This window comes from Nuphar pumila, chromosome 15 (genome assembly GCF_984573655.1).
Source record: "Nuphar pumila chromosome 15, dmNupPumi1.hap1.1, whole genome shotgun sequence".
Lineage (NCBI taxonomy): Eukaryota > Viridiplantae > Streptophyta > Magnoliopsida > Nymphaeales > Nymphaeaceae > Nuphar > Nuphar pumila.
Genome location: NC_143263.1, coordinates 63,823,026 through 63,895,114, shown reverse-complemented (window position 1 = coordinate 63,895,114; position 72,089 = coordinate 63,823,026). Strand labels below are relative to the sequence as shown.

General features: G+C 37.0%; 1 protein-coding gene across 2 annotated transcripts; it reads right to left on the bottom strand.

Annotated features, from left to right (window-relative positions):
- Positions 1 to 49,688: 49,688 nt before the first annotated feature.
- CIA2 (chloroplast import apparatus 2) lies at positions 49,689 to 53,758 on the bottom strand. 2 transcript variants are annotated; one of them, XR_016427861.1, is made up of 3 exons: positions 52,244 to 53,758; positions 50,983 to 51,163; positions 49,689 to 49,979 (listed from the first exon to the last, which is right to left on the bottom strand). XR_016427861.1 is itself a non-coding variant. In XM_089988627.1 (3 exons), exons 1-3 carry the CDS (start codon positions 53,612 to 53,614, stop codon positions 49,944 to 49,946), a joined length of 1,593 nt encoding a protein of 530 aa, XP_089844753.1. In that variant the 5' UTR covers positions 53,615 to 53,758; the 3' UTR covers positions 49,689 to 49,943. The 2 variants fall into 2 exon arrangements, 1 of the variants encoding a protein (XP_089844753.1); XM_089988627.1 differs by having other exon boundaries at positions 50,983 to 51,168.
- Positions 53,759 to 72,089: the final 18,331 nt, after the last annotated feature.

Below are 72,089 nucleotides of genomic sequence, written 5' to 3'. Positions count from 1 at the left end.
GGGCTGCCAAGAGACATCATATTCAAAAAATGAGTGTAGCTGAGATGCGGATGCTTAGATGGATGTGTGGAAATACAATAAAAGATAAGATTCGGAACGAAGAGATACGTAAGAAGGTAGGTGTTGCACCCATTGAAAATAAGATGCGAGAGAATCGTTTACGGTGGTTTGGACATATTCGGCGAAGGCCTAATGATGCTCCAGTTAGAAGGTTGGAGAAATGGGAAAATATATTAGTTAAAAGAGGTCGGGGTAGGCCTAGGAAGACTTGGATGGAGATGATAGGAAAGGATATGAATGCTTTGAACCTCACCGAGGACATGGCGTTGGATAGAAATGATTGGAGGAAAAGGATTCATGTGGAAGACCCAAAATGAATTTCTTTTTTGGTTCATATCGCTGACCCCAATTGTTTTGGGATGAAGGCGTAGTTGTTGTTGTTGTTTTGTTGTATATATATATATATATATATATATATATATATATATATATATATATAGAGAGAGAGAGAGAGAAAATAAAGAAAAGAACAAAAAAATAGAAAAGAAAGGAAAACAGTTTTGAGAACCTCCCTTTTGAAAAAAAAAACTTTTTCTAAAAACCTCCCTTTTGAAAAAAACCCTTTTTCTAAAAACCTCATTTGAAAATACCCTTTTTCTAAAAACCATTTTACAAAAAGTCTTCTCTAAGGAGAATCCTCTTTTTGGAAATATCATAAAAATATACCAGACTCCCTCCCGCGCATGTCGCCTCTCCTCTCTTCATCGCAGATCTTCAAACGGCCTCCTCCTCTCTCAGCCTTCGATCCTCAACGACCTCCCTCTCGAATCCTCCATGGCTCCTTTAAGAAGGGACCTCCACCGTTCCTCAAGGCATCCATCAACTTCGTCCACGATCGCCCTCCACCTTTCGCTTCTCTTGCATCAGAAAACCCCATCGTCACCGAGTTCTCTCTGCAAGAACCCATTTATCCATCAATTATCTGTCGATTATCAAGATCATCCACCGGAGCCTCTCCACTGCTCTCCGACCTCCTTCCCTGCCTTCTGTGGAGCTACCGAAGAGGAATCTCCTCCCCGCTTCGATCAATAAACCTAGTAAGTAGTCTTCAACTGTATTCTCCGTAATTTCCTTTTAGTTCCTTTTCTTTCTCTTCCTTTGGCCCCATTTTACGCACCACCGGTGGTGTTGAATTGCTTGTGCAATCTCAGCTCTTCTTTGTGCAATAGCAACGAAAGGAATATTTCCAACATTTTATCCTGTTTTTTTTTTGCAAATTTTATGGTCTTATGCTTCGTATCTGCATTATAACTTTGTGACTATGCTATTCGATTGTTTCTTAGTTTGTTCTGTATCTTTACATTCCCCATCACTCTGTATCCTGAAAGATGTTCATCGTTTTGGGCTAATGCTTACTGTCGGCGTCATTATCATCATTTAATTAGACACAAACCTGCAATTTTCTTTTTATTAGGATCCCTTTAGTTTCCTAGTGGACTTCGGTAAAACCTGGGCATCATCCGACAAGCCAGGGTTACTCGGATATGATTCCCATTTGACCCCTAATAGAGAATGCTCGTGTTTGATCATCCTACATGGTGATTTGTCTGCAGTTTCTTTTTTTATTTTTTTTTATTTTTGATCTCCCTTGTCATGGAATACAATCATCCTGTGGTGGTAAACAATGATGTATCGATCTTCTGTTAAACGTCGATCTATGTTTCAAACCTTTGCATTGTAGTTTTACAGCTTGAATAGCATTATTTTGTTTTAAGGCCTTGTTAATATCAGATTATGTCATGCGATTGAGTCCTGATGTTAGGATTCCTCTTTGAGGCTTCACATCATTTTGAAGAGTAACTGAAGTTGTTTTGATCCCTTGAATTCATGATCTCCTAACCATGATAGGGGGTTTTATGATACGAGGTGGACAGTAATGGTCCCAAGTAGTACATCCCAGTTTTAATATACAGGATGAGATCCAAGAGTATTCATGATACCCGTCAAAAATTTCCCTGTTCTGTTCGAGCAAAGTTAGCTGAAGAACTTGCTGAGTCCCTGTAATCCTAAAAAGACAAAATCATTGGTACCATCACTTTATATTCATGTGACTTCTCCTCTTGTCTAAAGTTGGGGTTGCAAAAGGGGAAAGGACATGAGAGGAAACATCACTCACCAGCTCCAGAGATCGAGTTGCTGTGCGAATCGGAGATCAATTTACCTGTTGAGATACATTTTAGCATGTGGTTACATAGATTCTTTTGCTACTGTGTATATCCCTAATTCCCTTACTATGATACATCAATGAAATCCCACAATGGCATAACCTCAAGTAGACTTGTCCGTTTCATTGCATATGCACGGATGCTTTATCATGGGATGGAACTTGCTACTGACTTTTGAATTGCAGTTGTTACCACAAAGTTCATGCCGAGTGTACTGGACTGAGATTAGACTTCCATCTTCTAAGTTTCTGAATTGTTGTCAGACACTTGATGCCTATTTTACCTGCAGCTATAGAAGAAAATCAATCTCTGGAGGGGTTTCCTTCTCCGGTGGATCAAGTGAATGCTTTTGTCACTGCAATCTGAAATCAATCTATCCAGCTGAGCTCCAATCACAAGCATATTAAGCATTCCCTGGTAAGTATCGAATATCACTTAGAGCTTTTAAGGATATTTGTTCTGTCTGAGTTGTTACCTAAGTCTTCATTAGAGAGACATTTCAATTTGTTCGAGCATTCGTGAGTAGATGCTATGAAATAAGTATAAATATTGCACCAAATCCTCTGGACCTTCGCTGGGTAGACATAAAATATGACTAGGTCTGATTTCCAAGGTTTCTCACTAAGATTACAGCAATTGCAGTTACTAAGTCTGGTAATCGAATGCAGGTTTTGATTTGTCCTATAGCCTATAAGTATGCAGGATACAAAGTTCCTAAGCTCATCATTGACACTGACGTTGGCATTATGACCCAGTGTTGCCTTAGGAAAAAAACATTGAAAGGCCAAACTCACTGTACCTAAGCATTATCACCTATTCCCACCTTATATAGCTACCATCAATTGCTGAACTAAAAGGGTATTTCAGGGGGGTTTCAGTTTGCACAGTTTCAAGTTTAAAATATCATATTTCAGAGACTTGAACCCTGTTATCACTTCTTATCCTTTTTTCAATCAGTATGCAGAAAAGGAGGATGGAGCATTCAATTTGAGCTCGCGAAATCATCCTTATTTGCCATGTGAATATATCAATTCCTGATCTCACTGTACAATATAATGAGCTGTTAGTGTAAAATTGGATTTGGATGTACAGTAAACTCTATATCTTTGTTAACTCAAATTGGACTTTGGCTCGTTGCATATATTGTATATCTTGTATACTGTATGATGTTCATCTTTTGGTTAAACCACTGTCTCACTGTTCCCCTGTACATTTCATAAGACAAGTTTGTCTTCTTGTGATATCTAGTTTTCACGATTTTCTATAGGGTCTTATATCAAGTTTGTCCGTCATCGATGAAGTGTATATATGGATAAATCACGTCCGATGAGAGAGAGCCTTGACCTCATATCTGAACCTTTGAGATTGACTATAATTTATATCTTGCGTTCAGAAATCCATTTACTGTTTAAATTCTGAAAGCTTGATGTTCGGGTTTTGATTCCTGGGTTACTTGCTATTATAAGTTTCATGCCTGAGGTTGACTGGCCAATCCATTTGTTATGTGAATTTCAGAAGTCTGATAGTTAAAACTGAGGTGTTAAAACTGCTAGACGAATCAATGTCTATATCGTAGTAGTTTCCTTGTTTCATCCCCGTCCTAATTGTACGGACTTTTGATTCTTTCACCCATCTGGGGGCGACATCAGCTTAGATTTTGATTGATAAAGTGGGGTTGCGCAGCTGAGTAAACAAGAAAGGTTTTATTACATGTGATGCCATAAAATCTGATTAAAAAAGTTTGAATCAGAAGACAGAGACCATGCCTTTCTGCCTTGATTTTGCTCCTAGATTGCCATATCCCTGTTAATGCTTGTACTACTATTAATGCTTAAAGCAGTGGGGGACTGTTGTTGTTTACTGAAAAGACAAAACAATTGATATTCGATCTTTTAGTCATCAGCATAAGCTGTCAGAAATGGAGACCGAGGCCTTTTGTGTTGGCTGAGCAAGTATCTTTCCAATATACCATGAAAGTATGTTTTTTTTTTTTTTTCTTCTTCTTTTAACATGATGCTCTCATCAACACTCTTGCGCCCATAACACCCCACTTCACATTAGTTCATTAGGCAATACACACCAGCCTCCCTGCATCCTTCCATTTGCATAGGCAGCCACACTTAGGCATCTTGCATATCTATCATCTATACATATTTTACACTAATCCCTTCATATGCACACAACACTCTCACCCTCCTGGAGCCACACACAATACTCTCACTCTTCTTATCATGTGCATCATTAGTGCACATGTTCACTTCTTCAGATGTGTCATTAGTACAAATGTTCACTTCTCCATAACTTTCCAATTATTAAGATAGATCATCTTCAGTGCAACCAGATGATAAGCTCACCACTGTCATAAGCAATATATCAATTTGTGTTAGCCAACGTGATCATGCATACATTTTGCACTTTTATTCATCTTATTTTATGCATGATTCATGTTAAAATCGTTTTAAAACCCCATTTTTATCGTTAGTTTGAAAAACCACATCAAAATTATATTTATTAAAAAATTTGCATATTTCGAAGCTTTCCCTGCATTTGCTTTAGTGCTTTTATTAGTTTAGGATTTTTCTTAATGATATTTTAATTAGATTAGGTTGTAATTAGTTAAGCTTTAATTAGTTTAAGAATTTGATTAAGTAAAACACAATTTTTTCAAAAAAAAAGATCTCTTTTGGAAATTGCTAAAATCTTGGGACTTGTTTTGAAAATTTTATTTTAACCTTATATTGTATTATAAATAGTATAGCTCAGCAAAGAGGAGACGTTTTTCCTTCTTGGAGTTAACTCCCCCCTATTCTTGCCCTCTCCTCTTCCTTTCCTCTCCCTCTCTCTCTACACTGATTCTTCTTCTTCTTTCTCTTTTACTTTTCCTTTTCTTCTCCTTGTCTTTACCAACATCGGTCCTTCTTTCTTCTTCATTGGGAGGTGTCACACAAGTGGAAAAGCCGTTTCTTCTTCTCAACCCCTTCGTCGGGAGCGACCGCGAGGCACGTTCCTTTCCCCCCTTCTCTTTATTTGATCTGCTCGTAGTTTAGGTTTATTTTATTTCATTGCATATAAAAGAAAAAAAAGAGAGAAAGTTCTTTTTTTTATCATCATTGCATATACCGTAAAGAGGTTATTCTTTTTTTTTTCAGTTAGATTCATTATATAGATTGCATATTTTAGAGTATAGTTCTAGAGAGAGTAGTTCATTTAGACGAGTGACTTTGTTATTTGTTTCAGCCTGTAGGTTAGAAAATAATTTATATCTTAGACTTGTTTTTTTTCTTTTTCTTTGTGCTATGTCTTGATCAGATCACACAAGTGCTGACATATACAAATTGATTTCCATGATTTATTCTTAGCACAAGTGCTCAGCACACGTCTTTGTATGGCAATTACACATTAATACCAGATCGTGCCAGTTTTGCCATTCACGCTGATCCACATGAACGTGAATCTGTTCAAAGACTAGCGCGATTCCATTGTGACCTGCATGCTCTCATTAGTTTAATTAAATTTCTGTTTAGGAATTACATGTTTAAATGTCAATGTTTTCTTTTCATTCCCTAGAAGCAGTTAAGCACGTGTTTTATCTTCATTAGTTTGTGATTTAGTTACGAGTTCATGTAGTTAATCTGATTCAGTATTAGTTTAGTGATTCAATTAGCTTTTAGTTTAACATAGATTAGATAAGATTCCTTTTTGCTTCATGTTTTTGTTTGATCAATTTTAGTTCATGTCTGTCTTGATTTAAAGATACTAATTTGTTTAGTTTATTATATGTTTAGTTAGACGTTCGTTAGTCAAGGTTGTTCATGGTTTTTGTAATCAATGTGTTAGTTAGATATTTGATTATTTTGAGTCATTAAGTCATTAAAGTAGTGAGTCTAGATTCACGTTTCTCTAGTCTAAGAGTAATCAGTGTGTCCTTGATTCAAGAATCAGTTTGTCACAAGCCTTAGTTAGGTTGTTATTTTTAGTAAGTTAGTTTATAATGGTGTCATGTTTGTTAGATTAGCTTAGTGAAAGACCATACAACACACGGTTCTGGTGAGTGTAGTTTGGTTGTTATTGCTTTTTGTCCTTTAGTTCTTGATTCTCGGTTAGTTTGTTTTCTTGTTTTATTAAGCCAGTTTGTTAATTAGGCTCAAGTTTGTTATTTAGTTTCAAATTAGTTATATGATTAACTTGTTAGTAGTTTGGTAAGTAATTAGTTTGTTGATTAGTTAATTAGGTTGTTTAGTTATTTTATCTGTAGTGATAGTTTGTTATTAATTAGTTCATAGTTAGTTTTGTTTCTTTTAGTTTAGTTTAGTTAATTCAGATATTGTTTTTACTTATTTATTTTTGTCATTAGCTAATCAATTCTTGTTTAGTTTTCCTCGTACTGTTGTGTGTTTTGTAGGGAAGCGTTGGAACGTGTGGTAGAGCCCTTTTGTGCCCTCAGAGGTACCATCTGAGGTCCCCTCAGGCTCTCAGAAGTGCCTTTAGGGAGCTCTCAGAAAAGCAAAAGTTCAAGAAAACATACATTACCTCAAGAAGGAACAAGAATACTCGAAACACTAAAGCTTTTGCTTTTATTTTTATATTAAGTTTTCATTTTTAATTCAATTTAATTATTGGGCTTGTAATAAAACTGTTTATTATTATTTTGTTTAAGCCCTCTGCGTAGGGCAGTACTCTCTTAGTTATTTTAATTAATTAAGTGTTTTTTATTTTCAAGGCAATAAATTGTAGTTTAGCTTGTGTGTTTGAATACGAGTATTTCCCGTTCTCTGAGATCGACCCGGACTCCACCACTCGTGCGAGCTGGTTTTTATATTTTTAGTGCCTGGCTTTCACTAGATTTTCATACAAAATATTGTTTAAAAAAATATTTTTATAGAAACTCACACCACAACGCATACGTTTACTACGATTTATTCAAGATGCATATAACAACATATATCGATAAGGTTAAGCAAGTCAAAGAAATGATTGAATGAGCCACAATATAAAAACAACAATGATTTGTTATTTGCTTATACTATGCATCGAGTTGTTATTTACCATGCCAATAAAAGAAATGATTTGTCGTATTTGTGTGTTGACGATAACGATTTACGTGATAGCGATTTAATTATATCTACGACGTTGTGAAGCGATTTCAATAGAAATCGCTAAATGAGCAACGATTTGAATACGAAAATCACCACCGCAAGCGCGCAACAATGTATTTCCGCATGCACACGTTTTAAAATTCTTTCTACAAATATCTTACAAATCGATACTAGAAAACACATAATATCTTACAAATCGATATACATATCGCATAATATATTATAAATCGATACGATATTCAGCATAATAGCTTACAAATTGACACTACAAAACACTTAATATCTTACAAATTGATATATATATCACACAATATATTACAAATCAATATAGAAATTTAGCATAATAGCTTACAAATTGATATTAACAAACAAAACAATATCTCACAAATTGGTAGTATGTTACTACAACCACGATTTATGATACATTTCATACACTGAGTGAATGGATGATACTGGATGGGGTAGAGGCCCTTCCTCACATTTGTAACCAAGCATTCTTGTCAACAGGTCCTAGCGTCTTACAAATATCTTTAATTTTTCAACCGTCGAAAAGACAACATCCACCTCCAATAACAAAACAACGCTTTAATGTCACTCATAATGTTATGACATGGAAAGGTACTCACGATGCCTTAATGACACTTGTTGAAATGTTTGTGCATCATTGCTTTTTTCCATACTGCCTAACAAAAATGAAAAAGAAGATAAGACTGTAAAAAGAGATGGCCGACTAATGCCCCCTATGACGCCCACCAATAATTGAACCAGTCGATCGATTTATAGTTATCTCCATGAGGTAGGAATGAACCCGAGAATGTTTTGTAACACAAGGCAGGAACGAGAAGGCGGCAATGTGTTGTAACACAAGCTAAAAACCAAATTAAAGTATAATTTTCAGATTTAGGAAATGACAATCTACTTATTTTAGCATAATGACATACGTCACAAGAATGACAATCAAACTGATAATAAGGAAATATAGTTCTCAAGGTTTGACTCGATGGATGGTCCAGTCGTTTATGCCATAAAGAACTATCTTGTCTAGCAGCAAGCATAGCCTGAGTTTTTTCTTCAAGCAGATATAATCCTTTAGAGATCTTCCCTTCACAAATCTTCTTCTTCGTCACTCTGTCCTAGAAAACCACATCATAGGCTGAGAAAATCACATTACAATTCAAGTCCTGAGTGAGCCTTGAAACAGATAACAAGTTAGCAGACAGTTTGGGTACAATGAGAACATCTAGATTTTTATCACACTCAGGAAGCTTCATTTGACCGACCCCTTCAACTCTCACAGTAGACCCATCGGCTATGACAACCTATTTGCCGCGTTTAGTATGAAGGACATTGCATAAATCCATTAAGGAAGAACACATATGTTCAATGGCCTCTGAATCAATGATCCAGTTTTTAATATTTTCAACAGAATAAACAACTGAGGTGTTACCTATGGTAGGTGGACAAGATGCTGAAGAAACCATTGTTGTGGTGTCGTTTTTGCAAAGTTTCTGAAGCAAATCTGTCAATGTTTTCACAGTAATATCAATAGAGGTTATGGCAGCCACCTGAGCCGACGCAGATGGTTTTGATTTTGGCTGCATGTGTGGTTTCCCATGAAGCACCCAACAACGGTTTTGGTATGACCGTCTTTTTTGCAATGTGAACATGTGAATTTCTTATTTTTTCCTTTATTTTTTGTGTTGATATGAGTATCCATTATTGAGTGAAGGTACTTCTGCGGACATAAGTATTTGAATGCGCTGATGCTCAAACTCGTTTCCAAGACCTACTAACAGCTGAAACACCTTCTCATTTTCCCTTAGTTTTTTAAAAGAAATGAGATCGGTATATATAGCAATATATGATTCATATTCATCCCACATGCACTTCATTTTTCCAAAATAATCAGAAAAGGAATTATCTTTTTTTTTAAGTGTGAATATCACATGCCAATTGATACATTCGAGCAATATTGTTTTGCTCATTGTATAACTCTTGCGTCATATTTCAAATTTCTTGAACTGTATTGAGAAACAAGAAACTCTCAGCCATTTTAGGTTTCATAGAATTTAAAAACCAAGAGATAACTAAATCATTGGCTGATCTCCATTCATGAAATTTAGGATCAGTATTGCTTGGTTTTTGAATTTCACCATTAATATAACCAAGCTTGGATCAACCACTAAGATATAGAGAAACCGACTTCGACCATGATAAATAATTTTTGCCATTCAATAAAATAGTGGTGATTCTTGAGTTGGGTACATGTTCCTAAATCGTAATGCGTTCCACCATGCTTTCTATAATAGTTCCAAACGGAGTAGTTGATGATGAATCATCATCCATTGAATAGACGAGGTTGAGATGAAGACAGATCAGTCATACAGCCCTCGCTGCTCGGCAGTTATGTGAGAGGGCTACGGCTGTAACAATGAAATTCTACAGAGATCAGACTGCTCTGATACCATGTAGAAAAAAAGAGAAGACTAACACAAAGAACACAAGCTTTTACGTGGTTCGGTCATGAAGACCTACGCCTACAATAGAGAGGGTTGTGTATGTTCGCCCCCGATGATTCACTGAATCCCACGTCTGTGTTCGGGGCTTTGAATGAGCACCACGTATACAAGCACATGGGGCTTGTATTCCCGTGTATGTTGACATAACTTTGCATCAGACTCTGGTGTTGTTGCAAAGACTTAAGTACCCTTTATTGCTATTCTTCTCATAAAGTGATGGTTTGAGAAAATGACAAAAATGCCTTTCATTCAAAAAAGAAAAAACAAATAGTTCAAAAAAAGGACAAACATGTCCTCCATCCAGAAAGTCGAGGATGATGTTGACTCTTCAAAGTCTTCTTCTTTTTCTGTTCAAAAAAAGGACAAACATGTTTTCTTCTTCTTTCTCCGTAAAACACTGTAAAACCCTTTCTCTCTTTAGAGAAGAAATCAAGGGAAACAAAGAGTTCTTCCTAGAGAAGGCCATGAACATCAACCCTCTCACTCTCTCTCCCTTCTCTCTCTACTTCTGTGCACATCCAACAGACGATCCTACATTGCTGCATCGTCATCTTCTTCTTCTTCCTTCTTCGTAAAACACTGTAAAACCCTCTCTCTCTTTGTAGAGAAGAAATCAAGAGAGGTAAAGGGTTCCTCCTGGAGAAGGCCATGAACACCAACCCTCTCACTCTCTCTCCCTTCTCTCTCTACTTATGTGCCTGATTTAGAGTTTTTGCCCTTACAGGAGGGGGGTCCGGGGGCTCCCCCCCGGCGCGGATCCCGCTGCGCGGTCAGCGGGCGGGGGTCCAGGGGGGCCGCCCCTGGCGGGGGGCTCGGGGGGCAGCGCCCTCCGGACCAAAAATTTTTTGGGCCTTCCAACAATGATTTGTAGTATTATCGAGCTTTCCTACAGCAATTTGTAGCATTTGTAGTGTCTTCCGTAAATCGCGAAACGCTATAGCGATTTGTAGTGTCTTCCGCAAATCGCTATAGCGATTCGCAAATCGCTATAGCGATTCGCAAATCGCTATAGCGATTTGTAGTGTCTTCCGCAAATCGCTATAGCGATTCACAAATCGCTATAGCGATTTGTAGTGTCTTCCGCAAATCACTATAGCGATTTGTAGTGTCTTCTGCAAATTAGGACCAACTTGTCAGAGTCATATCTCCCTAACCGAAGGTCATATTCCAAATCTGCGATTTGTAATGTCTTCCGCAAATCGCTATAGCGATTTGTAGTGTCTTCCGCAAATCGCTATAGCGATTTGTAGTGTCTTCCGCAAATTAGGACCAACTTGTCAGAGTCATATCTCCCTAACCAGAGGTCATATTCCAAATCCGTAAAAAGTGGTGTCTTCGTTATTGAGTCTAGTTTATTTCTGTAAATTTTCAGCAATTTCTATTGTCATTTCATTCCCCATTTTAACTTCAACGATACATTACAACCACAATCATCAAAAGAAAGATTGCCCAAGCTAAGCGTCACCGTTCTCGCCCTCCTCCTCGACAGCAACCCAGTCGGTGCAGTCGCGCTGAGGATGGCCAGCAGAAGCTCCACCACGTCGTCTTTTTCTCCCTAGCGAGGAGGTCTCAGCGGAGCCGTCGTTCCGGTGACGGGTGTTCATCTCGTTCCGGTGACGGGTGTACTACGAAATGTAAATCCCCCCTTCTGTAAGGGCAAAAGGCCATGAACACGCTGGGAGGAGCCCTCAGACCCCCCTTCTGTAAGGGTAAAAGCTCTGAATCAGACTCCATAACTCTTCAAGTTGAATGATGCTACCCACACTGGGAGGAGCTCTCAGACCCCCCTTTCTGTAAGGGTAAAAACTCTAAATCAGACTCCACAACTCTTCAACTCCAGGGAAGATTTCTTTCTCGGATAATCCTGCAGTGCAGAGACTGGGTCTTAAATAATCATCTTCAGGGCACTTAAGTCTTTACAACCACTCCTTTTCAAGAACCGTCATTTTTTTTTGCACCAATGGAAGAGAGGGTACTTAAGTCTTTGCAATCGCATCAAACTCCAACGCTAATTAATGCTGACAAACATGGGGATACGAGATGCACATGCTTACATACGTGGTGCTCTTTGGGACCCCCGATCATGAGATGTAGCTAACTGCCCTGTTCGGGGGGGGGAACATATAACCTGCTTTTGCCTACAATATCAACTCTCCTCATAATCTCTCATTTCTTAATAATTCCAAAGGCTGCGTACACCGTATTTATATAGCCATCGAACAATGATAAGAAGGCTTTTACACAAGAAGGAAACAATTAACTATAACATTTGTTTCCTAAAAAAGATAAGAAAAGAACTTGATAAGGCAAGGATACAGGAGGAGGTTGCGGTGAATGATCCTTATCTTCAACATGTACTTCAGTATCTTAATTTTATTTTATGCTGAGAAACCGTCGCCGAGAACCAGGTCACTTTAATGAGCCCACACCCCTGTGATTTTTTTTAACAGACCCAGCTCCCTCCTAATCCATTGTCCTGGCAGGGTTAGGCGCAGGTTCTATCAGTTTCCAGGCTGCAAAGCGAGCATGGTCCGTACCGAGTCAAGTATTTTAAAATCCATCTGCCCCTATAGTATGGTCACTCATAGATGCAAGGCACTGTTTGTCGCTAAGAATTTGAATGATCCTCAAATGAAGGTCGATCGTCTATTTTTACCATCTTATAATTTCCTTTTCAAATAGGGATGTCAATGGGTTGCATTTTATCCCATATCCAACCGAATCTGATACCAGTTAGTAGGATTTGGTAAGCCAAATCCATATCCGATTATAAGTTGATGTAGATATAGCTTTGATTTTTTTTTGATAGGCAAGCTGGGGTTAGGCAGACCCCCACCAGTTACACAACATACCATTGGGTTTTGAACTTGCAACGTCCCAACACATGGTGACATGCACTAACAGCTCCTACCAAACAACCTGAGCTCATGTTGGTATATAGCTTTGATTTTTTTGCTACCAAACAGTTTACATGCCAAAAAGTTTTACTGTCCCAATTTGAATTTGAATTTGAATTTGAATTTGAATTTTTTTAGCCAACATCCTATTAGTAGGATATGATACCACATTCGACCCCAATTTAAACCCATTTGTATTCCTATTTTCATTTTTTTTTACTGCAGTGCCTATGGCAATGTGGGCCTAACAACAGGCTACAGCTGCCAACGGCTACAGCAGGTGTCTAACACCGAGTGCAAGGACTCATGGGTCAGCTTTTCTGGAAAATGGAGCTGGAAGGGTAAAATCATCATTTTGGTTGTCATGTTCTTTGGGAAGCTCAAGAAATTCGCAGTAGGGGAGGCTTGGGTTACTCTATTGTAGTCTCTGGTCGGCTAACCTCCATGTTTTTCTTCCAACACTTCTTACATCTCCATATTTACTTGGGTTGGGTTTGTATGGATTAAATTTTGATTATAACGAGTCTATGACCCAACATAGGTTAGGTTGATAGTCCATAATTGAAATTAAAGGATCCTCTTTATCTTTGGTTTTGATTGATTCATTGGTCACATTTTAATGAGCCAGGATCAGATGCTATCACATGGCACACTTTGAGTGTGCTGCTGCACCTGGTGCCCTTCGTCTTTGGCTGACAATCTGTCAGTTGTGGGGCCCAAAAGCAGATGGAGGACAACCCCATGTGATTGCACCTGATCCTGGCTCCATTTTGATATTTGGAAACATCTACGTGAGAACAATCGGATGCTGAAAAAACTCTAAAAGATTGATTTCCGTGTTTCTAATAAAAAATCTACATGCGCCGGTTCCTTGATGTGGACTAAGTGATTTAATCTTCAGTTTGCAAGGAAAAATATTGGTATTCATGCAATATGACCCAGTATGAGCAATCACTGAACCTGCCCTATCATCTCTCTGTTCAGTATACAAAATAACAAGAGACTTTACCAAATCAATTCTTATGAAACATCAAATCAGATCATTTGATCTTACTTGGGCTGAAGTGTAAACCTTTTCTATAGAACCATGTTTTGTCCAAAAAAAAAAAAAGATTACTAGCTTAGGGAAGAAGCTAATGAGGCACCTTGTATTGTAAGCTTCATTAGAGGGTATGAATACCTAGAGTCTTGTAATTCAACAACAAAATCAAATTTCCAACAGCCATAAAGACCGAGGCCAAACACCTACCATAGAAATGCCTAATTTTTTTAGTTGAAAAATACAGAACTACGTTGTTGAACATATCAAATTCAAGTTAATAAGGATTGAAGAAGCTCAGATCAGGTCTTAACCAAATCAGGCTGGAAGTTAAACGTAAATAGGGTCGTGAGAGAGGTGGTGCAACACAGAGAAGGTGGAGAAAAAGAGAGATATTCGTGGTTCGGCAATTGTGTGCCTACGTCCACGGAGCCAAGGCAAAAAAGTTCTTATTTCTTCACACCTTTACAACACCCACAGTGACCCATGTTATGTCTTGCATTTTGACATAAAATTCTCTCTCTTCTTTTTTTGAAAGAAAAACTCTCTCTCTCTCTCTCTCTCTCTCCATGTCTATCATCTGCTTACAACCTCTATTTGTTGGTGATCGAATAATAGCCGTTGGATGGGACATGTGCTTGATCTTGTACATGTCGACCTCTTGTACCCCACATTAGGCTAGTCGATTATCTTCATCTCTTTAGGATAGGATCTAGTAGCTTCCCCATGATCCACGGGACTCTTATTAGGATCTCCTTCATTAGATAGATAATCCACCTTCCTTGTTCTTCTCGTTAGGACTCTTAAGATAAGATGGAGTCTTAACCTTTTAACATGAAGTCCCACATTTCGTAGGTGGTTGTCGAGTTGGAGTCCTTTATGGAGATGACTTGGACATCCTACATTAGGTGGGAGATGTGACTCATTGGATCTGGATTCAGATCTTGGGTCAGTACTGCTAATACCCCCTTAAACTAGGTTGGGGAGATGTTCAAAGCCCAAGTTTGGGCCTGAGAGACTAAAAAGCTGATTTAGTAAGGGGCTTGGTAAAAATATCTGCTACTTGAATGTGGGATGGTACAAAAGCAGTAATAAGTTGTTGTTGAGCCACCTTTTCCCTCACAAAATGATAGTTAAGCTCAATGTATTTAAACCGATTATGAAACACTGGATTAACGCACATGTGAAGGGCAGAAAGATTATCAGAGTAAATGGTAGGAGCTTGAGAAATATAAACACCAAGTTCTCGTAAAATAAAGGTGATCCAGGTAATTTCTGTTATAGCTGAGGCGAGAGAGTGATATTCGGCTTCGATGCGGGATCGGACAATGGTGGGTTGCTTTTTTGCACTTCAAGATACACAATTACCCCAATATAAGTACAGTGGTAGATTAATGAGTGATAGGACAGCCGGCATCAAAAAATTCATATAAAACAAGTGAATTGTTGGCAAGTAAATGAATGCCAACGATTAATGTGCCTTTAACATATCTCAAGATCCGCTTAACCAACTGAAAGTGATAATTTATAGAAGCATGCATATTGTCACTGGCTAATTTTCTTCAATAAACCCATGCGGCGCAACGGTCCTCCTTACCGTCACAAGCCTTCTAATCGCTATCTCATAGCCACTTTTGCCACGAGAATGGAATACCTCGCAACCTGTAACACGCTAGACTAGCCAATATGGCCAGACTAACAGCCACAAGCCACTCACCAACACTTTCAATGTGTTGAATCAGAATATTGGCCCTGTGCGCTACTCCGCGCACAGCTGCCTAGCAGAAGCTTTTCAAGCGCATCTTCAAATGCGTTCCATGTTATCAATGCCACTTTGTGCATAGTCGTCCCATACCAACTAAGCACTTCTGAGAAGGGCACCAACCTGCCTTAGCTTGGAATGGCATGGAGCACATCGCAGCTCCATGCGCAAGCCAGTTGAAACCTCGCCACTGAAGGATCCAAGTCTTTCGACCCCCAATCCGAAGACCAGTTGATGATTTCATGCTATAGCGAAGAGCACCACCCAAACTCATTCGCTAGTGCATAGGCTCTCTCTTGCCTAGCCTCGAGTATCTTTACTCGGTTGGAATCACCTAGTGTGACTTCTGGGGGAATTACGCCTAACCCACACGCACCCCCGTGAGTCCAATCGCCTCGCATGGGACTCCCACAAGTTGAGAGGTTCTTAAGCAACTCTCCAAAGGCAACACCCTCTGGTCCGCTGGCACTGCTTAGCCAAACAACGCTCCACGTCTGTGCTGCCATACAACGATGCACTAACGACGATATCGTTGCCTATTGTATGCCATGCTACCACCGCACGTCACTGATCAAGCTGACGCATACCGCGCGTTTTTACACTTGATGCATTTTCCACTCAGTAGAGCTCCGCACTGCTCATGCCCCATTCCAAACTCGGCCCGGGACATGCTCCCCCATCCAAGTCATTATACGTCCTCGATAATGTTGGTGTAGGTAACAATGCAGTTAGCTTGATCTGTCAGTCCCCTTTTTGTGTTAACTTTTGGCTAACTTGTTTTTCATCCAGCTCAACCGGTTCTGGTGTCCATCCACCATCTCCACAATCTTCAATATGCCAAGTCCCATACCTTAGCGCATCTCTGATCGCTTAGACAGCAGTCTTCCGCTTTCTTGCAACGAGCATTCCATGCTCGTGGAACCCCAGTGTAGTTCCAACTCAAGCAGGGCATCCTTACCTGCACGACAGCTTGTCGTCATTAAGCTCATGGTTGGGTTGCCTTCCAACCTCAGCAAGGGCACTTGAGCCCTTTGTGGTCCTCTTAGAGAAAGATGACCACCAATGTGTACCGCAGAGATCTCTATCCCTTTAGCACAACATTTACGGATTTTTGATGATCCATCTGAGTCCTCAAGTGGGGAATGCTTTGCTGGAGCATTAACCCAATGTGATCCTTCAAAGTGTCTTTGTGGCACTCGTCCTCCTCACATACGCACCTTCGGCCCAATGTTGTTGCGTCCTCCTCACATAGGCACCTTCAGCTCAATGCTGCTGCTCCCCTCCCGAAGCCCGCATGCTGCAACTCTCTTCTAGAGTCAGCAGAGAATTTCCGCAGGGATCAACGATTCAAGAACAACTCTTTTCACACACACACACTTCTCAGAGAACTTTCAATTTAAGGGACTAAACCGACGAGCATCTTTGCTCAACGTGAGCACTTCGCTAACCCACAAACTTGGGAGAGAGCACAAGTTTTATCAAGTCTCCCCAACCCAAAGGTGCAAATCCTTCCAGCCGAATCCAACGTGCATTCTTCGCATGCACAAGGCAAACGCTACGCTCCACCTGTGAGCCTAACGCACAACTGGTGAGAATCTTTTTGATTTATCTGCGTTCCCTTAGCAAGCAACTGAACAGCAATCTTACGCTTCAGAATATCGTGGTAAAGATGTCCCATACCATCCAACCACTACTTTGCTTCAATGATTCGATTCACCAATCTTTAGTTACGCAATTTTGCATTGCAAGAATAAACCATCTTTGTTCCTTTCAGTGTCGCACATGAATAACAAGGTCTCCATGAACCTTTTCTTTTTTAGTGTATCTTGCCCAAGATATCGATCTGCTCTGATGCCAATTGTCACGGGCTAATTTTCTTCAATAAGCCCATGTGGCACAACGGTCCTCCTTACTACCACAAGCCTTATAATCGCTATCTCATAGCCACTTTTGCCACGGGCATGGAATAGCTCGCAACCTGTAACACTCTAGACTAGCCAATATGGCCAGACTAACGGCCACAAGCCACTCACCAACACTTTCAATCTGCTGAATCAGAATATTGGCCCTGTGCGCTACTCCGCGCACAGCTGCCTAGCAGAAGCTTTTCAAGCGCATCTTCAAATGCGTTCCATGTTATCAATGTCACTTTGTGCATAGTCGTCCCATACCAACTAAGCACTTTCGAGAAGGGCACCAACCTGCCTTAGCTTAGAATGCCATGGAGCACATCGCAGCTCCATGCGCAAGTTAGTTGAAACCTCGCCACTGAAGGATCCAAGTCTTTAGACCCCCAGTCCGAAGACCAGTTGATGATTTCATGCCATAGCGAAGAGCACCACCCAAACTCATTCGCTGGAGCATAGGCTCTCTCTTGCCTAGCCTCGAGTATCTTTACTCGGTTGGAATCACCTAGTGTGACTCCTGGGGGAATTACTCCTAACCCACACGCACCCCCATGCGTCCAATCGCCTCGCGTGGGACTCCCGCAAGTTGAGAGGTTCTTAAGCAACTCTCCAAAGGCAACACCCTTTTGTCCGCTGGCACTGCTTAGCCAAACAACGCTCCACGTCTGTGCCGCCATACAGCGATGCACTAACGACGATATTGTTGCCTATCCCATGCCATGCTACCACCACACGTCACCGATCAAGCTGACGCATACCGCGCGTTTTTACACTTGATGTATTTTCCACTCAGTAGAGCTCCGCACTGCTCATGCCCCATTCCAAACTCGGCCTGGGACACATATACTGACAGACAAAATTAACACCGAAAGACAAGTCAAATAAGGTGAAGGTAAGATATTGCAGGCTGCTCACAAGGCTATGTTAATACCAGATGTTATGAAATGGCCGATTATTTGCAGGGGCAATATTGGCCTAGCTACCATAGGAGTAGACAAAGGTCAACAATCCATCATAGTTGACTTATCCAGTGTAACACCTATGAATTTTGTTTATTTTAACTATTAAATTTGAGTAAAATTCAAGTTAAATTTAAGTTAAATTCAAGCAAAATTCAAGAATTCTAATTGAAATAGTACTCTAATTAGATTTGTTATGAGCTGTAGATACCTTAGGAAATCTGATTTAAAGATTCTGGATTTTGGTTGTATCATAAAATGCATTTTTCAAATTGGACCCACGTCTATTTTATTTTATTTTTCACTTGAATCGGATACGAAAATAGATTTTTCGAAATTGACCAAACTGTATGGCATATAAGGCCAGAGGGTCATGAACAACCTAGTGAAGCGACACATGTTAATGCAGGGCCCACAAGAGGCATGGAGGTGGCCAAGGGTATAATGGTTATTTTTACCCTCTCTACGTCAAGTGGTGATTCCAGAACACACAGAGATCCTCCAGGTGGATTCCAGGTCATTTGGTATTTTTTTTTTAAATAATGAAATCAGTATAGGTCAATACGGATTTGGATTAATTAATAGATTCTAAATATATTGGATATGGATCTAAATCATATTAACTAGATCCAATGTGAGTTTGGATTAGATTTTGAATATGGACTCTTAATTAAGAAGTTTTGACTGGATTTGATTTGGTCTTTTGATCCAATCTCAAACAGATTGGACGCATAGGGTGGGACGCTCTGAACAACATCATTACTGTTCTTGCAGAAATTTCAGCCAATCGGTAGCTCACTAATTAAATCTGAGTTGATTTTGATATTCTTCATTTTGAGAGTATTAAAATTGACTATCTACACGCCCAAATTGGTGTTGATTTAAGTATTTTATCGTTGACCGAAATTCATACCTAATTGCAGCCCAAAAATCAATATTTTTCAAAATTGACAAATTTTTTTACTGATCCGTGCAAGTATGATTAAATCTAAGACCACCACAACGATCTATGTTTCGAGGGCTATCGAATAGCTTATTTAAATATTAAATTTGGTTAAGTTTTTATGTTTGCAAGCCTTCTAAAATGACAAAGTTCTTATATAAGTAGGAGTAGCTTTGGGAAAGAGACTCTAGAAGAATCTATAAAATGAGAGGAGACCCCTCACTCAATTTTGTACCTCTCACTCTTTCTAGCCTCTTCTTTCTCAAACTCTACATCTAGACCTCCATTGGAGACTAGAAGTGGGGTTATTGGTCATAAAGCTATGCACCTACATCGAACATCCGACGATTTTTTCGTCTATGCAATTTCAGGTAGGGAACCTTCAACATGTGCATGTGTACATAGCACTAAGGGTACATTCATATGCTGAAATATAGTTTCAAACATGTATTAGAGGTGATATCAGTCTTAGTCATGTGCTCGGATCGATATCAGGTATTTTTGGAGGTCTACGAAACCCCGAAACACGATTTTACCAAAAATGATTTATGAAAAACCTTATTTCTTGATCATAGTTTGTAAAAAGCATGATTTATATTTTTAAATTATATTGGATGTGTGTTTTGTGTGATCATCATGTTGAAATCATATTGAAATTAGTATTTATGGTGTTTAATTAAATAAAATATTAAAATTGAATAAAACACTAAATATAGAAAATCAATTTTGGGGATTCTGACTTTCTTGGTTGTTTCAAATTCAATTTTATGTATTTAATGATTTCATATGCAGCATGAAAATTTGTTGATGCATGTTGATACTGAGATTGAATGTATTATAATGAATCGAATCATAAAAATTATGTTTATATAATTTATTTTATAAAAAATATGAAATATACATGATTTTACATGAAAAGGCACACAATCTTGATTTTCACGGTCCCAGATACTTTTCAAGAACTTTATTGTACTCTCAAATAGCTTGGAATTCTTTTTCAAATTTTAAAAGGATGTTTTATACTTATTGTGGAAGTCCCAAGAGAAATTTTGGCTTTGTTCAAGTTTTGAATAAGAGGATATGGTCTCCAAAAGTCGAAAGAGGATTTCAGTCCTAATAAACATTCGGTGTTTCGACTCTACTATGTTGACGATTTTATTTTTCTTAATATATACCGTGTTTATAGCTTAAAATTTTAGATTACATATTAAGAAAGTTTTAATAAAAATTTGGTATACAAATTAATTACGATCTGTGAGATAAAAATCACGAACATTGGCTCAGAAACCTGAAAATTTTTGCAGTTCTGCCTGTCTAAGAACCTGAATACGCTATGGTCCGTGAATTTAATTCACAATTCTGATAAAGTTTGCACCTGGTCTCAGTAAGAGATTGTTCCAAAGATATTCTTCTATTTACAATAATTTTTACAAAAAATTTCTGGTTCTTTAAAGATGTTGAATCAATGCTTCTTTTGAGGGGTAGAATCGAATAGGTTCGTCCAAGAGCAAGAAAACCAGTTTTAGTAAAATAATTATTTATCCCTACTCCGAACTCCAAATGAAGCAAGATTTTTGGATAGGTTTAGCTAACATATCCATGTATATACTATTAAAAATTCAAAATTTTCCTCTATATAATCTAATCGAAACAAAATTTATATTGATTGATAAAATTCAGTCTCTGCAATTCCAAGTTGAAACTCTTCTGTTCATGTTGTCTTGGTTTCAAAAGTGAACCAGTTGGGACATAGTTTAGTTACAAAAATGAATCAAATGAATACATAAATGGTTGAATATTATTATGTATTCTTATGGATGCTTATAATATGCACTTGGAGATTATGCATGCTTTTATGTTATAATGATTAACATGAATTGATATACTATATGTGCTTGTATAAAATAACATGTTTATGGTATGCATATGATATGTCTCAATGCATATGGGGTTATAACATATAGTAAGCGTGCATATAAGGTTCTATTTGCGTAAGTGTTTTGAAATATAGCATGGAGCCATGTGATTGTTGCATATGATATCCAATGTTTGTATGATAATAGTTAAGTGCAGTATGTCATGATTGTGCATAGAATTTAACATGTGTATGTGTATGTGTATGTGTCCATAATAACAAGCATGCATTTAGTTCTGAAAATATGCACTTGAGACACACAATGTAGGTGGACAACCTAGTTGCACTAACATATTGCCTTAATAAACTGAACCATGAGGGCCATTTATGGGAGGAATTAGTTGTTGAAATTGCAGGATGATGGATCACATTGCGATTCTAGGTAGAATTAATCATTGAACTTGCGTGATCAGACTTTCCTAACCTACCTTGGAGAGGGAAGCGATACAACTTATGTGGACTCTATTTTATTTTGTGGGTGAAAGGTCTAACTAGTCCCTAGTCCACAAAGTTAGGGGGTCAAACTACATAAACTTGTCCTAGGTGGTATGTTCATGTCTCTGCAAAGTTAGGATTGATCCTGTTTGTAGCCACTGGTGAGTTTCTCTTGGCATTGGACCGTGCATAGTTAGTTTTAACTCAGTTGGTCACTCGGTTTTAATTAAAATGCATTGAATAATATACCCGAATGATTTAGACTGGGTTATATGACTCTTTGGCATACCCATTGAGCCATTAAAAGTAAATAATGCATTAGTTGAGTAAGGACACTTTACAAATATTGCATGCATGTTCATAGTTGCATTTGTGTTTAAAATATGCTCTTGATTATGTGATGATTAACTGTGATATAACTGAATATTATGTTTCGTGAAATGTATCTGTTTAATTAAATGTTTATGAGTTGATGGCATGTGCATGTGTGCTTTTTACTATGTATATATGCCTTGTTGATGTGATTTCTACTGAGACAGTGGAAGTCTGACCCCATAAATTTTAAAAATAACTTATACAGATAGTTGAGCTGGAGCGGTTGCGTGATGCTAAAGAGGTGACATGTGAATTAATATTTTGATCCATTGAAGACATTTTTGGGACTTTTCTAATTATTTATTTCAATTAATTGACACTTTTAAACATTTGATTTATTGAATGAATGAATTGGTTTTGTAGAGACGTTTACACATACTTGTAACTTGCACAAATTGTTTAACCGATTTCAAATGTTATTTTCACTACGATTTTGAACCAAATAAGTTTTATTAATTGGTAGTCTTATCTCAAGCTAGTAAATGTCGGTGTTTGTGCAGGTTGACTCCTTAGAGCTCAATTTGATTAAGGTGATGTTCTTGATGAAATACTTAATTTGATGATTTTTTTATGTAGTGTGTTCAATCAGTTAATAATGGTGTTCTGTATTGGATTTGGCATTAGGAGACTAAGATACGCTCGTGCTTGGGCTCATGCGAGCTGTTCAGTGCTTGACATGGTTGGAACTAATCAGTTGGAAAAATTGTTAGATAATTGCACATTAGAATTAGAAAAAAAAATCATGTATTTTTTGGTTAAAAATTTTGGGGTGTTATATCTAGAATCTCACGAGCGTAGCAACCTTTATCAAGAAAGCATCCACCATCAAAATGAGTCACTTGAATCTCCAAAAAATGATGTAGATCACCTAAGTCCTTTATAACAAATTTGTTATGTAGTTGAGACATAATAGTAGATAAAAACTGAAAATCACTACCTATGATGATGATATCATCAACGTAAAGTAAAAGGTATATGCATTAGTCAGAGCTCTTATAAATAAACATGGAGTTATCAACATTGTAGTAAAAACCCAAGGCAAGTAGGAAGGTACTGGGTTGATCAAACTAGGTACGTGACGATTGACACATGCCATAAAGTGCCTTCTTAAGTTGGCATACATAATGTGGCTTATCCGGATCTTGAAAGTCAGGTGGTTGATCCATGAAAATAAGCTTATCCAATGATCCATTCAAGAAAGCATTTTTAATGTCTAGTTGTCGAAGAGGCCACTTGTAGGATAATACAACATACGAGATAATGTGAATGGTTGTTGGTTTAATAACAGGGGAAAAAGTTTCAATGAAATCCACTACTGGAAGCTAGGTAAAGCATTTGGCAACTAGTCTTGCCTTAAGGCAATCTAAGGATCCATTGTATTTAAGCTTGGTCTTGAAGACCCATTTGCAGCCGACAATGTTCATATCATGTTGTTTGGAAACAATGTCCCAAGTGTTGGTCTAGGTTAAAGTAGGCATTTTCTCTTTTAAGGCTTGGTACCATATTAAGTTGGCTAAGGCATACTTAATTAACTGTTTTGGGTTCAAGAGGGATAGACAATTCGGCTAAGTACTTGGGCTTATGTTTGATAATTCTATGCTTGGCTCTTGTAATCATCCCATGCTGGGTAAAAGGGATAGACAAAGTTTCCTAAACAGGATTAAGGGGCATGTAGATCACAGTCCCCACAGGAGGGGCCGGTTGGGATATAGGAACCATAGACTCATTATAACACTGTTGTTTGAGCAACTGAATTCCCCATGATAGTTTCAGCTAAAGCAGCTACTTTAGGATGACCTTGGCTATTAAAAATATGGTGATTAACTCAAATGGCTCCTATGATGTACGGTTGTCTGTCTTGTAACCATTAGGAAACCACTTAAAAGAGTTGGTGAGCACAAGAGAATTACTGAGGAACACTGCAAAAAGGAAAACACACCTGATTAAAAATAATGTGTCTACTAATTTAAACCTTGCCAGTCTCAACATGTAAACACCGATATCCCTTATAAATATCATTGTAACCCAAGAATATACATGAGAGAGATCTAGGATCAAGCTTATGTTCAGCACAATCTCTCAGATGAGGAAAACACTTAACCCCAAAAATATAAAGATAATCATACTTTGGTGTTTTTGTAAAAAGTTTCTCAAAGGGCGACTTCATGCCCGCGATTGAACTCAGTAACGATTAAGCAACCAAGTAGCAGTTTCAAAGGTAAATTATCATGTAATAACATAGCAAGTCCAAGTTCAACAATGTTACAATATTTTCTTTTCACCCGTACATTTTGCTCGGGTATGTGGGGACATGATATAATATGATGTATTCTATGATCCTTCAAATATCTGTGAAACTCATGGCTCATAAATTCTCCTTCATCAGATTAGAATATTTTAATATTTCTTTAAAATTGATTTATAATCATTTATGAAATTCATGAAATTTATTTATCAATTCAGACTTAAATTTGAGTGGAAAAAATCACACATAACGAGTGCAATCATCAACCATCACCACATAATATTTAAAACTTTGATATGAAGGTTCAGGTGTAGGACCCCAGATATCATAATGAACTTTATCAAATGGTTCGCTACAAGAAAACTCAGAAGTAAAAAAATGTTTAACGACTTGACTTGGCCATTGAACAACTACGGAAAATATGATTATTCTTACTATTTGAAAATGAAATAAAGCTTTTTCTTCTCAAAAAATTGACTGTATCCATATTTGGATGTCCCAAACGGTGGTGTCATTCTTCCTTGCTCATGGTCCTCTAGCGGTTTGAGAAGAATTCTTTATTGTTTGGCTCTAAAATATAAAGATCACCACTCCTATGCCCCGATGCTATCACTCTCTTGGTCTACTTGTCCCTAATAAAAAAATTGTCATCATAAAATTCAAAAAATAATGATGCGAATCTCTTTTATTTTTGAAAAACAAAAACAAGGGTTTTTCCACTTTAGAAAATCGTTTTAAACATAGGTCCAAAAAATTAGATCTGAATTTGAGAAGATGTAGGGTTCATTCTTCAATGTAAAGAGCCTTTCCTCTAGCCTAACCAGAAACTCTCAATCGTTGTATATAGAGTGGTGGCATTGCGACAATTCATACCTTTTGCGAATGTTAAAAAAATATGAGTTTTGTGGTGGGAACCACCAAAACTCAAAAAGAACATAAGGCAAGCAAAATATGATACGTTAGACAATCCAAAATATAATCAAATGTATTAAATAACTTAAATAAACATTAAGACAAAAATCAAATCTCATCTCGGGCTTAGGTAGCCCTTTTTTATTGTTTACGAGCATGAGAGAGCATGGACAACACTTCGGCTAGGCGTGGGCTCCAAAAGACGAGTGAGATAGGGATTTGGGTCCTAGGCTAGGCTAGTCAGCTAGGCCAAGTGGGCTAGGTGGGTCGACTAAGCTAGGTTAGATTCTGTCGAGATTCTGGCAGAGTAACAACATTAGGGATTTAAAGACTAGATATTGAAATAGGGAAACGTGGTTCCCTATTTATAAGTTTTTAGGCAAATCCAGATATATTTTCTATATATCCAGGATCCATCTAAATAGATGGTTCATAGACATTGTTTTGAATACACGGTTGAGATTCATCCAAGGTTTATTGCCTTGGATTGATGCTTTATCAAAGAAAAGTGGATTTTGGAAATAGGAGATTTTCAAATACGAATTTGGAAGATTGAGAAGGCAAATCCCGCTCAAGAGGCGAGTTAAAAAAGGGTGGTCGAGCGTTAACGATAACTTGTGTTAATGACAACTACGCTAACAACAATTGAGTTAAAGATAATTTTTTACAAAAAAGGATTTAACAACACCTTAAAGGAGGCTAAGAAAAACCTAGGTTGTTGTCAACATTTTTTGTCAAAAATGCTAATGACAACCTAACTTGTCATTAGTGGAATCGGGTAAAACATACCCAACAGAATAACTTGCTTAGGCTATAACTTCTTCCTCTAATGTCCATTTGAGGTGATTTTTTATGCGTTGAAAATATAACATCCTCAACATAATCTGTCTTTTAAGTGAAAAACCAAATTTAGTCATTTTAGTGGTAAAAAATGTGCACATAATGGGCCCTACCTAAAAAACATGATTTTTACTAAACAAGTTACTTTGTATTGGTTATAACTTTTTATTCGAATGTCCGATTGACCTGATTTTTGGTTTGTTTAAAAGTTCAAATCCTCTAGTTTAATTTATCTTTTGGATAAAAACCTTGCAGATGTCAATCTAGATGCCAAAAATAAAGTTAAGGCTAACAACACTTTAATATAAGCCAAAAACATTGGATTTTGGTACGAGACTCTGACATAAAGTGACTTGGTCAAAAATTGTGTGTCTATAGATACCCCTCTATGTTGTTGAGCATGTGAAGCTTGATTGATAACAAAAAAGTAGTCACTGACTTTTTTAAAAAGTGAAAGATTGACTCTAAGAAAGCATTTTTTAAAAGATATCTTTGACAAAAAACATATAGACAGCTTGATGGTTGACATGAGCTAAAGACACATACACAACTTCACATGAGAAACTCTCTGTTATGTCTGTCTGTATTGGCAGAGAGGTCTGGCAAAGATGTTGAATTGTAAACTAAGCTTTGTACCTTGTTTCATACGAGGGCTCTCACTTGAACTCGGTGTTATGAGGGAGGGGTCTTATTGAATGACGAGACAAGTATCTTGTCGCTTAGAATCACAAGAAGAGGACTGACATTTTTGACAAAAGACAAAGACTTCTCTTTTTAGAAAAGACAAAGACAGAGACAAGTTTTTTGGTTTAAAATCATCGAAAAGACAAAGACATTTTTTACTTTTGACATAATAAAATAAAATCAAATATTTTGACTTTTTGATAGGATGGAATGATGTAGAATGGAATATAACTTTTTCAAGAACATGCAACTGAGACAAGATTGGGTTTGGGATGGTTTGTGTACTCGTCAATTGGGTTTCACATTGCTCCATCAATCTGTGAGACAACCTATAGACCTAATATCCATCTATCTATAGGATGATCCTAAGATAAAATTGGGTAGGCTTCTCCTAATAGGACATGGGACAATTGGGGGTACCTAAGCATTATGATAACTTGTTAGTAACATGCAAAAAAATACATATGACATGACATGATACATGATGAATTGCTTTGACTTGACCCTTTTTGATCAACATGATCCAAAAGCAAGTTCTTAAGACAATTTTTTTTATTCATGAAAGATCAACTTTTTTGAGAAAACAATGCAAAAGACACTTGGCATTGGCTTGCTTGAAGTTGATATTGCCATCTTTGATGAAAAGTGACTATGTTGACAAAAATACATTTTCAGACATTCCTCACTCACTGGTTTAATGAACAGTCATTCAAGGTGGGAAGGTCTTGCCAACGACCAACCAGCGATCTCAAAACAAAGAAGAAACCTTGTTTCACATGAGGGTCTATTTGGTGTAATGAGTAGCCATGCAAAGTGAGAGGTCTTGTTGACAACCAACCATCAGTCTCAAGTTGAAACAAGCAAGACAAAATACAGCCAAACAAAGACATGTTTTAAAAAATTGACTCGAAATGACACTTCTTACAAAAGCTATGACAAAGATCCATTCATTGTGAAAAACCCAATTTGAATAGAATTGATAAAGATTGTAGAAATTTTTTTGTCAAAACAATCTTGTTGTAGGATCAACTTGTAGACTTTTTTGGGTCAAATGAGATGACATGAATGCAAAATAAATGCTAATGATGAGACAATCTAATCATGATGTTAAAGAACTCCATGACAATCAAATGACAAGACAAAGATGAATGACAGTGGTGTGTGGCATAATGAAGTACTATGGTGAGACTTATGAAATACAATGTGCTTGATTACCTAAGTATAAGAATGATGCTTCAATTTTTTTTTGAAAAAAATAAGAAACTGTCCTTTGCTAAAAAATTTGAGAACAAATATAGAAAATGAATATTTTCATCTGACTGGATACAAGCCATGAAAGTGTTGCAGACATGAGAAGAGTGAATGCATAAGTAAGTGTATGCAACTTCCATTACTCAGTATCAGTTTATTTTTTTGCCAATGTTGATCTAACTTTACTTTTCAGACTTTTGCCCCTAATTCAAGTCATCATAAAATAAACAAGCTTATTTTTCTTCACTAGAACAAATCTTTTGTTTGACCCTTAAATTTTAAAGTAATTAATCATGGAAGCACATGTTTATGGATGTTAGTCTAATTTCACAAAGATTGAAACTCTAAAAACTTCTAAATGGTTAAGACTCCTTGGCCATTCAGGATTTAAAATGAGAGCTTCAAGCATATAAAAGCTTGTGATTTTTCAATCAGATGCACTTTAGTCTCCTTACTCCAAGGCTTCTATCAAACTAATCTATATTAAATATTTTCAAGCAGCCAATCATTTTTCAAAGACTTTGAATAAAACAAATAGGATGCAGGTTATTAAAATTTGAGAAATGAAGTGCATAGTAATGATGATAGCAAGGGATAAAATGGTAATGATTATTCTTTTATGAGGCTCAAAAGATCTACCAATGAAGGTTAGACATGACATTCTTGAATGTGAGGTCCAAAGAAAAGAGAACAAGTTAAGAAATCATGGGCATCTCTTACTTGAGATCTTCGATTGCGGAGGAAGCACTAAATTTTGTGAGCTTTCTCACATTTTTCTTTTCTTTTTTTATTGCCTTTTTCTTGCCATTTTTATGAGAAATTTATTTATTTTTATGCTCTTTTTATAAAATTAAAAAAGGCTCCAGAATAAGGTCTGAATGGGTAGGTTTTGCTTTGTGCAATGAGATGACCAACTTAGTCCTTTTATGGATATTGAAAACAAGACTTAGGAGTAAATGGTAGCAAAACATAAGATGGATAAGTCTATAAGACCGACCAAAGGAGGGATAATGAGCAAAGATAAAACATAAGATAGTCTTGACATCTTTTTGCTTAAAGAGTTTTCCTTTTAAGTGAATCATCATGGTCTTGAACTGTAGAATATGAGTATGTATGTGCCTCTGTATGATTCATCATTTGTTATTTTCAAGCTTTATGAAGAGATTTATTTTGGGTCTTAGGTAGAGTGGGTTGGGCTTGACTCGATCAAGCCCATTAGCTCCCCGAGTCGGGGTGCCATCGGGTCTCGGGTGGAGTGGGTTGGGCTTGACTCAGTCAAGCCCACCGGCTCCCAGAGCTGGGATATTGCTTGGGGCATGAGTGGGGTCGAGAGGGGATCAGTTCAGTCGAGCCACCAGCCCGCCCCATTCCGATGGATTTTCCCCCCTCCCTTAGCATGTGGCTCGGCTCAAGCCCAATCGAGCCCAGCTCAGTTGAGCCTCAGCTGAGTCAAGCTCCCTTGTCACAAATAGAGATACACAACGAATTGAGCTAGCCCGGGCTCAGCTCGAAGCTTGTCAGTGCTTTAAATGTTTCTAGTGTGAACATGGTTCTAAGGCTCGAACGAAAAAATGAACCGAGCTTGATAAAGCTAGGTAGGCTCGATAAGGCTCAGATATAAGTGTATATATATATATAATATTTGCAATTCTATTCTATAAGTTATTATCACCATAATGGGTAGGCCATTGGGTTTTCATCAAAAGGTTTGTAGTTTAAATCTCGTTTTTTCACTTTTTGATGCAATGCTACGGTGGACTTGGTACACACTGACCCACGATCCAAGATCCAAATGCACGCGGAAGCTGAAATGATGTAGAGTTCAAACAGAACTCTGGAAAACTGATTTTTGGTATATGTGTGCTCTGTTTCGACAAAGGAGATCCAAATGAAAGTTGTGCGCGATTCGCACAACTTTACAACGAATCCAAAAATACCAAATTCGGATCCGGAATGACCACTCCATGGACTCGACACTGGGACTGCTAAACAAGTCCAACACAGATTATCGAAATTTAGGGGGTAGACTATTTAAAGAGAATCTTGACCCTTCAAACATTTGAGTTTGGACAAACTCACAACTGACGAAATGAAGGTCAGATCCAAACCTTTCTAGAACACTATAGATCACAATTTTTGGAATTTTCTATTATCTTATACGGATTTTTGAATTTTGGAATGGTATAAGTTATTATTTCAGAAAATAAAATTCAAAGATTTGACAGTAGCAACAAAGATCAATATTTTTGAAGCAACTAAACAACGATTCAATCAAAACTAAAAACATGAAAGTTGTAGGTCTAGATTATAACTTTTCACAGAATAAAAAAAATCAAAATTTTATTTAGGGAATCTCCAGATAATCAGAAAATACCGAACATTATTAAGTTGGTTCTGAACCAAACTGGTGGCAGTGGATGACTATCAGTTCGAGACTTTGACAGACAGATTCAGAGGTCCAATGAACGAATATCATAAACTATTCAACTACAAAGTTATAGGAAATTGTTTTAGCTTTTTAGAAAGCTAAAGAACACAAAAATCCGTTCAGTATTGAGTCTGATACGGATGTTTTATCAGAGACTTTTCTGTTATCTCGTAACAGCATTTTGGTCTTTTTGGTAGGGACCGAGTTCATTCACACACAACAATAATTCGAAAGAACTTAAGACCAAAGAAGACAAATTTTAACATAAAACTCCTCTAAGCATGTATTTGCAACTCTCTAATGATTCAATACAACTTAGCAACGATAAAACATGAACAATCGCAAGCAAATGTGAATCAAAGTAGTAAAGGACAAGAACGAAGAACCAATGTTAATATCCGGGTTGAAATCGATAATGGTCGTCATTGGGAAGCAACCGATGTCACAAGATGAACCATGAACAGTAGGGATGGATTACCAACCACCACGAACAAGTTTGGTATAGCCACAACAATTGTAACCTCTCACAAGGTGATACACGGTTTCACCTTCTTCTCCAAGCAACCTTCCACCAAACATCCACACTCAAAAGCTTTTCTCAAGCACAAACCACACCAAAAACTTGATTTTTCTCACTCTAGAACCAACAACATTACCAATTTCAAAAATGAAGAAGACCCCTCACCTCTTGGTCTACCTCCCTAGTTAAGAGCTTAGGTTGCTTGGGAAGAGCCATAATAAAGAGACCTTGGGCCTTCCCAAGCCTTGCACAAAAAACGAGTGTGCAAGCCTTGTTTTTGTCAAAAACTAATAACTTCACCAATAGTCCAATTGACTTTGGACTGGACAACATAAATTCAAATGAGGTCCAAGATGGACCACACTAAAGTGGCACCACCTAGGACCCCCCTCATGAAGACGGATCATGATCTGGATCCAAATAGGTTGCGAATTGGATCCTGTACCAATACCAAGAGAGAAGAGAATCTGCAAAAAAATAAAAACTACCCTTGAACCCCATACACCCTCTAGTACCACAAAAAGATCCTACAGGGTACCAGAACTATCCGGATCCATAGAATCCAGCTCCTAAAAAAATAAAAATAAAAATACATAAAATAACTATTGCTAAAACAAAGTCTAAAATACGATTCCTTAATGGAATCGAGACAATAAAAGGAGCACGACAAACATCGGCTAACTGAGAGATCCACAAGGACAAGGGACGTTCTGTAAGCGTGTGAATCACCTTGGGTGGCGATGTTCAGAACGGGTCTGGATATTTAGATTTAGATCTGAATTCGCTTATGTCTCTGGATGCTCTGCATCATTCCCTCTGGGTCGAAAGGCATCATCCTCGGAGCATGTATCTGCTCAAGCGTCCCTCCATAATCCCTACACAAGTTCAAAATATAATAAGCATAAACATTCTTCAAGGCAAATAGAAGTGAAGTAAACATGGCAAGAGATTCAATATTGGAATGACAATAATATTTGATGCAATGCAATATGCTCTATAAAATGTAATTCAGACAAATACAAAGCAGAACAATGAAATTGAATCTCAAAAGCATCTATGACATTATATTTAATGACCTTACCTTGCATCAACGCTCTACAGATAATACCAAAATTTGGGTCAGAAACAGATATCAATTGACTATATAGAATGTGATTCAAAATTGCAAATTTTACGCTATTGGTTTGAAAATCACATGATGAGTCACAAGCAACATAAAGTAAGAACATACCAAATGTACTATCAGGATTTATCAAAGAGAAAAAATCAACATTATCCATTAAACCTTGGTGGTCATAAACAAGATTTGGGGTTTTATGCCAACTAGACTTATTGCGTCATGACTAAAATAAGACTCTAAATTCAACTCCGCAGAAGGAGTTTCAACATCTAAGCGCTCATTCACACACGTCTTATTGATTCTTATCAATAAAATTCACCTTTTTGACTGTTGACTCGACAATGAATATACTAATGAGACTTGTCATAACAATGTCGATAATCATGTCAGACGCAACGCGGGGGTAAACTGTAACATCCATCGATTCACCATGAGAGTTTTAAAAAATGTTGGGTTCACTGATAAGGATGTCCATGAACTCATCAAGGCTTGGATTAAGCTTTTCAATTTCGACATCAGCCTCACAAATGGAATTATGAATGACAAGTGTGAAGTCATCAATGACATCTTGACACGCAAATGCTTTGATGTCTTCATCAGCATCACCATAGAGTGGATTGTTAAAGATGAAGTTGTCCTCGAACCCACTTGGACAACTTTTAGTATTCTCCTTGAATAAAGGGTTGTCAGAAATGATGTGAGACAACTCTTCATGATCTTCTATGTCAAAAAGTGAAGAAAGGTCGGACAATTCATCAGACTCTCTAACAAGTATGGGTCTTTCACTCAACTTTTCAAAGACTAAATAAAAAATGAACACACTCATTGAAACTATCTCAAATACAGGTGAGGGTTCAATCATGGATTCCTCATTAACTTCAACGATAGGATCACTATCGACTTTGAGAGAAGGATCCGCTAGGAAATCCTTTGCGACATCATGAGATTTCAATAAATCTTGAGGTTCATGCCTGACGATGAACACACTGGGTCCCTTGATTTGAGATGCAGCGATCTTAAGGGACTCATGAGGCGAAATGGGGGTAACAACATGAGATGGAGGAACCATAACAGGAATGGTGGTTTGGACCATAGATGACGAAGTGAAAGACAAAGGAGACAAATCTTTTGAAGGAAGCAACTTGATTTTTCTACCCTCAAAAGTGAAGGAATAGACATTGGACTTACCATGATGTATGACATTTCGGTCATATTGCCAAGGTCTTTCGAGAATAAGATGGCTCGCATCCATAGGGAGCACATCGCACCAGACTTGATCGAAGTAGGTATTTCCAATAGAAAACTTAACAAAGCATTGTCGATCGACATGAACATCGATGCTCTTTTGGAGCCAAGACATCTGATACGGATGAGAATGAGTCTTACAACTCAAACCTAACTTGGTCATGGCTTCAATCAAAATCGCGTTCTCACAACAACCAGAATCTATGATGAATCTGCATACTTTTCCATTGATGGTACAAGCAGACTCAAATATGTGAGTTCTTAGACATCCATCATTCGTTTCTTGTCTCGGGGCTAAACAAACTCGCCTAGAAATGAGTGCTTCGCCTCTATCAGTCAACAACGCATCCTCTTCCACAAACTCTTCTTCAATATCTCCCTCAAAATCTTTTGGTTCTTCATCATAAACAGGATTGGACTCTGGATCGAATCTTGAATCATCCTTAATTGGCGATCCTTCGATGAAGAGAGCCTTGCCACGACACTCTGTGCACTTATGACCGGGTTTCCCACAAGTATAGCACTTGATGGCATTATTGGAACTAGAAGTTTGAGCTTGGGTTCCTACCTGAGCATTCTGACTCGTGACCCTAGATGGGTTATTCGCTTTGGGGTGTCGGTAGGGTGGGTCAACTTTTTCGCTTGAGACTACTAGGGCCCGTATTGGGGTCCTAGTAGTTTGATTAGATTTTGCCAAGGTCTTTCGTTGAGTAGACCTTTCCCATTGACGCGCTTTCTGATGAGCCTCAGACACAGTCCAACACTCAACGAAGTTAAGCATATTTTGTAATTGAAAGTTCAGACTTCTAATATATTTCGATACTAACTGTTCTTCGCTTTCACGAATGTCATTCCGAGCAATGAGATCATGAAAATCTTTGGTGTATTGGTCCACCGAACGGGTTCCTTGTTTCAGACTTTGATATTTCTGATAAAGTTCTCGGTGATAGTTCAATGGTAAGAATTGAGCACGGAGTTTCTGCTCCATGTGCTCCCAACGCTCAATCGAGGCACGACCCTGATGTTTGCGCGTTTGCTTGAGTTGTCACCACCAGGATGCGGCTCGGCCCTTTAATTTGAGGGATATCAATCTCACACGATGATCTTCGGGTACCTCCTTAAATTCAAGGATTTCGCGAACTTCGCTAATCCAATCCAAAAATTCTTCGGGAGTTCCAGTTCCTTTGAATTCTGGGATATCAAAACGTAAGCCTGAATCCCAATGGGATCTCCGCAGCTGTAGGTTATCTCTTCTCTCTGGACTTCATCAATGTGACTCGAAGTCATCATCAGAATCATACGATTGAGTTTCATGATTTCCTCGAGAACTGTGCGAACACCTCTTATCACGCCGATCATTAAATCTAACATTTTTGGCCATCTGATGAGTTAAATCTTCAACTCGGCGATTAGCCTCGACGAGTTGTCTTTGCAAATCACGCACCTCATATCGATGGTCACGGTCATCGTTTGTCCTATTAAAATTATTTTGACCTCGACCGCCCATTCGACCCGCCATGGTGAATGCTATTCAAAAAAAAATTTGAGCCCCCACAACACCGAAAATCATGTCGAATTGAGAAATCTGGCAACCCTCGCTCTGATACCAAAATGATGCAATTCTACGGTAGACTCGGTACACACCGATCCACGATCCAAGATCCAAACGCACGCGGAAGCTGAAATGATGTAGAGTCCAAACAGAACTATAAAAAACTGATTTTCGGGATCTGTGCACTCTATTTTGACAGAGTAGATCCAAATAAAAGTTGTGTGTGATTTGCACAGCTTTCCAACGAATCCAAAAATACCAAATTTGGAGCAAGAACAAACGCTCCACGGACTCGACACCGGGACTGCTAAACAAGTCCAACACAGATTATTGAAATTCAGGGGGTAGACTGTTTGAAGAGAATTTTGACCCTTCAAACATTTGAGTTTGGACAAACTGACAACAGACGAAATAAAGGTCAGATCTAAACCTTTCCAGAACACTAAAGATTGTAATTTTTGAAATTTTCTATAATCTTATATGAATTTTTGAATTTTGGAATGGTATGAGTTATTGTTTCAGAAAATAAAGTTCAAAGATTCGACAGTAGCAACAAAGATCAATATTTTTGAAGTAACTAAGCAACGATTCAATCAAAACTAAAAACATGAAAGTTGTAGGTCTAGATTATAACTTTCTACAGAATAAAAAAAAATAAAATATTCATTCAGAGAATCTCCAGATAATCAGAAAATACCAAACACTATTAAGTTGGTTCTGAACCAAACTGGTGGCAGTGGATGACTATCAGTCCGAGACTTTGACAGACAGATTCAGAGGTCCAAATGAATGAATCTCAGAAACATTTCAACTACAAAGTTGTAGGAAATTGTTTTAGCTTTTCAGAAAGCTAAAGAACACAAAAAGTCGTTCAGTATTGAGTCTGATACGGATGTTTTATCAGAGACTTCTCTGTTATCTCGTAACAGCATTTTGGTCTTTTTGGTAGGGACCGAGTTCATTCACACACAACAATAATCCGAAAGAACTTAAGACCAAAGAAGACAATGTTGACGAGTTTCATGAGTGTATTATTTTAGCATTATAAGGCACAAAAATAAAAAATTCACATTTGCGAGAGGTAAAAGCATCTACAAAAATTGAGAACATGTGGTATTGTCCATTCGTCCAATTTAATAAATTGCAAGACAGTTTTTAAAATGCATCACTTTTTCCATACAATACCGTCATTTCAGTTATATATATATATATATATATATATATATATATATATATATATATATATAGAGAGAGAGAGAGAGAGAGAGAGAGAGAGAGAGAGAGAGAGTTGTAAGTGCCTGTGCATGAATGGCTATGTTGGTCATGGCTTAAGGAGGACTTGCAGTAGTACTCGGTAGAGATCTGGGTGGTTAAACCACTACTTGGGCGAATTGGGTACGTAGAACCCCTTTTCACAAAAGATCTATGTCTTCCGGCTAGATCCAGATCTCATGTCAAACTCAGATCTGGTCCTTAAACACTCAAACAATGTCCACGTCTGGGTACTATATTTACCTGTAGATCTAACCCGGTTATCTAGTTGGACCCGGTATGATGGTCCAGACTATATTATTGAGTCGGTGTCAGGTCTGGTTGGGTAAAACAAGACCCATTAGTGGCCCTGCTGAGATAGATTTTGCAGATCTTTGTTTTCAGGGATCGAGACGAAAGTTGGACGAATCTTTAGCCAAGTAAAAATGTTTAGAAAGTACTACATCTTCCCACTCTTACACAGAGTTTGTAATGTAAAATTTTCAGAAGTCTCAGTACTAGAGAACACTTCAACTAAGGCTGTCAACTGGTTGGGTACCCTCACCATTTACGTTTTCCAGATCCAACCATATAATATATAAGCGGGTTCGGGTTTGGGTTCGGGTTCGGGTTCGGATTCGGGTATTTTCTGGGTTAAATATCAGAAAATCTTATATATCTACTAAACATAATATGTTGGTCACATCCGGAAGGCAAGATGTGCAAAAAAACTGGAAAAAAATAAAAGCAATATATTTTTCACTGCTTCCTTACCCACGAGGGTAGCAAACAATACCCTGAAAAATTGTCTTATAAAAATACTCAAGTGTTTTTAATAGTTACGTTCGACTCAACATTTTTCAGAGAATCATTGTCACAGATTTTATGAGGGCTAAAAAATCAATGGCCTGCAATGTATCAAATTTAAAAACTTTAAAAAAGCCAAGTTTTTAGATTCTTATTATTTTCACCAAGCTGAACACATCTTCAATGATGCACTCAGTCAAATTTGAGCTAATCTTTTTTATTTTTTTTACAACATCTCTAACGGAAGAAGTTCAACATCCCACGAGCTTTGGACCACCATCTACAAGACATATCTTAAACTGGCAAAGTTAACATATGTGCTGTGTGTGGTTCATCAACCTGGTTGACAGTAATGTTTTACGTGGTAATTCCAAATTCACATTAGTGCAGTCAGAGATCTCCTCCCCCCATCACTAGAGAGTACACCCAGCTTTGACCTTGTTGCAAAAGATGCACTCCATGGGTTTCGAATCATGATCATTCCATGTCAGGCGGCCCACCATGGTCGGCCCTAACCAAGAAGGGGGGAGGGCCCTTGTAGCTCTTTCTATTTGAATGTTAATATTACTACAAATCCAATTTTAATTGCTCATATCTAATAAGGATAGTCTGGGAGAAGAGGGCCTAGGCTGTTTGACGGGCAGTCTAGGTTCAAATCCCATAGATATCACCCCCATGTGTAAGCCGAAGCTTGTCAACTCCCTGGGGTTGAGGGGGTAAGCCCTTGGAGTTTTACGCTGACAGGACAGCGACGTAAGTACAGAAGGCTGAGCCAGCGCAGCTAGGTCTGTCCTAATGAAAAAAGAGATAGTCTCCGATCGAAAAGAATGGAAGAAAAGAAGGCAAACTTATTGGTTGCTTTATAAAGTTCAACAATTGGACATTCTAAGTGGGGGTGTGTGATGCACACCATGTAGTTTGGGCTTTCAATCAGAAGTTTCTTTGAAAAATGGTCTTCCTAAAGAAAGCATGCCATATATGCGTGCGTTTCATGGATGATGAAGGTGGGTGACTCCTCCCCACTGAATTTAAAGAAAGGCTCAATAATTCGCTTTTGGAACCTTTGAGTTCTCTTACGTTTTGGTTTTCTGATAAAGATGTTTCTAACTCGGTGATTACAGAACTTTCCAATATATTGTTCTGAAGTTTTGGCGTATTTCTGTGAGAAAAGAACAATATTCATACTCGCACAATAGATGATGGGATGTGCTAGAATAATGGCCTGGATTGATTTCCTTTTTATTTTTTGTGCTGCGAAAGTTTTTGCAAAGAGACGATTATCCTGACCTCGTTTTCGTTAAGTTACTGTTAGGATCTTCCAAAAATCATAGTTTTAAGTATTTTATCCTCAATCTAAACTGTTAGAAGTGTTTATCATTACTAATTTATTAAGAAACAAGTTTTGTTTTGAATTGATTTTACATAAAAATATGAATATTTTGTCATAAAATTTTAGTACAATATCAACCGTTGATTTATTACCTCTTTAAAATACACATCTGAGCATAAAAATGCTTAATCAAATGCATGTTATTTATTGGTAAACAATGATAAAATGAATCTAATGGTTGAGATTGAGCGTGAAACACAATGACTTAATGAAAAAACAGAGTTCTTAACCTAATGAAAAAGGGGTAGGAACCTCTTTTTTGTCAGGTCATTCTTAGGACTAGGGTCCCAGCCAAGAATTTAAACTAGGGTGGGCACAAACGCATAATAAAAAAAAATAATTTTTATAATAAAATACATATATCAAACACTAAAACAAATATATATATATATATATATATATATTGAATATTAAAATAAATAAATAAAACACAAAAACCCAACAAAAATCAAAGATGGAATCATGATTGCTATTTGAAAAAAAAATGCATACTAGTTGAAACAAAACAAACATAAAATTCTCATCAATGCTAATTGAAACAAAAAAAAAACCAAAATTTTAAGTTCTAACCAAAGTCGAGTATTCATTCTTCATGTCTAATGCTAATTAAAAAAATACATAACACCCTAAAATTATAATCCAAAATGTATGTTTTTCAAAAAATACAAAATCAAAACCCCAATTCTTACAGCATCAATTATACATTTATGTTAATCAAGCATATAGAATTATGTTTAATGCTAATTAAAATATAAAAATACCTACATTAAATATTTACCTTATTTAAAAATAAAATAAAAATCTAAATGGCATTTGAACAAACATAAAATACGGACGACAAATGGCCAGACACAAGGCATCGACATGAATAGGTGAGAGAGAGAGAGAGAGAGAGAGAGAGAGAGGACATGGTCCTATGTGTGGCATGCGATGTGCGTTGAAGGCTGCCTCTGAACTTAGGGCACTACAAGAAAAATGTAAATTAGCGACAGAAATTTGCGATGAATTTTTTTCATCGTAAATTAGCGATGGATTAGCTAGAGAAAACTAGTTGTCGTTAAAATTTGAATTAAACGTGAGATTAGCGACGAAAAAATTTTGTTGCAAACACCATCGCTAATTAGCGAGGGATTAGTGACGGATTTTATTCCGTCGCAAAATGGATTGTAACTTGGCGACAGATGAGCGACATAATTTTTTCATCGCTACTCCGGCTCTAATTAGCGACGATGTTTACGATAAAATTTTTTTATCGTTAATCCGTCGCTAATGTTCGATGTAAGCCTATCTAACGCACGAAATTCTCTCTCTCTCTCTCTCTCTCTCTCTCTCTCTCTCTCTCTCTCTCTCTCTCTCTCTCTCTCTCTCTCTCTCTCTCTCTTTCTCTCTGATTATCCCCAAACCCTAACCCTCCGCTGCTCCCTTCCTTGAGCCCCGATCCTCGCCTCATCGGTGGCCACCCTTAAATCGAGTTCTCTGTCACCATTGCCCCCGCTCTTAGGTGACCCACCGACAGCTCCCTCCAGAGACCTCGTCAGCCACCTCCCGTTCTCCTCCCTCAGTTGTTCCCCCTCTATCGCCCCTTTCTCACCGTATTTCAGCCACCCAATGTCGGCACCACCTTTCTCCTCTCTCCTTCCCTCTTGCTCGTCTACCGACCCCGACGACCTCCTCCCCTAGGTACGTCTCCTCCCTTCCCTTGTTGTTTCCCCTCATCTCTCTCTCGTTTTGCCCTCTGTCACCCAGCGGAAGGGGTCGGGACCCCGCCCCCCCCCCTCCTTTTTTTTGTCTTCTTGGTCTGGCAGGGGCCATCAGCCCCTGCCTCCTCCTTTTCAAGAGTCGCAGGGGCCTTTGCCTTCCCCCCCCCCCCCCCGGCCTTTTTTTTTCTTGGTCCGGCAGGGGCCATCGACCCCTGCCTCCTCATTTTCAAGAGTCGCAGGGGCATTTGGCCCCTGCCCCTCTTTTATTTCTGGTAAGGGCAGATGCCCCTACCCCTCTCTCACCCACGCCCTTTCTCACCTTGCTCGCTCGATGTAACCCCAGCCTCTACCTCGCTCTGCAGCCGACCCACGATCAGATCCCCTTCGTCGGTGAGTCTACAGGTATACTCTCTCTCTCTCAGGCGGTGGCAGAGCCCCTGCCTCTTCTTGATGAGTTGCTACATCTGTCATACATAAATGTGCTTTGCAGGTGCGTAGCTGAGCTAATTACGTGATGCTTAGTGCTAAGCATCGCATGTGGCTAAAAATGCAAAAGCAATAGCATACAAATCAGGTAAATACCTGTGGTGAGTAAGTGATGCAAGCGCATCACAGGTTATTTAATTTCTTAGATGCAACATTTTTCTGTTCACGCACTCACTTAGTTGTGGATATCTAGGACTGTTTTGATGGAGTTCAAAAAGCATGTTGAGCATGATTTTAATGTATGAAAATAGAAGTGCTCTTATTTTTAGAGTTCAGATTTCATGGTAGTAGTTAGCAGGATATTGGAGTGTGTTTGCTACAGGTACATGTTTGACATTATTTTGATATGAATGATTTGAATGTATTACAATGTTTGATGTGATTGTATTCATGCTTGCATGAAGTTATTTTCAATTTGATTTTGCCTTCTATGTGAAATTATATCATGAAAACATGCTTCAAATGAATGTATTGTGTTATGAATGAGTTTGCACATAAAAATGAATGATAAGTTATCAATGCTTCAAACAATATAAGAAAAATGCTAATTAGCGATAAAAATTTATGACGGGTTTTTTTATCGTAAATTTGTGACAGAGTAGTGAGAGAAAACTCTTTGTCGCTAACATTCAAATTATTTGTGAAATTAGCGACGAAAAAAATTCTGTCGCAAATCCATCGCTAATTAGCGACAGATTCGCGGCAGAAAAATTATGTCTCAAACTCTGTCGTCACTTAGCGACGAAAAACTTTTTGTCGCTAATTAGCGATGGATTCATGACAGAATTTTTTCGTCGCCAAACATTACAAAAAAAATGCTAATTAGAGGCAGAATTAGCGAGGGGATTTTTTTGTCACTAATCAGTCGCTAATTAGCGATGGAATTTTTCCGTCTCTAATCTGTCCCTAATTAGCAACAGATTAGCGACAAAAAAATTCTCTCGCTAATTTTCAATTTAAACCAACCCATCTAGGTTACAAAATTTTCCCTCGCTCCCCCCCCCCACCACGTGCAAAATTTAAATCGACATGTTCGATTAAAGCGCCGGACGACATGCTTCTCTTTCAGATCGTCCAGCTTCCTTGAGAAGCCTCGTAGGTGACGGCCAGAATCTGAGGTCGCCGAGGTCCATCAGACGAGAGAACTCTCACCGAAATAACAAGCGATCCACAGTTCTCGTCGGATTTCTCTAGTTTCTGATCTGGTGGCTCTTTAACTCTGATTTCTCCCAAGAGATTTCGTGAAAAGCTGCCTTTCTCTCTCTCTCTCTCTCTCTCTCTCTCTCTCTCTCTCTCTCTCTCTCTCTCTCTCTCTCTCTCTCTCTTTGTGATATTCTGATCTAACAGTTCTGGTTTGTCGTCCATCTCAGATCTCAGCCTTAGAGATGGTGTTGGCTCCGGCCAAGGCTCGGCTGCGTATGGTTGGGTTGCTAGTTGAGTCTGTTTCAGTAAGGCATTGGAAACCTTTGTCGTTGTCAACCTCCTAAAGGCGACTCTGCTCCAAGTAAGCCATTTTCCCTCCTCACTCCTTTCATTGATTTTTTTAATCATTTTTTCTATTTCCGTTGGTCTCGTCGATTAGCGGAACGAAAAATATTTCCTATTATTTCCCCCCTTTTTTATTCGAATTAATGATCTTTCCTCTTGTATGCAAACGCGGCATATCTTTGCAGTGGTAGGCTAGGCTGGACAAGCAGGGAACCAGGTCGAGAGGGCGCCGGAGAGCGTGCTGGTTCTGTGCAGAAGACCCCACAGTGGCGGGCTGTGCCGCTCGGGTCTAAGACCCTGTGCAACGCCTGTGTGGTGCGGTATAAGTCTGACCTATTGCTTCCGGAATATTGCCCGACAGGGAGAATTTTTTTATTTTTATTTTTAAATTTAGCAACGAATTAGCGACGAATATTATTCATTGCTAAAATAGCTACGGATAATGTCGGTCGCAAACCCAAATCTATACTTATTTAGCAACGAACTCGCGATGGATCATGTTCATCGCTAATTTGTCGTAAATTAGCGACGGATTGGCAATAGATAAATTCTGCCACAGTTTAGCGACTAGGGTTACGTGATAGATGTTATCCATCACTAATCTGTCGCAAAGGCCATCGCTAACATATTTAGCAACGGATTAGTGATGACGTAGCGACGAATAGCGTCTGTCGCTAATACGCATTTTTCTTGTTGTGAAACATGCTTCAAATGAATGGTTTTGCACATGAAAATATTAAGTTATCAATGCATGCATCATAGTTCTTTTGATTGAATGACATCATATATATATATATATATATATATATATATATATATATATGTGTGTGTGTGTTTGTGTATGTGTGTGTGTGTGCGAGATATATATATATATATCAAATCATTACATCCACCATGAATGCATGATAAATTAGATATTTTTTTCATCATAACATTCTTATTATTCTCTTTTAATTGGTTAGGATAGTATCTGTAACATCCGTCGTCCAAAATAGCTGCAAATCGTGAATAGATGTATCGTAGGATAGTTGACAATGAGGTATCGCATGAATATATGGATGGTGTTGACAGTTTTATTGAATTTGCAATGGCAAGTGTCAGTACAGTGGATCTCACAGGTGGGATTAGGTGCCCTTGCACAATGTGTAAGAACAATCAATTTGTAGAACCTCATAGCATTAGACATCGCCTATACAGGAAGAGTTTTGTGAGTGATTATCAGAATTGACTTCATGGTAAAAACTTTTGGAATAATTTTGACGCACGGGTGGATGTGGTGCATGATAATCCATATGTGGATTTCATATTTGATGCTGCAGGACCAGAACTGAGTTCTGCTATGGGTCCTAGTGATGTACCAACTGGGGTAGAGGAAGAAGCAGCAAACGATGCAGCTAGTAGATTTTATAATTTACTTAGAGATGTTGATGAGCTACTTTGGAATGGTTGCAAGAGTCATACTATCTTGTCTGCAGTTCTTCAACTAATGAATATGAAGTTCGAGTATAATTTGAGTTAATCATGTTTTGACCGTTTGTGCTCTATTGTGAAGAGTATGTTGCCCAAAGATGAGAAATTGTCATAAATTTTTTATCGTACGAAGGTTATGGTCAATGCTTTAGGCATGGGGTATCAAAAGATAGATTCTTGTCCAAATCACTGCATGTTGTATTTCAAAGATTAAGAAAATAGCAGATCGTATTTGTCTTGTGGGCATCTTTAGTTCACACCAAAGACAAGAGGCAATGGTAGCACAAGGTCAAAAGAAATGTCATACAAGTTGCTCTGCTACTTCTCTCTCACCTATAGATTGCAACAATTGTATATGTCTTCGAGTACAGCTAAACACATGAGATGGCATGCAAATAAAGTTTGACATGATGAAGACAAGACCACGCATCATATTGATGCAGAAGCTTGGAAGCACTTTTATCGTACTCATCAGACCTTCGCAATGAAAGTGAGAAATGTTAGGATAGGTTTATGAACATATGGATTTAATCCATTTGGGGGTAGATCAACTTCATACTCGTGTTGGCCAATATTTGTCACCCTATACAACCTTCCTCCAAGCTTGTGTATGAAGCATCAAAATATTTTATTGTCTTTATTTATTCACAGTCCAACCTCTCCAGGCAAAATCTTGATGTATATTTAAAGCCATTGATTGATGAACTAAAAATATTGTGGGATGATGATGTTCTCACGTACGATGCCCATAAAAAATAAAACTTCAATATGAAGGTTGTTGTTCTATGAACAATTAGTGACTTCCCTGCATATGGTATGTTATCTGGTTGGAGCACACATGAAAGGTTGACATATCCATATTGCATGGAGGATATAAAAACTTTTAGATTGATGCATGGCAGGAAGCCTTGCTGGTTTGATTATCACTGTCGATTTCTACCCAGCGACCATCCGTTTCGACGACAAAGAAATGTGTTTCGAGCAGGCACAACTGAAATGGAAGGTTCACCTACAAGGTTGTCTGGCATAGAGATTTTAAGTTGATTGCGATACTTTTCATATGGACTGACAGATGCCCATAGTCTAATGCCCTTTCTTGGATTTGAGAAGGATCACAATTAGACAAAGAAATCTATATTTTGAGAACTACCATATTAGCTGACCTTATTGATATGACATAATTTGGATGTGATGCATGTGGAGAAAAATATGTTTGATAACGTGCTCAATACGGTAATGAATGTCAAAAGAAAAATGAACGATAATCCGAAGGCCCGTATGGAATTAAAAGTAATATGTAAAAGACCAGAATTAGAACTCAAATAGTACAATGGCAAAGTATTGAAACCAAAGGCAAGGTATGTGCTTGGACCAGATCAAGTAAAGCAAGTTTGTCAACGGTTGAGACAATTGAGATTTTCAGATGGATACGTCTCTAACATTGCTCTGGCTATGAAGATAAACGAGGGACAATTATATGGGTTGAAGAGCCATGATTGTTGTGTCATTATGTAATGGTTGATTTCTCTAGCATTCCATGATATGTTAGACAAACCTATACGATATTATCCAAGTTGAGTAGATTTTTTAAAATATTGTGTGCATCGGAAGTTATAGTAACTGAGGTAAAGAATCTTGAGGATTCTGTCGTCACTACTATTTGTCAACTAGAAAAGATAATTTTCCCAGCATTTTTCGATGTTGTGGAATATGTGATCAGACATTTGCCATATGAACTTAGGGTTGGTGGTCCTGTGCAATATCGGTAAATATACCCATTTTAAAGGTATATTTTTTTTTATTTTTCTTTTCAATACTATTAAAAAATTATTGTATTACGAGATGTATATTGTTGACAGATGCATGTTTGACCTAAAAAAAAAGGTTCAAAATAAAGCAAGAGTGGAGGGTTCTATTTGTAAGGCATACACTTTATAAGAGATTTTAAATTTTTCATCTATGTACTTTGAACCTCACATTCCAATACGTTACATTGCCCACCTCGTAATGATGATGGAGAATAATTTATTGTAGCTAACAAATTATCGATATTTCAACCACTTGGGCATGCCTTTGGTAGTTGCCGATCAAGACTCTTGGAAGATCAAGAGCAAGACGCAGTACAAATCTATATCTTTTTTAATTGCTCAGCGATTGACCCCTACATCGAGTACTCCGAGTATGATCAGTTACAGGAAGACAAGATTACTGAAGAGGGTGATTACTATCAATCAGATGATATGTATGACTTGTCTTATGGTCACGATGTCGCACATGATATACATGTCATATCTCCATTGTCTGATGGCACACGTATGGAAGAATGTGATGTAAATAATATACCAAGTTGATGAGCACCCAATGAAGAAGAAGAAGAGGATGAAGAGGAGGAAGAAGAAGAAGAATATGAAAGTCAAACAAGTGATGAGGAAGCATACTCAAGCTAGTGAAATACATCTTATAATACATACCTTATGTTTGAATGTATTACAATCTTTTAGAGTTATGTAACTTATCCAATTGTATTGCAAGTTAATGATATGTTATCCATGATTAGCAAGTGATGTCATATCTTCTGTTTTAATGTATTGCAATGTTTAATGTGAATGATTTGAATATATTGCAATGTATTGCAATGATTTGAATGTATTGCAATGTTTGAATGTATTGCATGAAGTTATTTTTTATTTGATTATGTATCCATGAATATATAGAGTTATGTAACTGGTCCAAATAAAACTTTTATTTGTTAGAATATGGTTCATGGAGGTCACAGTGGTCGAGCACCCAGTGGTAGCCAATCTCGGCCTTCATCTTCACGGGCTGTTTTGATAGGTATATCATTTAACTAATTGTATACTTGATTAGTTTAAATGCGGATTGTGTGAATTTCTAACTTATTTTTCTATAAATGATGTTTTGTCTGCACATGACCCACCTACACTAGCTATTCATACATATCACGAGACAACGCTGGATGTAGGGTCTTCTTAGTCTGACACACAATGACTCATTCAAATAGTGTATATCGATAATCGACCGTAAGTATTTTATTTTTATTTATCCAATACTTATCTTATAAATAGTGTATATCGATAGTTAATGTGTACCAATTCATGTGCAGTACGAAGTTCGAGCAACAAGAAGTAGTACGAGAGATTAGGCAGTCACTAGTTCAACATCTACCACGACCGATCGCTCAATAGAAAGAATACCCGAAGGAGGTGTTGGACATATTGTGGTCATCATTCATGGTATACAATTGTTTATCATAGCTAATGTGTTTCATATTTAAATTTTTTTTATAGTCATGTCTACTAACTTTCTGAAATTATTTGTAGGCTTTGAATCGCTTCGCGACTGCGATGGAGGAGCAGAACGCGAGGCGGGTGTGGCAAAAGGTGACTGTCAGTCGATTTGCAGACATGTTGCACAATATGAAGACTGCAACAAAAAAAGCATTTGGTGGGATAGATGATCAACTGCAATGGAAGGGTCATGACCCTCCTACTATCAGGTCAGATTGTTTAGATGCAATGTGCGATAAGTGGGCGGAGCATAAATTTCAAAACCGCTCAGCAAAGGCTGCACAAAACTGAGCGAAGATGCATGATGCTCATCTACACACTGGTGGATCTAAGATTATAAGTATTGTTGCATACTTTTTAAATGATTTTTTATCATTTAACCTCGCAGGAAGCAGAAAAAGGAGGCATTGTGTCTTACAAGAATGTATTTGTTAAAACACATAAACGTAAGAGCACAGGAGAGTTCGTATCATAGCATTCGCTAATTCATCGCAAATTAGCGACGAAAGTAGTGACAGAAATTCTTCATCGTCAATTAGCGATTAGGAATTTGTGATGAAAGTTATTCGTCGCTAGTCTGTCGTTAAATTGTTTAGCGACAGATTTACGATGGATTAATGACGAATTACGTTCATCGCTAATCCGCAGATTTTTTGTAGTGGGGTGATGCTTGGATCCCTTCAAGAATTTGAGTGAGGTGGGTTGTAGGTGGTGGCCCATGGACGCAGGGCATGTCACCCATGCCCTGTGATTTTGAGGTCAAGGAGAGCTGGGGAGGGGCATAAGAAACTAGAGAGAGAGAAGTGGGGGTAGGGTCAGGGGAGTTAAAAGAATATATATATAGAGAGAGAGAAGTGGGGTTAGAGAGTATATATATATATATATATATATATATATATATATATATATATAGAGAGAGAGAGAGAGAGTGGGTACACTCCACACGACTTGGGGTCACACTGACCCGGGGCACTGCCCACCTACGTTCCGGCCCTACCTACAACGTGGCTCCTCCCCTGGTTTGGATACTTCGTGTTTTATGCTCAATATATATATATATATATATATATATATATATATATATATATATATATATATATATATATATATATATATATATATATATATATAGAGAGAGAGAGAGAGAGAGAGAGAGAGAGAGAGAGAGATCCAGACGGTCATCCTCCAACAGGAAAAGCTAGGTCATTTATTCTCACCTTTAAAATCATATAGGGAGATGCTTTTCAGCAGAGCTAACTATACAGACATAATCTCATTGTCAAAAACCCGTGAAACGAATCTTGGAAATAATATTTTATAAGGATTTAAAAATCTATGATTCTATTTTTTTTGTAAATTTGTAAGTTATATAATCTTATTTACACATTAGAAATTTTTTAATGCAAAAACCAGCTCGTATATTTTTTTTACCGCGGAGATCATATTCGTACGGGCTGAAAAACATCTTTAAATATGACTTTTAAAGTAAGAACAAATGAAGTAACTTTATGCGGAGAGAACCATCCCCTTTCTCATATATATATATATATATATATATATATATATATATATATATATATATATATATATATATATATATATATTGAAATGGGTAGTAATAAACCTATTTGGTGCTAAATCAGAGCTAAAGCGCACCATCCATCCATCAGGCGCGTTAATGGATTATCAGCACGCAAAAAAAAATCATGTCAAAAACCCTTTATTGGTGCACTAAAAGTGCTCGGGTTTTAGTAGTGCACTAAAGACCTTTCTCAAAAATGTGCTCGACTTTTAGTGGTTCACCGCCAGTAAAGGTCCCAAACGTTTAGCGAGACCTTTACTAGTGTTTTAGTGCGCCATTCTTTTTGTGCGCTGACCATCCATTAACGCAGGATGAACGGTTAGCACACTTTAGCTTTGATTTAGCACCAATGTGGTTTACCACAAACCCACATATATATATATGGTGGTGTCAACAGGTGAGGTTTGGTTCAAACACAGGTAGAACCAGACCCAAACATCATTTTAGATGATGGTATCGGGTTCGGACCCAGGTCTAATCAGACCCACAATAAGAGAAACCATACCCAAATCCTGTAATGATTATATGAACCAGCTCCAGACCATACCCAGTAAAATAATATTTTTTATTATTTTTATATTGAAAAGTTGCTGATCTTAATCGAAACTTGGGCTTCACCTAGGTATGAAATTTCACAAACCATACCTGACTCTAGAGAGAGAGAGAGAAGAAGCACTATCCAACCAAAAGTACAAATCATGTTTAAAAACGTTTCTTTATCAAATCTTCATGTTGGACCCGCTTAGATGGCCCGGGAGGGGAGGGTTCAATAGGGATGGCAATGGGGTGGGAACAGGCGGGGGACAAGGTCTCCACCCCCGCCTCAAGATTTATCCTCCACCCCCGCCTTCATCTCCGTTTCATGTCCTCCATCCCCGATTCAAACGGGGATGAGGCGGGGCGGGATATTGCGGGGAAAAGTTGTCAGGGCAGGGATGAGGCGGGGATCATGGCGGAGACGGGGCAGGGCGGGGAAAAGTGCACGTCCATCCCCGCCTCCACCCCTGGACGGGGATGGATTTTAACCTTCGTCCCCGCCTCCATCCCCGTTTCATACCCTTCATCCCCGGTCCAAACGGGCCGAGGCGGGGCGGGGGCCCGCTTTCCCCCTGTCCACTGCCATCCCTAGGGTTCAACGTCTCTCTCTCTCTCTCTCTCTCTCTATATATATATATATATACCAAAAAAAACAAAAAAATTTAAAATAATAATAATTGTGTGCAAAATTTTCGAGATAATCCATTACCCACAAGAAAGAGAAGGGAAAAAAACTTCCAGTTAATGGCCACCATCCTCATTGATTGATTCAACCGCAACCATAATCAAGAAAATGAAAGAAAAGAAAGAAATCTCAAATAATTCCAAAAAGCAAGGTGAGTCACTACATCTTAGTGCCATTGTTTTTATTCCGATGGTTTCCTTCATCATCAACTGCTCTAAGCCTTCAACTAAAAACAAAAGAAAAAAAAAAAGACAAAAAACAAAAATGTCTCAACAAAATTAAAGATAATAAGATGAAGAAGGAGCGTCCTGTTGCACAGTAGGCCCGTGACTTGCTGACTGGGTCTGGTCGTAGGCGCGCTTTTTTTCGGTCAGTGTAGCAGAGAAGGCTTCCTCACAAATCGGCCCTGCAATAACACTTCACTCACTAATTGACCACACTCCTTAGATTTGAATTTTTTTAAAATGAGACAAAGCAATTTATGGGTGTGCCAAGTGGGGCAATATTCGATTAAAAGTATCATGACTCACTTTTACTAGTAAAGGCTCAGTGAAATTGGTACGAACCTTGTCTAGGCTCACTAGGATCTCATTGATGTGGCAAGTTGACTGATCAAAATAAATAAGTAGCTCGTTCACATTTTGAGCTTATACCCGTCTAAATACATGTTTGGTGACAGTTGAAATATGACAAAGTTCATGGGTCACATATTTACTGCAGCTAGGATCTCATGAGAACCAATTCATGAAACCTAAATTTTTTTTTTACTTGGAGAAACCACCCGAGGCGCAGAGACCTAGCCGCGGCTCAGCCTACCGTACTTATGATTGTTGTCCATGTCGGCATAAAACTCTGAGGGCTTACCCCTCGACCCCAAGGAGTCACCAAGCTTTGGCTTAGGTAGGGGTGATGCCCATGGGATTTGAACCTAGACTGCCCGTCAAACGGTCTAGGTCCCATCCCACTACGCCAAACCCCGTGGGTCTCATGGAACCCTAATTTATGGAAATTATAAACTTGGCATCATGTTGAGCATTCACAAAAGATACTCTAGGGGTACTTCAACCATTATAAAGGGGGATGACTGAGGTTTTGTTCTACACCAAGTGCACACTGAGTGCCAAGCCATCAAGCAGAACATGACCAAAAGTCATGAAAAGAGACAAAGTTCACGTTTCACATGGCACCCAACAGCAAAAATCTAGACATTTAAATTTTGAAGTTGGTTTTTCAACTTCACCAAGCTTATATATCCTTAAGAAACAAAACCATCTTAATTACTTTTGCATTTAAAAAAAAAATAGAAAAATAGAAGAGTCACGAATTAAAAAAATGCTTGACGGAGTGATTTTAATGATGAAAAAGAACATCCCCAACCAAGTCTACTACAAAAAGGAAATCGATTATACCTTCATTCTAGGTCTCTTGTCAGCATTCACTTTCCTAACTTCGTAGCGTATCTTCCTTGAGAAAAACCTAGTCCTCCTCTTCTCCTTGTACCTCAAAACACATGCCTCCCTGATCCCTCCACTCTCTTCTCCCACTTGCCTCCACATCCCCATGTCCGGAAACACATCAAATTGCATAAGCCTGGCCTGCCAAAATCCCTTTATCAATCAACACAACTTAATTTCTTGCCATAAGACTGCACATAGCAATATATAACTACAAACATATATATATATAACTACAAACATATATATATATATATAGTATATGTGTTGTGTATAAAAGTATGGACCTACCAACATACATGCATACATTGTTATGCCGATACGATAATTGAATAGCATGTCCCATACAATACATATATGCATACCATTTGCAAAGGACACATGCATGACACAAAGTTCTTAAACATCTCTATCCATGGACAGGCTAATATGTTTTGTACAAATTTTGCCATCATCGTAACAGTAACAACAAATGCACCATTGGGCTGAAATGAACTAAATTTTCTTGAGCCAATTTGTACAAAGTTGGTTGACATGCACCCAATGGGGGGCACATGTTTAGAGCATGCTCAGACATTCAATCATATATGAACACTCATATGTGCATAGAAGTGCATGAGCCATCATTCTTATGCTCGTGTGAAGAATGTATGTGGAGATGTGTGATCACACACGCATATGTGCATTGACGATAGCGACTTGGCTTTAGGAAAAGCTGTTCACATTCACCTTGCACTTTCTCATGTTCCAATGAACAAAACTCACTTCAAATTCCTTTGTATTCCTAGAAATTCAGTGAAGAATTTAACGTTAAGTATTTTAGACAAAAAAAGGGTATAATTGTAAACAACAAAGTCGAGTACTAATCGGGTCATTTTTTCAGTAAATGACTTTGACTGCACGCTATACAACAGTAAAGAAATTGGTCCGCCAAAATTTTGAAAATCTAACAAAAATAAAAAGAGAATCTCGCCGGAATTTCCCTCTGTCCAAACAAAAGGAGGCTGGAAGTGGGAATTCCCGGGTTAAAATGGGCTGAAAACTTCCAAATGGACCATGTTTGGGTTAAATGATGGAACTGACAAAACCCAACGTCTGGAATTGGAATTCCCTAAAACGGGGCTTCCTTGGAGCACCAAACAAAACGGGACAGACATTGGTTAATAAGCATAACTAAGAAGACCATTAAGCTCTAATTATACTGATAAGTACGTACAAATGCATCGGGTGATGAGGACGACGACAAGCACTCGTCGGCCACCGGGTTCACGTCGCCGGCAGCATAAGGCGGACCTCGATCGGACCAATCGTTCAAAACCTTATCATAATTGAGCTTAAGGCTTAATCCTGGTTGAGAATTATCTTCCTTCTTGACCCACTCAAAGGAGCAGAACGCCATTGAACTCAGCTCCTCCTGAGCCATGATTTTGTCCACCAACCTCAACCTTGGCATGAACTCGAGCACCTCCATTGCCGGAACCCGGTCACAGTCCCGCCGGAGTGCCCATTGTTCCACTCCAGCGGTCCGGAATCTGGAATTCGACGCTGAATTGTAACTGTAATCCTGCTGGCACATGTTCTGATCGTAATTGCCATCAGATCCGTTGCTTCCAAGAATGCTGTCAATTCCGTTGTCGACCTCTCCATGGAGGAGCGATCCGGCTTCGAACTCATCCTCGAATTCTTTGGCATTCTCCGGGGATCCGGAATCATGACCCGAAATTGGTGACCTTGAAAGGGCATACTCTGTTTCTGAAAATTCATCACTCCTGGACTGGTTTTCGATGCCGGACTCAGCCTTGTTGTAACTTTCAGATTGTTCAGCATCTCCTGAAACAGGTGACAGGTGGGCTACATGCTCTGTATCATCCATCCCAGATTGGTTTCCGGTACCCATTTGGGTTCTGTTCTCAGAAACAGAGTACTCTGTTTCCTTCCCGGATCCAGCAGGGGAAACCAGCAACTCCGAATCCGAGAACTCATCCCTTTGAGATTGGATTTCACTTCCCAAACGGGTTTCGTCACCGGAACCAGAAGGCTTGCACCACAGCCGGAACCCATCAGTATTGCTAGAAACCCGCGGATGGAGGAGTGAAACCTCTGAATCAGAGAATTCCCCACTCTGAGATGGGTTTTCGACGGTGGAATTGGTTTTCTCATCTGCGCAAGGAGATTCCGATCCGGATTGAATTCCGGTGTCATGCCCGGAAATGGGTGGCTGGAAAATGAGCAGTTCAGTGTCTGCAGCGATGAACCTGAGCGGTTCTTCCAGCAATTCTGTTGCCTCGTCAACGAATTTCTGCGATTTCGCACGCTGCGGCGGCTTCTTCGGATTGTGAGTGGAGAACACGTTCGGGTAGACGGTGGATAGGAGAGCCGTGGCCTCGGTGTACACCTGGTTCGGTCGCTTTCTTGGCGCTCTCTGCTTCTTGGTGGTGATGGTGAGGGTAGTGGTACTAACATCTGAGAATACAGTCGACGAAGAAGAAGTAGGTGACCGAAGGGACGACGAAATCGTTGGGGATTTCGAAATTGCTGTGTTTTCGAACCCATAAGTACGGGTTCCTCCTGTAAAGCAAGACGACATTCGCACCTGCTAAAAAAAACACCCTGTACCTTAAACCCTTAAACCCTAAAAAATTCAAAGCGAGAATCAAAGAGCTCTTTTAATAGAAGAGATGGTGGCGGGAGAGCTATCAAAATTTGGTAACACCAGGTGACAAATATGGTGGGAATTTGCTGAATTATTGAATGAGGAGAAGAAGAGGTGAATAAAAAGGAAAGAATACAGTGCAAGGGACAAGAGATGCTGAGTCTGTTGGGCTCTCTGCCCCGGCTGGACCACTGACAGGGTCTGTTTTCTTGTTGAAGCCCCACCATATAGGGTCGCTTTCCACTCATAGGATTATCTAACTGCCCTTCCCTCAACACCCAAAAAGTCACCCTTGGGGACTTACCCTTCAACGCCCTCATGGGGACCCTAATCTAGCTTTTCACCTTTGGGCCTTCACCTTTCTGAAAATGACTCTTGTTTCCCATGAGTCTTGTAGGTTCTTACGACCCTTTGATTATTTGACTTAGAAACTTGACTACATGGTTCAGATCTAGTTCAGTTTGGCTCACAAATGATATAACCAAGTTGAACCTGGTTGAGCTACAGGATATGGCCAAGTTGAGCTTATCATGTGCTATTTGTGTAATTGGACTCTGGTCACTCTTGTGTTTGATCAAGGTCAAGGTAACCTACCAGCCAAAGTCTTGAATTATTCTAAGAGAATATCATGAAAATCAAGGGGGTTTCGCATGATATGATTTAAATTTGGTTTGTTGTTGTTTCAACATAATCGAATGATTATTTATTTATTTTTTAATCATGTTTTTATAAATTTATTTCGTGTGTCCTATGATAATTTAGTATCTTAAATTAGATATTATGTGCATAATCAGTTATATTAAAAGTTTAAGATTTGATGAGTGATTTATGATCATGAAAAGTTGCTGCTTCAAAACTCAATGGTATGTTGAATAATACCTACTTTTTTCTAAAAGGCCAGCTGAAAATTAGGCAGACTACCAGTTATACAATGATATCATTGGGATTGGAACTTGCAACATCACAACGTGCACTAACTGCTCCTACCAAACAAGCAGAGCCCCCCGTTGGTTTGAAAAGCGAACCACTTGCCCTTGAACTGAGTGTAGTCAGTCTATGAAGGTCTTAACCCAGCCATGTTTCCATGTAAGTCTGGGCTCACACCCACCAGAGCTACTAAAACCATACACGCAATAAATTTTGGAATGTGTCAACTAAAAAGGCCACCTTGGTCATCACAAAAATAGCCATCTTCCTTGTTACTTTATTCAGGTGTAATATGGTCATTTTACACAAATTTCAAGAAGGGCAGAGCTCTTCACTGCTCTATCATCAACTGACCATAATACTCCCACGTATATTAAGTGTAGGCCCATTTTAGTCAACAAAAAGGCTCGTTTACACCACACGGTCAGTTTCTCTCACCGCATATTTAACTGGATGGTTGGTGCCACGTTTCACCAAGTAGGTAAGGCTAAGTTTGCTTATCTGCTTACGTGGAACACTTTCATTGGGTGATTGTGATTTTGGCCTACGTGGCGTGCACTTTGGTTGCTGACTTTCACGTGCACTTAGGAAGGTTTTTTTTTTTGTCTTTTTTTTTTTGTACTTTTCAATTTTACCAAATGGCGTCATCCCCATTCCTTTTCATTATTTTAGAAAACAAGGGAATTAATGCATTTTTGGTGCTTTCTTGAGCAGTGGTGAGTGTGTGGCAGAGTGGAGTTATACGTTGTGTCTTTTGGGTTCAGTCACTCATTAAGGAAAGTTCAAAGATAAAGAAAAAGATAAAAGAGAGACCCACAGAGACAAAAGACCTTAGGAAAACCCTAGAAAAAGGGTTGGCCGGGTTGATAGATCCACCAAAGAATAGATTTTTTTTTTTTGAGGGGAACCAAAGAATAGATATTTCAGTTAACATCTTGAGCACCCCTTTTCTCACTTTATTGTTTTTATTGCAGTATAGTTAAAATTGTTATCTGTAATATTCATTAGTCCTTTACTGTAAGTAACCATGTTAAAAACCCTCAAAATATACCTCTCTCTAAAAAAAAAACTCAAAATATAGGCAACAAAAAGGGTAGACCTATGTGAGTGAATTTCACATATGGCATCTCATAAATAAAAATTAAACCTACTAAAAATAAAACCATAACTTTAGCAGAAAACAACAGAGCTTGGTTTTTTAACCATACTCACAAATCCTATTATCAGGATTTTTTAAGCAAAGGAAAATAAAAATTAAACCTACTAAAAATAAAACCATAACTTTAGCAGAAAACAACAGAGCTTGGTTTTTTAACCATACTCACAAATCCCATTATCAGGATTTTTTAAGCAAAGAAAAATCTTGCGATGAATTAAAAAAATTGTTTTCTTCAGGAAAATATCTGTTTAAAATAATTTTAGAAATATATAAAATATAAGAAATATTTTTAAACATATAAAAATAAATGTTGCATTAATAATGCAATAATACTGTGATAAAAGTATGATACTTTCAAAACATGCAGTGTTAAAATTATCGATTTTTTTTAATTAAATTGGTTTTTGAAAATCGATTTTCAAACTGTGGATGATATATGTGACAATATTTCCAACTTCTACAATGATGAAAAGATTAAAAATAACAAGTTAATAAGTTGGTTTTCATTTAATATATAATAAGATATATTTTTTGTTGAAATTTTAGGACCTTTAAGCTAGATTTAGGCTTCAGGACTTGTGGGGTTTGCTTAAGTATAAGAGAATATAATAACATAGAAAAAGGTTTAACCCTATTCATGGATTAACAAAAAATGTGCAAACATGTATTGACCTAGCACCCTCTAGATAATGGTGAACCTTCAATTGGCACCATACTTGTTCAAACTAGATCGAATATAGGTGGATAAAATTCAAATGAAGATTGCGGATATTAGAAAGCCCCAACCAGATCACGTGTATTCCACAATTATCATTAAGTTGATCATCAGAAAATTGGATAAGATCTAGGTTCCTAAAAGTAGTATTCTTTGGACTTGGACCTTAATCCAACCCTTTGACTCCCCTAATCCATTTTTCTATTTATTGAAATTCTATATTAATTGCTAGTGCAAACTATTGCAAAAAGAAAAAAAAATAAAAATAAAAATAACAGCATAGTTTTTCTTTAATTATTTTCCAAGAACATAACGATAACAAATACTACCAAATTATCTCATAAACCTCACTATGCATTCATCAGGGATGGTGGATGTCATATCTTTTCTTTAGTCACCGTTAGGACCATCCAAAAATCATAGTTTAAGTGTTTTATGGTCCATCTGAATCATTAGATGTGTTTATTATTGGTTATTTATTAGGAAGTGAGCTTTATTTTAAATTTATTTGATGTAGAAATATGAATATTTTATCATAAAATTGTAGTACAACATCAACCATTGGTCTTTTACCTTTTTAAAATACACATTTGAGCATAAAGATATTTAATTAAATACATGTTCTTTATTGAGTAAACTGATAAACACATCTAACGGTTTAGATCGAGCATAAAAACCTAAAACTATGATTTTTGCAAGGTTCTGACGGTGACCTAACCATATCTTGTATTAATTGCAGGAGTATATTATCGTAAAAAGTTAAAAAAAAGTTAACAGCATAATTTTTTGTATTGTTTTTACAAAAAAAAGAAAAAAGACAACATATTATCATATCATCTTACAAAACTCACCATGAATTCACAAGGGACGGAGGGTATCTTATCCTTGATGAGTTGGGCGTACCATGGCCCCATGATGTGGATAAACCCTAAACCTAATATCTAACATGCAGACAAAAGTGCAGTATGGTGACTTGATCGTACGTGTGACTTCCACGCTGCATCTTTTCCCACCTCTTGACCCTCCTTTCATATTTACCCACTGAAGAATTATCACTTCCGTGTCTCTTTAGGCCTCATTATATAATAAAAAAAAATACCTTTGTGAAAAAGAGGCTGGCGCATGCATTTGGTCCACAAGTCTGGGGATTGATGGCTTATTGCGTTGGCACACGCACTAGGCATGTCCACTAGGGATGGCAGTGGAACTGGGGAAACGGAGCCCTGCCCCGCCTAGTATCATTTGGACCTAAGATGAAAAACATAAAACGGAGATGGAGGTTAAAATCAAAATCCATGTGTGGGGTGGAGGCAGGGATGGACTTACACGCTTTCTCCCACCCCGTCCCGTCCTCGTCTCAATCCCCGCCTTGCCCCATCCCGTTCCCAATCCTTCTTTAAGGATGACAATCGACTGAGGGGAAATGAGTTCCCGCTCCACCTCGCCCCATTTGAACCTCGGATGGTTGACATGAAATGGGGATGGAGGCAGAGATGGAGGTTAAAATCAAAGCCCGTGTGAGGAAGGAGAACCTGATTTTGAAACAAGGCGGGGTCAAGACCTTGTCCCTCACCCCCAACCCGGTCCACTGTCAACCCTAATGTCAACGTTTCTAGTAGGGTTGGGCATAGTTAAGAAAGCTACTTCTAACTCATAAAATAAGCTCGGCAAGCTGTATATAAACAATAGGTACTCAGGCTCGACTCGACTTGTATAAGATCATTAGGTATTAAAAAGTATATTTTACATCTATTCTTTTTATATTCTTGTTTCTTCTGGCTCTAAACCAGTGTATTTTTTTATAAATAAATTGGCTCGAGCTAAGCTCATTTAATTCGGGTTTATTATGAGCTCAAACTCGGCTTTACGCTCACGCTCAGCTTGAACACTTCACTCTCAGCTTTACCAGGCCTAGTCGTAAGGCCTAGTTGTGCGTGTGCGTGTGTGTGAGAGTGACAGTACGTGTCTGGTCAGACACACATTGTACTACTAATAATTTATGATGGTACAAGCTTGATTTTCATAAATTACCAGTCGTTACGTGGGTCATGTTTATAAAAGACAAATCTAATATGTGGGTCATGTTTATAAAAGATTATATTTCCTATTGTTCTATATTAAAGTTAGCACGATATTTTGTATCATTTCTAAAATCACATTTATTTTCATAAATTCTGACATTTCAATGCATCGGAATCAAATGCTCCAAAAAGTGATTCCTATAAAAACAGAATATAGATCACATATGTACGGTCAAAATTTATAAAAAATCTACCAAAAATTCAATAGCATGCATTTTTGTAAGTTTTCATATATATATATATATATATATATATATATATATATATATATATATATATATATATATATATATATATATATATATATATATATATATATATATATATATATATATAGACATAAGGTACTTAGCTGCCATCATTATTTCTAGCATACCACCACCTATTAGGCTTTTGAAGAGTTTTTTTTATGTTTTTCTTAAATTGAAATAATACAATTGTGTTTTACATGCTTCATTTTATAGGAATTGACTCTTGAATCTTCCAATTTCGGATATGCAGGTAGGTTTTTATGAGCTTTAAAAATTGACTGTATAAAATTTTTATAAATATTGCAGGCTTAAAAAGATGTTTTTTATCAATTTCATATCCAATTACCATTTCGAGCGCGCCAAATTTGTGAAAAACAACTCCAAAACACCCTTTTGCTAGTGATAGGTTGGCGGTAAGCAGCTACCACTTTTCCTCTCTCTCTCTCTCTCTCTCTCTCTCTCTAGAGAGAGAGAGAGAGAGAGAGAGAGAGAGAGAGAGAGAAGGTACTAACTTCCATCATCATTTCTAGCATACCGCCACCTACTAGGCTTTTGAAAAGTTTTTTTATGTTTTCCATAAATTTAAACCATACAATTGTTTTCTTGGTGCTTCATTTCCTAGGAATTAACTCCCGGATCATCCAACTCAGATATGTATATTTATAGAGAGAGAGGAATGTGCTCATTAGGTCTTGTTAGGCTCTTTCAAAAATCATAGTTTTAAGCATTTTTTTTCATGTCTAACACCGTATATGTGATCTATAGGATTTGTTTAGTGGAAACCAGCTTTTCGATGGCTCAAGTGCTTTTGGTGATCCAAAATCAATGACCAGAAGGTACTAGTTTTTTTCGATCCATAGATCAAAAAAACATGATCCAAGTATCAATTCCCACTAAATTGATCATGCTAAATATATCTAACGGTTCAAATCTATCATAAAACACTTAAAACCTATAGAGCATAATGGGACAGAACCAGAAATGAGGCCTAATATGTTCGGTTCTTATATATATATATAATGTTTGCTATCTTCGTGCGTAATGAACCCTGGTATAAAAAATTTATATTTTTTTTCTATTTTTTTTACTACAAGAAATCTACGGATTAGTGACGGACGTTATCCGTCGATAATCCGTCATAAATTTGTCGCTAATCCGTTTAGCGATGGATAGCGTCCATCGTAATTTTTTGGTCGCTAATTAGCGACAAAACTGATGTCGCTACTTCTATCACTAATTCATGGTGGATTAGCGAATGTCATGATTCATCACTAATCCGTCGCTAAATAAGGACTGATTTAGTTTTGTGACAGATACATATTCGTTGCTAAGCCGTTGCTAAAATTTCACGATGGATATATTTCTATCGCTAAATTCCGTCACCCAATTAACGACGGCTTAGCGACGGATTACATTCCATCGCAAAACATCGACTGATTCAATTTTTGAGACAGATTAATATTTATCATTATATTTGCGACGAATATTAGCGATGGAAAATATATATCGCTAATCCATTACAAATTTTTAAAAAAATAAAAAAAATTATTTGAAATACAAATATCGAGAAAAAAAATCATTATATAATTTATATAACCTGTGTAAAAAAACAAAGTACACATAAAAAAGACATATACAAAGTAGGTGAAACAAATTTTGCACAAACTATAAGTGAAACAAATTTAACAACCCACTATAATCCTCGTCAAGTACTAATTAGTTACAAGTGAACAAATACGAAGAGTTTCAATTGAAACAAGTATGTGCAACAAATTCAACACATGAATCTAATCATCGCCAAGATTTGGAGCATCATCCTTTTCATTGTCTTGATTTGCCCCTTCATCCATGCCTGCATCAGCTCCTCTACGTTGATCATCTCCAACATCCTACAAAAGAACCAAAATGTTAGTATTGATAAACAAAATATAATGAAATAAATTATATGCAATGCACCTAATCTAAGAAAATCAAAGTAACATGGTTGAATGACACATAGACTAGCAATAAAGTGAAGAACATTAACAGAATTCAGATATGTGTTCTAAGGCTGACAAAAAAAATTCATAGTGATTTAATCATGCAGATACATGTTTTAAGGTGGTCAAAAAAATGTCATAGTGATTCAATCATGCATATATGGTTTATAAGATTATCAAATAAATGTGTTATGTATCACAATCATGAATATATGTGTTCTAAGGCAGTCAAAAAACTTTCATAGTGATTCAATCATGCATATATGTGTTATAAAGCAGTCAAAAAACTTCATAGTGATGAAATCATGCTTATATGTGTTTTAAGGTTGTCAAAAAACTTTCATAGTAATTCAATCATGCATATATGTGTTATAAGGCAGTAAAAAAACTTTCATAGTGATGAAATTATTCTTACATGTGTTCTAAGTTGTCAAAAAACTTTTATAGTAATTCAATTATGCATATATGTGTTATAAGGCAGTCAAAAAACTTTTATAGTGATGAAATCGTGCTTATATGTGTTATAAGGCAGTAAAAAGACTTTCATAGTGATGAAATCATGCTTATATGTGTTCTAAGGCAGTTAAAAAACTTTCATAGTGATGAAATCATGCTTATATGTGTTCTAAGGCAGTTAAAAAACTTTCATAGTGATAAAATCATGCTTATATGTGTTTTAAGGTTGTCATAATACTTCCATAGTGATTCAGTCATGCATATATGTGTTATAAGGCAGTCAAAAACCTTTTATAGTGATGAAATCATGCTTATATGTGTTTTAAGGTTATAAAAAAACTTTTATAGTAATTCAACCATGCATATATGTGTTATAAGGCAGTCAAAAAACTTTCCTAGTGATGAAATCATTCTTATATATGTTCTAAGGTTGTCATAAAACTTTTATAGTAATTCAATCATGCATATATGTATTGTAAGGCAGTGTAAACACCCCAATTTTTCACTCTCATCCAGTGTTTATATTTTATATATCATTGTAATATCATTGCATGCATTTGACATGTCATTTCATTGCATTTCATGTCATTGCATCTCATTATTTAGATCCATAACTCTTGTTTTCAAAATATTAATCCAGATTTGAGCTTTAAAAAACTTTTTTTTCGAAATCAGTTTCAAAATTTGGGGTTTAAATCGACATTTTTGCCATTCGCTAACCCCCAGGATCTTATATTTTGAAGTGTTTTTCTTAGAAAACAATCTGGATTCATTTTAAACTCAATTTCAATTGATTTCAATTCTCAGATGAGACCCATGTAAGTGGTGTCACTTCTGGATCCCTTTATTTATCTAAAATCTCAAAAATTTCAGAGTCCTAGTTGGATCAGGACTTTGTATTTTCATCTTTTTGAATCTTTTTAAAACTCCATTCTGATTTTAAACCAGTTGTGGTTATATCCTTGCCTATTCTCGTCATTTTTGTCCAAAATTTTAGAACCCCAGTCCAATCAGGACTCTTTTTCCAAAATCTCAGTCCAATCAGGACTCTTTTTTCAGAATCTTAGTTGGATGAGGACTCTTTTTTCAGAGTGCTAGTCGGATCAGAACTCTATTTTTTACTACCCTTTTTACCTATTTTTAAGAAAACCTATCAAAATTCTTTGTTTTGGCCAAAATTCTAAAATCTCAGTCGAATTAGGACTCTTTTTCAGAGTCCTAATCGAATCAAGACTCTATCTTTTATCGCTATTCTTACCTGTTTTTAATCAAATCTTTCAAAAATCTTTTAAAGTGAAGAGTTTTAGTTGAACCAAGACTCTGTTTGAAGAGTCCTAGTTAGATCAGGACTCTGACCCTGATTTCAATTTTGAGAGAATCTTTCAAAAATCTTTCTATCTATCAAAATTGTTATATCTTTATCATAGAATTTTAAAATTCTGGGATTTTATCTCAGAGTCCTGATCGAATCAAGACACTATATTCAAAGTTTGTTTTCGCACTTTATTTTCACTGGTTTTCAAAAGCTTTGTTTAAATCTCATCATTTGTTTCTTAGAAAACCCAAAAAAAATTCAGAGTCCTAGTCGAATTAGGATTCTTTTTCAGAGTCCTAATCAGATCAGGACTCTGAATTGAACTTCAATTCTATCTTGTTTTCACTTGTTTTTCAAAATTCTCTCATTCGTTTTCTCAGAAAATTCAAGATTCTAAGAGTCCTACTTCATTTAGGACTCTATCCCAAGAGTCCCAGTTGGATTAGAACTTTGTTCTAATTTCAATACTTGTCATCATTTTCACCGTTCTTTCATTTGTTTCTCAGAAAATATCAAAAAAATCTAGAGTTTTAGTCTGATCAGGACTCTATCCCAGAGTCCTAATCCAGTCAGGAGTCGGTTTTGAAGTCTGTTTTTGCTCCTGTTTTCATTTATTTTCATTTATTTTTTAAAAATTATATCATTTTACAGAATCCAATTAATTCAGGACTCTATTTCAGAGTTCTGATTGAGTTAGGATTCTAACCCTGACTGCATTTTCTGACTTATTTTATTATTTTTTATAATTTTTTTCAAAAACTCCTTCATTTGGCATTTAAAATCCAAAATCTCAGAATCCTAATTGGTTCAGGACTCTGGTCCAGAGTTCCAGTTTGCTTAGAACTCTATTTTCAAAACTTCGAATTTCAACTGTGATTTTAACCCCTTTTCAAAATCATTTTCAGTTTTTGTTTCAAGTTTTTCAAAACTTCGATGTGGGTCCCACTCAGTTGGCGCCATATCTGGAGGAGTTTTGACCCAGTCAGAACTCTGTACCATTTCAAAACTTTCAATCTCAAAATCTACTTTTAAATATTATTTGAAAAACCTCTCATTTTCAAGTTTTAAAATCGTTTTTGAAAATTCAAGTGGGGCCCACTCTGGGTGGCGCCACATTTGATAAAGTTAGGGTTAGGCTAGGTTTAGTCAGTGTCTTAGTTAGATTAAAGGTTTAGATGAGTCAAAAACCATTTTGGAAACCCATTTTACTTAAGCCTTTAAACACTTGTTTTTAAAAGTTTTGAATTAAAAAACTTTAAAAACCCAATATGGGCCCACACTAGCTGGCGCCACATTTGGGATCTTTAGGTCAATTAGAGGTCTAATTAGGAGTCTTAGGTTAGTTAGGGGCTTAATTAAGAAAGTCAAAATGTCAAACCAATTACGAAAAATCCCCCCCCTCCATTTAGAGTCCATTTTTTTTAAACTCTTAAATTAAAACCTAAAAAAGTCTCTATTTAAAGAGCCCCTAAGGGGGTCGACCCCCACACTCTCTCCTTTAGGATTTCTTGGAGTTTCTCTCTCCTCTCCAGCCCTTCTTCCTTCCTCCATTGCAGCTGCAACCTCAACATAAGATTTTCATAAAATTTTTTGGCTTTACTTAATGTTTTTTCATGTTTTAACATGGATTTCACTATTGGCGAGTCTTTCATGGTTTAAACCATAGAATCACCATCAAGAACCTCAATTTTGATCCAAGAAGATGATCTAACTATGTTCCATTCTGATTTTTGAGATTCTAATCTGTTAAAATCGTTTATATTACTGTCCTTCATGTTCTTAACCAACGAAACATGAGATTTGCACATTAAATGGGTTAAATTCATGATTTTAAAGGTAAAAACAAATTCCAGACATGGATTCCCTGTTTTATTTTTATTTTTTAGCATATTAATGTTTATTACATGTGTTCCAGCATTGAAATCAATTTTGTTTTACTGTTTAGATATTTTTATGGTTTTTTATTGATTAAATCATATTTTTTTAGGGTTTCTCAAATTTCTGTATGTTTTAATTTTGGATCCATAGAAAGCATGTTACTTTGTATTAAAATATTTGTTACAAATTGTTGATTTGTTTATATGTGATCCATGGATGTGTCAGTGAGTCTCTGTAAAAAAATAAGAGGTTTTGGGATTTGGAAACCCTGTTAAAAAAAATAAAAGATTGAACCGTGATTTTCAATCGTTAAAATCGCTATTGAAATTCATAGGTAACTTGCAATTGTGTTATTTATTTCATCCAATATTTAATTTGAGATACGTAAAGTTTAGTGGCTTTGTGTTAATGTCAGATATTTACTGTAAAATTTTCATAATTTTTTGTCACAGTTTGATATTTTTCCTCTGTCAAAAAGTCAGATCCATGTTTTAAAACTTGTTATGATTTACTAAAACTCTAATTCAACTTGTGTTGATCATAGATCCTTAACCATAGATTTGATTTATGATCTATAAAAAAGGAAGTTAATTATTTATTTGTCTATTATTCACTACTGAAATCTCAGAAATTTTTAATAAAGTCTGATATTTTTACTTGTATTTGCAACCGGAAGTACCTGTTTTGATTAATTTTATATTCGTTAAATTTAAGTCCAGATTGCGGGAACAATATCTCCCTAACTAGAGATGATTTTTCTGATCTGTAAAAAGGAGATTCTTTGTTTTTTTGTCTACTATTTCTCTATAAAATTTTAGAAATTTCCATGGTGGATTGATCCATGATTAGGGTCTAACACTGAAACTGGTATGTAACCGCGGGTAAAAATAGCATATTTTAGGGTTTTAATATATTTTTTTAATTAAAATAATGTCAAAAATATATTTTTATGATTCTAATCTAATTTTAGGGTGATAACAAGTGCAGGTACTGATTTTTAGGAATTTTGGATCTCATTTGATGCTTGGATGAATTAAATTGCAAAATAGGCTGCCTGCAGGATCCCGAAACACTCCCAAAATAGTGATTTTCATGATATTTCTGAATTTTTGTGTATAAGTTCATGTTTTTAGGGTTTGTTCATGTTCAAAATCATGCTAGGACACCTCATGTTTGATTTAGCTACTATTTTATTTTATTTAAACCCTAAATCCCAAGTTTTTTTACGAAAATATTTTCTGAAAACCCTGATTTCAAAGCCATAGTCTTTCTATCGGGGTAATTTGGTTATTTGACCTCATTTTTGAATATCCTAACTTGAATTTTCTTATTTTTAACCATACCACATCACCTTATGTTTGATTTATTTTCATTTGAATTCCAAAACCTCATTTTTACAAAATATCTTTCTGAAAACCCTGATTTCAAGGCCATAGTCTTGCTATCAGGGGTATTTTGGTCATTTTGATTCAATTTCAAAATTTTCAAATCTCATTTTCATATTTCTTCAATTTTATTTCCTATTTCATTATGTTTATCTCAGGGAATCATGGAAAAAAGATTATATCTAGCAAAATCCAGTAATTTTCAGATATTACTGGATAAATCTAGAAATGCCAACATATCTTCACTAACAAGTTCTCTAGTTTTGCAAGGATATTAAAGAGTATACTTTCCTTTAATTTTCATTATTTAAATTCAATTAGTGATGTAAATTAAATGGAAACTTTGGAATAAGAATTTTAATTTCTGCTTAGAATAGGACTGCATTGCATATAGTTTAATTCTACAAATTTTAATATCTGATGTATGATTCATGTGCATTTATTTTCAATTTCACCATGGTCTACATGAATGGCACATGCACAAGCTCTTAGAAAGTTGACAAACTCGGTAGAATTCGTATTCATGGCCATAGTCAAAATATGAATGAGACCCAGATTTGTGATATTCGTATTAGCCACATTCAACCTACACTCTTAGGCTAACTTCAAAATGTACTTTATTTCTCAAAAATACAAAAGAATTTTCTTAATTCCTTAGAAAATGTCTTTTAAATTCATATTCATTCATTTTATTCAATTTGCAAATCCCAATTCTAGTTCAGAAATCGATTTTCACAAATTTTTCTAAGTCTTTCTCATAAATTGATTTTCTCAAAAACTCTGAGCTTTCAAATGATATTTTACGTATTCCTCAAATTCAAATCATGATTTTTGAAGTCATAATATCTTCAATTTCAAAGTTTGAATGCAGAGAAATCAAGTTTTTCCTGAAGTTACTTAAAATTCTTCATAAATCGATTTTCATTTTCTTCAGAAACTCTCTCCCAATCATGATTCACGATTTTCAAAGTGTTATATTTTCCAATAATTTTCCAAGTATTTCAAATCTCAGAAGCATACATCATGTTTTCAATCTACATTTTCAGAAAATTCATAGCACATGCCTGATTCTTTGTGCATTTAGGAAATAGAACACGATTTAGACAAGTTGAGCAAAGCTAAGCACACTTTTGATCCTTGGTTCGATTACCCCTGATAAAGGCTCCAGAAATGGTTGAACCTCGTACCGACAAGCGAATCCCATTCATCAGAATTATCTTGCATTTTAAAATAGAGATAAGTTATTTTCAAAAACTTCTTCAAAGGTCACTTTGACTTGCAAAAGTAAAATTTTGCGATGATTACGGGTTTGGCGACCGTGATGGGACCTGTCTTCACCTGATCAATTGTGTGTTTGACTTAATTCAAATTGTCAAAATTGTGTTCCATGGAATGTCAGCTTTTACTTTATGATATCATGTGAACCTAGGAGCCTAAACATGAACCCAACTGACATGGATTGCATGTAGACTAGGCATGGTTTGGTAGTACCATATTGAGGAAAAAATTTCATGCTCACATAGACCTAGGTCTAATACAACACTCCTCAATCTAGGATTTGTAGGAAAGGTCAGTTCAGTCAGTGCCTGGTCAGTTCATTTGAGTTCTGAAACTCTAAAACCCAGCTCAATCTAGCTCATATCAGTTCAATCCAGCTCGAACCCCAATTTTCAGTGTCACTCTGACCCAGTAGAGTCCCGAAAACCATTTCTTGAGCTATTTTGCAAATTTTATCAATTTTAATACTTTTTAAACTGGTACAGCTACCAATCGGGGTCTCACATCCAAAATTCTTTATTCAGGGTTAGCATTTCGCATAGCATTTCATGTCATTTCTCATCATTTCATATCATTTCTCAGCATTTCATAACATTTCATCACATTTCATTTCATTTTCGAAGTCCAGAACTCTAGCTTTATAAATTTCAATCCAGATTGAGTTTTAAAAGTTTTCAGAAATCAATTTCAAACCTCGGGTTTCCAAAATTGACATTTGTCACCCCAGGAGTCTAAATTTGGAAATATTTTCTCAAGAAAAATAATCTGGATTTCTTTCAAAATCAAATTTTCAAATTTTACACTGGATTTGCTTCGCAATGAGCTATTGAACTTCAAAATCTGAGCTTGTTTCAAAAACTACCAAAAATAGCTCATTTTGTTGAAAGCATTTTCTCGAGAAAAACAATCTGGATTTCTTTCAAAATTACATTTTCAAATTCTACACTGGATTTTCTTCGCAACGGGGTATTGAACTTCAAAATCCGAGCTCGTTTAAAAAACTGCCAAAAATAGCTCGTTTCGTCTGGAAACTTTCTGAAAAGACTATTTTACCCCTCTAATCTTCAAAATGAATTTCAAAATTGAAGTTTGGACCCGCTCTGAGATGGCCCATTCATTTGCATTTCTATTTTATTAAAAAAAAAAGATGCTTCTTTTTATTTGTTTATTTTTGTTTTTATTGATTTTTATTTATTTTTTATTTTTATTTTTTTTAGAGAGGTGGGACCCACAAGGTGGTCGCCCAAACCTCCAGCCCCTCTATTTCTCCATTTCCTTCCTCTTCTCCTCTTCTTTCCCTTTCCTCCTTCCTTTCTTTCCTTCTTTTCTTTCTTTCTTCTTCCTTTTTCTTTTCTTTCTTTCTTTCTTTATTTCCTCCTTTCTTTCCTCTCTCTCCACTCACGTATGGTTCTTCCAGCCCCCTCTTCTTCTTTCCCTCTCCTTTCTTCCCTTTTCTTTCCTTTTCCTTCTTTCCCTCTTCTTTCCTTTTCCTTCCCTTCCTTCTTTCCCCTTTCTTCCTTACTTCCTTTGAAATTCTCTCAAAAGCCAAGGCTGCAGCTATTCACGGATAGCCATTCACGTATGGCTGTAGACAAAAAAAATAAAGTCAGCTATTATTATTAGCAACTTAGGTTTTAATGAATTAAGACCTAAGTTACTAACCAAAAAAAAGGGAGAACGACTGCAGTTATTTCTCTCATCTGACGTGTCTCTCTCTCTCTCTCTCTCTCTCTCTCTCTCTCTCTCTCTCTCCCTTTACCTCTCTTCTTCTCTCCTTGGCTGCTACAGCCACAACAATTCCAGCCTCTCCACATCAGCTCTCCCCTTGGCTGCAACTTCCTTCAGCCATTGAAGCCACCACCAGAGCTTCTCCTCCATGCCTAGCAGCACCAGCCATTGCCACCACTAACTGCAGTAGCCCTTGCACCTCTAGCAGCCTCAACAAGCTTTTTCTAGCAGCCATAAGGAAGCTCTACGCCCAGCAGCTCCAGACCATCTTCAACCTCCAGCCTAAGCAAGTACAGCCTACTCCAGCCACTAGCACCCCAAGCTTGAAGCTCCAGCTCTACCAGTTCAACAACAGGTCCATCATTGTTTCCAGCCATACAGCTGCAGTCACCACACAAAGAGGACGTCCAGCCGGCGACCACTTCCTTCAGCCGGCGCAGCCACCTTGGTTCCAGCCAGTCCAACTCCTTCAGCCGATGTATCAGCACCCTCCTTTTGCCTCCATCTTCTTTAACTGTTGCAGCTTCAAGCCTTCATCAACCCTCATCCTCCATTGTTCATACCACACCAAAGCGTCGCACATTAGCCTCCTTCAATCAACAATAGTTGCAGTCATCTTCCAGCAAACCCAAGGTAAGAGCTTCATTTTTTTTACTTTTTTTTTATTTTTTATTTTTTTTCTTACTTTCTTGCTTAAGGCTACATGGAGTATGGGATCCCTCCGATAGATGGATCAGATCCCCTATCACCATAGCCAAAATTAAGTTTAGATTATACCCCCTGATTATTTTTGTTTTATCATTGAATTCATGTAAATTTCGTATTATAGGCCTCATATTTAGATTATTTTAATGCTTTATAGGTATTTTGATTAGTTTCTTTAATATTTGCTTATTAGTTTATAGGTTTTGATTTTAAGCGTCAGTCCAACCTTCGTTTCATGTTTAATTGTTCATCTATAAATTTCAAAACTTTTATGATAGATGTATGGGTTAATCATTCATTTCTCTGCAAAAATTAGGATCGTTAATAACTCTATCTAATAAATCCAAAGTCCAGATCAGGTTTTAAACCCTCTGGAAATTCCAGATTCCCATTTAGCAGGGTTGTCGACCCAAGATCGCCTCCATGGATGATTCAATTTTCCCTCAAAAAAATCATAGTGGATTAATCATTGAATATACTAGTGATCTGGAAATTTTGAGGTTTTTCCAATTAGTTTTGACCTTTGTAAAAAATCAGATTTCTCAGACCCCTGGGAAAATATCGATTTTCTTTTGTCAGGGTGTAGACAGAACCTAATGCACCAAGTCCATCCAATCTGTAATCTTTATGCAAAAACTTTCAACATGAAAGTTGTTCCTAACGTAATTTCCTGTCATTTCCCAAAATTTGGGAATTTTTGGATCTGCTGCATTATTTTTCCCAGATTTTCTATTTCTGTCTAACAGATTTCAATATCTTGAAATTCTAGAGATTTAGGTGTCTCATAACAGTGTGCCATTTTCCAAAACATAGCCCGAATCCCAATGGTGTCAAAATATCAAATCTTCCTCTGTTTGTCACAGACATTTTCCCACAATTTCAGCCTTTTCCCCATGTTTTCTACCGAAACCTGTCTGTTTTCTCTAAATCCTAGAGTCGCCGGATTCCGATCCGACTTGCCGGAGTGGCACAGCTCCGACCATAGGTCGAAACTAGAAAGTGTAAAAAGAAAAAATCATTGCCTTACTGTCCTCTGTCATCCCATAAAATTTGGGAAATTTTTAGGGAAATTTGATATCCTAAATCCCCTTTAGAATCAACATTTTAGGCAAAAATCACAAAATTTAGGGTTTTTATTTGAATTTTCATATTTTAAAATACAAAAAAATAGATTTTAGAGCTCCATTATGTTTATAGGGTTATTTTAGGTGTCCATGCCAAATTTGGCTTAATTCCAAGTTCATTTGCTCCATATGTTAGTTTATCTTTAAATTCAGAAGCGAAAATCAGGTTAAATTCGATGTTTTATGATATTTTCGCCATTTTAGGGTTTTTATCATGTACATAAGCATGTAGAATCATATTAGGGTTAATTTCAATCTCCTTTGCATTTCATATTTTTCAATTTTACAAAATTTATTTCAGAAAACCCTGGTTTCAAGGCCATAGTCTTGTTATTGGGGGTATTTTGGTCATTTTGACCTAAATTTCGAAATTTCAATTTCTAATTCTCCAAAATTTCATGCATATCATCATATCTTATCATATTATGTTTGATTTATTTTATTTGATTTTCAAAATTCCAAAATTTACAAAAATTCTTTCGTAAAACCCTGATTTCAAGGTCATCAGGGGCATTTTGGTCATTTTGACCCCAATTTCGAATTTCCAAGTTTATTTTCAAAATTTATTCATTATTTCTCATGTTTATATCAAAGGGGGTATGATTATGGGTTTATATCTGAATAATATCCGATAATTTCCCATATTTTCGGATAAATTCAGAAAAACCTACATTTTTGTGCTAACATTGTTTTCTAGTTTTGCAGGAACATTCAAGAAGAAGACTTAGCTTTTATTTTTTTTTATTTCAATTCAATGTAACCTCAAATGTAATAATTTGGAATAAGAGTTACTTTTCTGCTTAGAATAGGGTTGCATTGCATATAGTTTAATTTATGCAAATTTCAATATGTGATGTATGATTCATGCACATTATTTCAAATTCACTATGGTTTACACGAATGGCACGTGTACAAGCTCTTATGGAGTTTATAAACTCGGTGGGATTCGTATTTATGGCCATAGTCAGAATACGAAGAAAACCAAGATTTATGATCTTCATATTAGCCACATTCAGCCTACACACTTAGGCTAACTTCAAAAATGCACTGCATTTTTCAAAACTTCAAAAAGAATTTCTCAATTCCTCAATTGAAATTCTCTTTCAAATTCATATTCATTCATTCATATCATTCAAATTGCATGATTTTCAAATTCATTTCCCAATTCAATTTAAAAAAAAAATCAATTCTCTAAAAAATTTCCAAGTCTTTCTCAGGATTAGATTTTCTCAGAATTCTAAACTTTCAAATGAGATTTAAAAGCATTTCCCAAGTTTAAATCAAGATTTTCCTATGTATTAAAATTCTCAAATTTTAAAATCCCAAGTTTTCAATAATCGATTTTCTCAGATTTCCTATTTTCCTGAGAACCCAGTTTCCTGAGAATCCATCTTTCATTTCAAAAGTCCTTTTCCAATGAATTTCTTA

Excerpts from the sequence above, each read along its gene's own strand:
- CIA2 (XM_089988627.1), bottom strand. The coding sequence starts at position 53,614 with ATGTCGTCTTGCTTTACAGGAGGAACCCGTACTTATGGGTTCGAAAAC. Across the intron at positions 51,169-52,243 it reads CCTCATCACCCGATGCATTT|GCCAGGCTTATGCAATTTGA; the intron begins GTACGTACTTAT and ends GGATTTTGGCAG. Across the intron at positions 49,980-50,982 it reads ACAAGAGACCTAGAATGAAG|GGCCGATTTGTGAGGAAGCC; the intron begins GTATAATCGATT and ends GTGTTATTGCAG.